This window comes from Bombus bifarius, unplaced genomic scaffold, assembly GCF_011952205.1.
Source record: "Bombus bifarius isolate JDL3187 unplaced genomic scaffold, Bbif_JDL3187 scf7180000008325, whole genome shotgun sequence".
Classification (NCBI taxonomy): domain Eukaryota; kingdom Metazoa; phylum Arthropoda; class Insecta; order Hymenoptera; family Apidae; genus Bombus; species Bombus bifarius.
This window is the reverse complement of record NW_022884593.1, coordinates 266,499-329,010: the sequence shown is the minus strand read 5'-3', so window position 1 is coordinate 329,010 and position 62,512 is coordinate 266,499. Positions and strand designations below refer to the sequence as shown.

Below are 62,512 nucleotides of genomic sequence, written 5' to 3'. Positions count from 1 at the left end.
TACGCTTGTGAAAAAATGAGAATACTCACGTCACTGTTCTGGTTGTTCTACAATACTAAGCTGGACCACGCGGCCATGTGTGGAAGTTGTTCTATCCTAGTATATATAAGAACCTATTTAGTTCTATCATAAACGAGCCATAATCGATATGGTGTCACGCTACAAAAGCCTATTTCATTGTACGGTTCTACTTTTCTATCTGAGATAGATAATAACAATAATTAAATATAGTTCCTTCTATAATATTTATTTATTTTATATATTATTATTAGTTTATCATATATTATATCTGCTTCCGAATATGCTTCAAATTGTACCGTGTTTGGTCTCATTTTATTTTATTTAGAAAAATATAACAAATATGTTAGTAAAAGTTTCATTCTATGGTTGATACTATGGTTGATCGTTCGGGATTGATTGGCGTTTACACGTGACATATTTTTATATAATATAATGTATATGAACAATATATATGTATTAAATGGTTTCTAAAGATATATTTCTTACTATTTACACTGTCCTTTTTAATTAAGATATAATATTATTGTTCTAAAATGATTAAAACGAATCAAATAATCAGCTTTTTTGCGAAAACTTACAAAACTTTTACTAACATGTTTCTTACACTTTTGTAAGTAAAATAACACCAAATACGATATAAAGTGTATTATAACTAGTTCATAATCTTATATTATTTAAACAATGAAAATATATATATAATATAATGAAGAAAGTGTTATCAAATGATGGCGTTATAATCAACAAATTCTATTAGTTGCTGCTTTTCAAAAATTCGAAATAATATAACATTTTGAATTTTATATTATTATTGAAAAATGTTAAGCTTCACATTGTTATGTAATAGAAAATAAGTTACGGGAAATTATTTCTTAAATATGAAATTTATAAATAAAGTATGGTATAATCGCTAAATACATATAGCATTTGATATATCATTATTCATTTGAAATATTCGCCTACTACTTACAACATAAATGTCAATAAGTATATATAGATATATTAAATGTTTTTGTCGAATTATTGACATTTTTACCTATTTTCTTCTTCACCGTATTATTAAGGTATTACCTTTATATTGATTTAAAATGTAATGTGATTGATAAAATTTTATATTTGTTTCTATGACTCGAAAAATCTTGACAATTCCATGAGAATGATGTCTGGATTTCCGTTTTCTGATAGTTGCCCGCTGAAGTATACATATACACGTGAGTAGCGGTAACACTCATTGGAGTGATGATCCTTGGATATGATCATTGGATAATCTAGTACATTTTTCTTTTAATAAGGTAGGTTATGAATTCGAAATTAACTTTATATTTATAAATGTATATGATTATAATATTTAAAGAAACACACTTTATTTAAAAAACGATGTTAATTATGATCCATATATATTTCGCAATAATATAAGTGTTACGTCCTGTGAACCAAACGTATGTTTTAATCCATCCTTCGACAGCTGTTTTTTTAACATATTTACTCGCACCCGCAATAATCTCAAAGAACCAAACAGAGCAGATCTCTAATTTTATAGGATATTGTATATGCTAACTTTGACTTCAGCACTTGGCCGCATGGTGCAGCACTAGTTCGGGAACAATCAGGTCTATTAGTGTGAGCATTCTCATTTCCTCTCTGACAGCAGTTCCGCCAGTATGATCGATAACCGCGCTTTCTTCAATCTTCATAAATGACATTATATGATTATCATGATTATTATTACTTATTACATAATATAATAGGATTGTATTGTTATTTTACGTATCCATAGATATAACACAAGCTTAAAAATAAAAATAACATTAAATCTGTAAGTTACAATTTATTAAATATGATATACATTTACGTATATTACTTACTATAAACATTTTGACACATTTTCCTTCACAATTTCCCCTAAGTTATAATTAAATTATTGCAATGTATGGTGGCCATAATATTATTTCATAAATACACATATTTACACGTGACCACTACTATTGCTGGGACAAAGATGTGGTTTTTACACCAATAATAAAGTAATGAGATTGTTATTTTATTTAATGGTGAAATTAATCGTCAGTCTTTTACTTTATATTCAATGAAAAACCACATATATAGTACATTAGGAAAAATATGATCTAATGGTATAATGTCACCTTGATTCCGCAAATATTGTTGTCCTAACAATGTTTTTACATAAAAGAAATACAATGTGACTTTGAAAAATTCGAATCTATCAAAAATTGATGGTTTACAAATGCGTAAAGTAACACAATTCTATATTGTACTATACACAAATGTACAGAATATTCTTGGTCACCTTCCTGAACATAACAATGTTTCTTTGCACCTGTTGAAACTACCCCATTGAACTTCTCAGTGGCTAGATTTACTACAACAACATAGTTGTTGGATTTTCCATGAAGTTCTTAAAAGCTGTTAACCACTGTGCGCCTACTGCACCGTCTACGGTACGGTGATCACAACTGGCAGTGACAGACATAAATTGGGTGGTTGTAAATCTAAAAAAAATAAGTCACTAAAGAATAAAATGTAAAATATTATGTAAAAAAAGAGCTGGAGAAAAACACTTACCCTTTTTCATTTTTGGCGGGTATTAACCTGGTTTCAGTTGTGCCTACAGCTAAAATGATTGACTGAGGAGGGTTTATGATGGCAGAAAAATTTTTAATACCAAACATTCCTAAATTTGACAAAGTGATAGTTCCTCCTTGGAACTCTTGCGGCTGCAATTTTCCTTCTCTCGCTTTTGTAGCTAATTCTTTTACATCCTTACTAATCTGAACTATACCCTTTGTGTCTGCACCAAAAACTATTGGTGTAATTAGGCCACTTTCTGTACTGACTGCTACATTTACGTCAACATTATTGTATCTAATAAAAAAAAAAAAAAAAAAAGGGGGAAAGAAAGAGGAAATTTAATCCATATGATTATAATTCCTGCTACTAATAGCAATTATTTATTACAACATATTACTTACTGTCTAATAACTTCTCCCAACCATGCACTATTACCTTCAGGTACTTTTTTACAAGCCATAGCCATTCCCTTGATAATAATATCATTTACACTAAGCTTTATTTTTTCTTTTTCTAACATCTTGTTAAATTGTTCTCGCATTTCGAGTGCGGCGTCCATTTTTACATCTATTGATAAATAATAATGTGGAATTGTTTGTTTGCTTTCCAGTAAACGCTTTGCAATTATTGCGCGGATACTGGATACTGGAACATCCATCCCTTCTGTTGTAGCTGTTGTTGTTGCTACTGTAGGATGAGCAGCCATAGCTGGTGCACCTACTAAATCTTTGGATGTTATGGATCCATATAGTCCTGAACCTCTTAAACCCTTTAAGAAAGTAATAGAATTATTTAAAATTTTTTAATTTTATATGACCTAAAATTTACCTCCAAAGCAAGGCCTTTTTCAGCTGCAAGTCTTTTAGCCAATGGGCTAATATATATTCTCTCTCCTGATGCAGTAGGCAGTGGTTTTGGGGCGGAAGGTGCTGCAGGTGCTGGTGGCGTTACAGGGGATGGTGGGGGAGTAGATGGTGGAGAAGTAGATGGCGTAGGAACACTTGATGTAAGGGTAGCTGATGCAGTAGTTGCTGGAGTATCGTCTTTAAAATCTTTGAAGGCAGCTACAGAACTTTCATCAGGGACAATTATACAAACTAATTTGCCTATAGCGACATTTTTTGTTCCCGCAGCTACTATAATTTTTGCCAGATAGCCTTCTTCTGGTGTTTCAAAACCCATCGTAGCTTTATCAGTTTCAATTTCAGCAAGTAGATCACCTTCATTCAACTTGTCACCTAAAATGATGATACAACACCAACAATTGTTAATGAGTTTATTATACACATGAATTATTTACATTACCTTCCTTTTTGTGCCAATTGACAATTGTGCCTGTTTCCATAGTAGGTGATAACGCAGGAAGCTGCACTTTGACATGATCTGGATAATCTGCATAATACCTTAACTGTTGTTTCCACGGAGTTACCGTAAAACGTAAGGTGTTATGAATTTGAATCCTAAGTATCAAATAAAAATGAATAAATTATTCTAAAAGAATGTGTAAAATTTTCCTTGAAATGTAAAAATACAAATCTATGCTATTAAGTATCCTGAATGAATAAGAGACTAATGCAAATCAAATATAATAAAATTGTCCTAAAATAGAGAAAAGCAAAAGAGGATTATGAAATCATTTGCATTTATGGCTTTGATTATCCTCATCAATAACAGGTGGAAATAATGCCATACTTGAAAACTTTTAAGTAGAATTGGAAGATAGAATGACTTTAAAATAACCTTAATCATAACCAATGAGGTAAATTTTAATCAGAGGACGACAAAACTTAGAACAATAAGTTAAGATGGTAATAACGGAAAATGAAATACCTTTGTACATATTTTCTGTGAAGACATCGTATGATCACAGATCTTACGGTATTCGTCCGCACAGAACTTCGTAGTATTGCGTTTGCCAATTCATTACGTAGGCCCGTTGTCGTTCGTATCATATCTCGGATGATTCGTGGATCTTTTACTACCGGTTTTAGTAGAAAGTGGCAAGAAATTCGACGTTACTGATCTCTTATTTGAACACTCGGACAATGAACGTGTTCCGAGCGTGTCAATGATGTAGGGGTTATCGTTAAGCACAACCAGAGACAGACGATGCAAATACCAAATTAGAGGTCGTTTGCAAGGTCACGTGGCTACAGATTTAAAGGTAGTTTTCACAAGCAGAAGATCATTTTTCGCAAATTATAGAATATGGAAAAAAAGTAAGAATAAAATAAGACGCAAGACATACCGTTTCCTTGTTGGAAACAAAATGAAAATTTATGTCAAGGTTTTCTGGCTTATAACCAACCGTGTTATTAACAAAATAGGACGGGTGTTCTGATTCGTTAACTAGTATAGTCTGATTTGTGTTTATTTCAGCGCTACGACATTGGTGGCGATTAGAAGAACTTGACGTTTTTGTACTTCTATTTTTCTTTCATACTTCTTTTCATTCATTTCAATTATAATAATAATTTGTGTAAAAAGAAAACGTACAAAGAATTGGAAATTAAACTGCAAAGAGATTGTTTTCTGAAATGAAGAGACGAGGTGTCAGCAAAATGGCGAAGATAAATGAATTTGATATCGTAGATCAAAATGCACAATCGAAAGTCGGAAAATTTACATTTTGGAATGGAGATGTTTACGACGGAGAATATAAAATAAATTATGATCGATTACTTTTGCTTAAGCAAGGTAACATTTTGTGAGATATTGCCCACTTTTGAAACTCTGTCAATTGAATTGCTTGTGTAGGAAGAGGCACATATACTACTGATAATTTTGATACCTATCACGGAGAATGGGACGATGATACGTTTTCTAATGCCGATATTCATATTAAGTAATAAAGTCTATTTCATGATCTATAATTAAATAAAATCACATACAATTTACTTAAGGTATAATAACGACGCTCAGTATCGAGGTAGAATAGATCCGAACGGAACGATGGTCGGTTTAGGAACATACATATTTCCCGATGGGTCCTCGATCGAAGCTATATGGCACAATAATATACCATCTACAAATATTATTTACAGAGAACCTCTTGGATTTGCGTGGATAGTCGAAGATATATCAGTAGATGTAAAAAGTATTTTTTTTAAATCAAACATATCTATAAATTGAAGACTATAGGCCGAAAACATGATAAGTGATTTAAAAATTAGTTTCATCAAAAATATCGATCGGCATAATATTAGATATATCTTTGATTGTTTAAAAAATTTCATAGATTTATCTACTTAGCTTTTACGAAGCTTATATTTTTGTGCCTAAAGACTTATTCCTTTCTTTTCTAACTACCTTACAATGATTTACCTGTAAGTATATGACGTCAAAAAATTGACAAAAATGCATTTTTCATCTTTTCCATGTAGCTGTCCGATTCTCTATCATAAAAGATTGAAAAAAATGTCGAATTCGAAAATTATTATAAAAGATTCGGATTTGGATTAAAAAATTTCATATGTTGCAGTCCATCACGTTTTCCGCCGGAAACCATTTCTGGAACGATATATTGTCTGATGATAGTACCATGTGTTCTTCCAAATCTTTCGATCAAAGTGAATTGAATTAACCTGCTTAATCGAAGAAATTTGATTTCTCAGTTCTCTTTGTACATCGAAGGAACTGAGTATCGGCTTATAGGCGATTTAAACAGAGGATTTTGGTTTAAACTAAACACAGTTTTCTGTTGCTCCTTCATAAACTTTTCATACTCCCTCCTGTCTTTCATGGATGCCCAACACCTGTGCACCCGATGTATAATCAATATTTGTTTCTAATAAATTGTAATTCAATTAATCTTGGTTGAATATGGTTCTTACTTCCAAATTAGTAGAGAAGCGAGTCCGAGGCATACTGTTCCGATGATGATTACAGATGGGATGACTGCTCCGTGTACCAGAGTGTGACATTGCTAAATGTATCGATGTAGATTTAGAAAAATAGGTATAACAATAATGAGTAACGTGGGTTTTATGCATTTATGGGGAATTTGAAAGTGCAAAACTACACGGAATACACATAATATGCAGAAATATTGGATCACCCCATAAGTAATGCGGTATGATCACAGGTTTATAAAATTTGAATAGAAAACTTAATTGAACAGGATAAAGAATTATACAATATACGGGAAAATTCAACACTTATTAAATGCTAACAGGTCACTTTTTATTTTCATCTAGTATAAAAGAATCCACGACTGTTTTACTTATGGGATGACTTAACATATGTATACGTGCAAAATATCCTAAATATAATACTCTCTATATTTAATAGGTAAAACGATTTCATACTTAAAATAATTATGTTCACAAAAATATAAATTTGCAAAGAGTACCCGCAGTAATATTTACGAATATGGATATATACCTTGTTACCAATTTTTAAGGTGACAACATTATTTTTCTGAAATTCGTATACATAATGAATGAAACAGGTCGTTCTCTCCATTACTGTTTTCACGAAACAGTGGTGTCCGTTTCCTAAAATAAATATTATGTTGGCTCGTTGACGTCATCATATTATTTACTTACGCTCTTTCAATTTACCTATGTCAACGGATTCCACTCTTTCAATGTTGTAAGTGATAATATTCGTTTGACAAAATTCGTTTGCCTTTTTCGGATCCTCGACAGTGGCGTTAACGCAACGATCATAAAGAACGCACAGGCCACTGCCACCAGTGCTTATCGTTGATTCGCAATAAGTACCTCGATAATAGAAGCCGTCTGCTGCGGTAACGTTGCATCTGAACAACATTCGACATGTTTACAAAGAATGCAATAATTTAATACGAATTTGTAATATTGCAACGGAACAAGATCTTTTCGCAAATAAAAAATACGAACCGACATTCTCCACAGTCGCAGTATCCGTGACCAGCGCAAATTTCTTGACTTCCTGGTGCGATACAGAGTTCATTGGTTGATGGACACTGACAAGCGTTCCCTTCCCATCCTTCTATACATTGGCAAACACCACAATTGCAAGTACCCTTATTCGAGCATTCAATTCCATCCATCTATAAAAAGAAGATTAATTCCATCTTTAATCCTTTCAATGAAACGACAGGATTAGTTTTGGCCAAACAGAGTATGTTAGATATGATGTTAGATCTATCCCTGTAAGTGCATTTGACGATCAATTGGAAATAGTATATCTGTTAAACAGTATTTTGCAAAAGTATATAAAGAATAGTTCTCTTTAAATTTCATTAAATATATAATATAGAAAATACGATATAATAATAGAATAAATCGTCTGTTGAAAGTGCTACAAATTTTCCGAACAAACTGTATAATTCGAGTATAGTATAATATGTAAATAATATGTAATATGTAAGTAATCCAGAATCACCTTGTCACACGCAGAGCATTCACAAAATTCTCCTTTGTATCCATCATCGCAGAAACACTTTCCGCAAACACAGTCACCTCTCTCGGAACAAATTTTCGTTGAGTTGTCTCGGATACACTGCTGTACGTTATTTGACAGTGAACTTTCATCACAATCACATGTTTCACCTGCGAGTTTTATCAGTATTAAACAATTCCATTGCGAAGGAGAAATCAAAGCTTCTTACCGGACCAACCAGAGTCGCATTTGCATAAACCGCATTCATACGTTCCGTGCTGACAATAAGAACTTTCGGTATCTTTGCAATTACAACCACACAGAAGCTCAACATCGATTATTATATTTGACAGTTGAGAAGCCAGTTCATCCTCGATCACAACCCTTTGTCTCTGACAAAAATATAAAGTTATGTTCTCATATAAACCGTTATGTTCTCATTATGCCGTGGGACTGAATTCGCGAAGTAAATAAAGTCAAGGATGCGTGTCTGTGTCTCAAAATAAGAATATGGTTGAAAAATCAAAAATAAAAAAATTGCACTGAAAGCTTCATTTTCAATCCATAAACAACATGCGTATAGATGATGTAAGTTTTATACGAGTTAATATTTATAGTTTACACGTACCCATAGGTCTTTATCCCTTGGACATTCTTTGTAAGACAGTACAACCTTGAAATCGTACATCTGTCCCTCCTTTATGTCATCGCATTCCAAAGTGTTCCACTCCGAAACGTTTCCCTCGCCGCAGTTGGAAAAATACTCCATTATCAGCGGACTCGAAGAATTGTCGCGTAAGATCAATTTCGAGGTAATCCGATGATAAGCATTCTCAATGATATCCAGAATGTTCGAGCTGTCGCTGGTCAAAGTCGCGACCGTTGCTTTTTCTCTCAGCAACTTGACGATCTCTTCGTATTCATTACGACGCTCTTCCGTCACGGCGAATATTACATTGATCTTATATTCCTGCAATAGTCTTGACAATTCTGCCAGCGAGGAATAGTCGAATTGTGCGGCTAGAGAGTATTGTCCACGTTCGTCAAGATGACATTTGAAGTCCTGGCGCTTTACAGCACCACCTAACTGATTACGATACGAAGATACCCGTATGAGATATCTTAAAATTTCGATAATAACATAGAAGAGGGATAATAACATCACCGATCTCATTAACTCTGATATGCATATGTTATCATAGTGAAATTACTTAGAATATTGACCTTAACGATACTTGGTTAATCACGAATTGATTTTATACGTATCGAGGTGAATCAAGACAGTGAGACGTGCTCTTTTCTATGTATGTAACTACTGAAATCTCGGTTTATTAAATGATAACTTTTTCTTACCTTTCCATCGCCAGCGGTATGTAAGTGTCCATCGGTGGCCACTAAAATAATTTTTCGTGCCTGACGTGCCCAATTAATTTCATTGGTACAAACTATCGCCTGCACGAGTCCATCCAACGCTCCTTCCAAGTTGTCAACATTTCCAGTAACCTGGCTATTATTTACCTGAAATTCAATCCATTTAATCCGTTCTGACTTTAACTTTCTTTCAGATAATCTCGTACTTCTGTAATGAATCGCTGAATGTCACCAGTTAACTTTAGGTGATGCCAATAAGAATAAATAGGAGAGCATTCAGTGTGCTCGCTCTTGCAAGGATTCTCCTCATGCCCTGGGAAGATATATGGCATCACAGGTTTGTCAGCGTAGCTACCGAAGCCTAGACGAAAGTTATTGGTGATGCTGCCAAACGTTTGACTCATATTCCATCCTAATCTGATCAAAGTTTCCTTGTCGTCCCTCATCGACCATGTTAAGTCCATTAGATAATACAAGTCTAGTGGATAATTTCTGAATCATTTTAAATCGTTAGATTTAATGAATTTTTCATTGATACATTATCAACACCTATCAACATCTTCGTAACAAAAATAATTTTATACTGAGTAAATTGAAGTTACGTTTTGCAAGTTCAGGCTTGTTCACCTTGTTCGTGTTATTTCGGAAATGGGTTATCTGTTAAACGAACGTACTTGGCCAGCCGATAACGAATGGGAATTGTTATCTCGGAATGAGGTGGAATCATCACTTTTATTCGTTGCGGCCGCAATTGTATCGGTATTCGTTCCGGTTCCATATCCTGAAAATTCGAATCCTTGATAAACTTTATCGTCCCTGGAGAACTCGTACGAATTTCCTGTGGTAGGCAACCGAATTGTTTCAATTTTTCCGGTGAGTTGCATCGCGGCCTTCCAATTGTTGAATTCGAATAAGACTGAAAGTATATGTAAAAAAGAGAGAGAGAGAGAATTTAAAGCGTACAACTGAAATTTCGTGTCTGAATGAAATAACTTCACTGATCCAATCGAAGAAGTATCTTGGGACATTTACCGAATCACTACACCAAGCACAAGAAGGGCCGGCTTGCAGGCAATTTTCACAAGTCTTCGCTGAAATGCACAATCTTAAAATTTTTCCTTCTAGAGTATTACATTCCCTCCATACGCAGCACAAGAAAATTACGAACAACAACTTGCAGATTCTCATCTTTATGACCGACGACAGAATACGAAATTGAAGTTAACATCTAGCAAAAATTCACGGTCTTTATCTGCGTCTTTCTGCGAAGAAATTGTCGGTTCATATTCACTAGAATATACTTCTATCTCTTTCGTTATTTTCGCGATGATGGAAGCGATATGTTGGAGGTAACTCACGTAATCGGCACAACTAGAGTCTCGATGTAACTTATTTGCACTGTGATAACAAAATACGGCGTCAGCGAACAGAAGAAAGAAGGCGGAATTACGTCGATCAGATAGCGTTTCGTAGTAATAGTAGCTTCATTTTATCTTGCAGATAAATCTGTGCCGATTTTTCGCGATCAACGACGGGTACCGTAAGATCAACCAATATTGATTTATTGATCCCGTGGTTTTTCCTTTTGATGTAATTTATTATAGCACTCGTAATGAACTACTGCCGAAGGATGAATATCTTTGTGACGCAAACATGTATGACTGGATGTAGGATAAGGTTGACATCGAGAGTGTTACTATTTCGCTGTAGACACATACAGCTCTAGTTGTAAGCTAACGTAATCTAGTGTGTCATTACATGTGTTTGATAGACGATATCGATGCTCCTATTTGCAAGCTGCACCCAACGATTAGGAGAAAATATTTGACAAAATTGAGTAGCTGCAATCCATTTTGTTCAATGACCTACTAATGTAGGAATTATAATTAATTCCTAAAGAATAGCTAAACTTGTTCCTCGTTTCATCCGAAAAGAAAGCCGTTCATTCCGCAGCGAATCGAAATTCCGCCACAAGCAGCTTATATAACGTCTACGTTATTTTTTTTATTTTAATTTATTCGCATTCATTGGTTATTTTTTCAAGGTGTCGAAATCACTGTAAAAGAAGCAAGAAGAAGTTTCGATGTCGACATCAATTTTAAATGAATTTACTTCTGTTTCACTGTTTGTACGCGTTTACTATTCGTAGCAAATAGTACGTGGAAACTGTGTATGGAAAAATTAGTATATCTGAATTATGATACGATAAGCGTGCTGCTGCGGGTATATTATTATCCTTAGAACCGAGGTCAGAGGAAGAATTGTGAATAATTTATTAATAATAATGAAATAAATAAAATAATGAAAATTTATTTATCATTGTATTTTTCTTCATCAATATTACGTCGATCAGATAGCGTTTCGTAGTAATAATAGGGCATAAACATAAAACGTGTAATTATTCTGTATCTTTAGAAAATATTTCCAGGTATTGAGATAAATATATCGAGTACAAAAATGTGTGTCGTGTAAGTTGCACGATTGCAATGCGATGTTGCTGCAATGACACGGTTACTGAAAGCAATAAAAAACCACCATCATGTATACCGTTCCACTCATGAAACCATTGCGTTATCAATTATTGATATTGATAATAATAAATTGGTTTTCCAAATGGTACATTTGACTTTTTTCAATTCATTATAACTTTTGTCAAGAACTGAATTCTAAGAGTAATATCCAGCAGTGAATTGTATGTTTGCGAAGGTCGTGAAACTTTAGTGAAAGTCGGTCATTTTGCATTTTATATTCTTTCATGCCTCTTTGCATCTATTTGGGTACAAGGATTTTTGAGTAATTGGGTTGCTAAATTAAAAACGAACGAATTATCCAATTTGTAGAATTGTTTAAACATTTGATATTCATAAATAACGCTGAAGAGTGGAAAATGTGATTTTATTATAATGTTCGTTTATAAAACAATCATTTGTATATCAGGGCGGACATATGGCACTCTGTTTTTAAAACGATAGCGTTCATACGATACATTAGTTGCGTTGGTTCGATAAGTTTTATCTCGAAAATCGGTAGTTTAAATAGGCCAATGCGTAAGTACAATTGATACAATTTTTCCAACTTTATTTTTTCTATTTGTCATCTGTAAACTGTTTCGTAATAACAGTGGACAGATTTATTACACGCGATTGATAAATATACTTGTTTGTTCTTTTAGCCGAATTATCAATAAAAAATCTCAGGCTATTACAAATGTTCATTATACCGTACAAAGTAAATTATAAAAATTATACCTGTGTCGTATCTATCAATTTTTCTTATCTAACATTTATTAGCATTAAAATTGTAAACTTGTAATATTAGATTTATAACCTTATTATCGTACTATGAAATTTTATTATTGTACGAAACACTAAAGCGATCCTTAACAACATATATATATATATATAAATATAAATATATATATATATATATATATATATGTATGTATGTATGTATGTATATATATGAAACTCTGTTGATATTGTGCAGTATTTTCCGAAAAACACAATACACTTACAATTATAAATAGAGAAATTCATGAAAGTCTCGGTGTATCTCTTAAAAATCTTCACTTCAATTCACTTCGTTATTCTACAAGACTTGAAGCCGTGTCTTTGGGAAATGGTAATTCTACAACTTTCTCGTTTCGCGAAACTTATTTTAATTTTGCGAAAGAACGACTCGCCTTGGAAACAAGCTATTTTGATTGTACATTAAAACTTGTACAAAATGGGTTTTTCACCGTTGCAATAACATGGTTATTATCTTATATTTATTACAAATGTTCCATGACTTCCACATACGCGTCATTTGTTCTTTCGATATGAAACTTTTTCAGATGATCAAATAATTATGGTTTCCTTTCGGAACTGGAAATACGTCTGGTCAATTGTTGATGAATAACTGTGGTGTCCGGATCTTTGGGCAACATAGTAGGAATAATTTCTTCTTCTTTCTTGGCAGGAGGAGATGATGAGTCTGATGGGTGAATCTTATTTAAAAGTAAACCTCGTACCAGCATGCCCGCACATTCCCACGGAAATGCCCTAAAAATCGCAATATAAATTAGTCTATTAGACGAAAAGTCTATTAGACGTCAAAGTGACGAAAAAGATATTTTTACTTTTTTTATTTTCTTATTTTTTATCATTTATCTTTTTCTCTTAGCTTTCTCTCATGAAACTTTTTAGCTTCATATTTCTATTGAATTATTTACCATTTCAGAATGAGCAAAATGCAAAGATAACCAGGTACTATAGCAACTTTTTCGTTGCATCGTATAGCGGAGATGATTCGATCCGCCACGTCGTTCGGAGTGAGCCTCGGCAAATATCTAAAAAATGCGGGGACAGATATACGAAATTAAATGTTTTACTAGTACATTTTTATTTATGTATGTGGATACAGGAAAAAAAGATTATACCTTGTTGAAACGTTATCAAACATGCCGGTGCTTCGAATGAAAAATGGGCATACCACTGTGCTATTAATGTTATATCCTTCAGCCTATAAACAAAGAAAGAAAATAATGGCATATTTGTTAAAATTAATTGAAAGAAAGCAATGCCATTGATGTAAAAAAGGTAATAAACTTACAACTAGCTCCATATGAAGAGCTTCGTCGAATCCAATCGCCGCGAATTTTGAGGTGCAATAACTCACCAAATGTGACACTCCTATATGTCCAGCCATACTTGCAATGCTCACAATATGACCTCTGTTATCTTCTATCATCGAAGGCAAGAACGCCTTTGTTGTCTTGAGAAAGAGAAGAAAAAAATTATTATCATCTCTAATTGCCTTAAATTTATATCTATGCATTCATATGTCTGTTAATATTAAATTGATTTATTACGAAACATTAAAATATCCTAACGCTAAATTGTACGATTGTCTCATTATCTTTAACAGTATGGGTCCCTCTATTTTCTTAGAAGAATAAAAAAGTTTATCTCAATGATAATAAAGTATACGAGTGCCAAATATATTCAGTTACATTTACAGAAACATGCAATGTTTGCTTGTAATTTTACATGCTGCTGACACAAGCAAATATAATTGTAAGACAAACTGTAATTTGTAAATACACTCTGACTACTTTACAGAATGAGCAAAGAGATAGAGAATCCAGCTAATCGAATTGCGAACGTTGGGAGCGGCAGCTTGGAGAACAATAATTGACGGTACTTCTCGGGGATATGGCCGTGACATCGGATATAACAAGAGACTCATTGGCTTGTGCTCTTTACAATGCTGTTAACCTACTTCCTTAGTCGTTAATCTATTTTTCTTCCGTTGTTCTTCCTCTGTTCATCACTTTCGAAAGTAGAACGGTCGGCGCGTAATCCGCGCATAACAAAATTGGGGTATCGAGGCAAGGTTCTTGAGAATCACGTATACGCGGAGTTTATATGTAATTCCTCGTGTCTTATAGAAGGAAGCATTTCGTTATGCCAATGAATCGACGAAATTGTGAAATGTGTGGTAATTCGAAGCGCAAGTACGCGTCGAAATTTTGCAGTCGAGGCTGAAGATGTGATTACATCCGAGGTTTGAAGAAAAGGACTTCGAGATGTCTCGAACAACGCGGTTGACAAACCTTGTCCCTCTGTTATCCTTTCTTTTTTGTCTTATTATTATCAAGCGAACATCAAGATGGATATCCCCATTGGAACGAGCTGATGACGAAACGCGGCTCATAAAATCGGTATTCTTCGACCGGCCGCGCTATAATTTTCTCCGTGCTCCGAATCGGCTAGCTCTTCTATCGGCCGAACGTTCGTGTAAGTCGATGATGTCTCGACATGGATGGTGTCCCCCTGAACTTTCACTCTGTACCTTGTTACGTCGGCCAATCTCCGGTGATTCGCGAAATCACCGATATTTATTTTGCTGGAAAGAAAGAGCTATTCTTAAGACAGTCTATGACGGACAATGTCGTCATAACTTTGTCGAAGAAAATGTTTAGGATTCGAAGACATCATCTTCGACGATTATGGTCGAATAGTCGAATGGAACAAGAATGTGATAAACATAATTGCTTTTTCGACAGTGTGCTCGAGAATTACGTCAATGGGAGTTCGCATTGGAGAACTCGATGCTGTCTACGCATTTGGCAAGCATACTCCTCGTGTGTCGCAACTCTGAGACACGAGTATACTGGAACTGCACGGCCGACTGGCTGCATCTATCCGACCGGTTTTCTCACCTGACCCACGGCAATACTTCTAAACGGAGGGAATATCGGGCCTAGGAATGCCTCTCACTCGGGCTTTACGCTGCGAAAGGGAGAATTGTCTTTGAGTTTAAACCGATGGATCTGTTACGAAATCCGATCATACAAAAGCCACATACGAGAAGAGTGAGAAAATTTTGTGAAGTGCCACGTTCGTTTTCAGAGTCGGATCTTCCATAGAAATTAATACAACACGTGCATAGCCTATCAATAAATTAAAAATACCGGTTCCACGTGTATTGCTTTAATTGCTTGGTTAATCATAAATTCGTAGGATAAGCTTCTGCACAGATGAAAACCTCATTATAATTTCGTAATTTCCAACGCTTCTGTTTTATCGCGTGATAAATTACGAGAGGAGAATTGAAATCGAAGATAATAAAGTTAAGATGAAAACATACCCAAAAGTGACTCATTACGTTAACTTCCATTGTTCGAATAATAAGGTTGTCCGGCGTGTCCAAAAGTCTATAGCCATTTCCTATACCTGCATTGTTTATCAGAATGGTTACCTGTAAGGTTTACATATGTAATCAATTGTCATAATTCGATTATGGTTACGAAACAGGTTATGAAACCGAGTGATTTATGTCATAAAAATATCGCGAAAACGCAGTAATAGCAATTTCGGAATACTTTATTTCCTTTAAATAAAAATTATACAGTACAATAACCATCGCATATTAATGTTCTGGTTAAGAGGTTTTTAAAGATTTTCCAAAGTCTTGGAACGTGTTTTCAAATTGAATGACATTGCGTTAACGATCTTCAATTATTGCATCGATTAAGCAATTCTCACCTTTCCAACTTCTTTCTTGACTTGCTCTGCTTTCTTGTAAATATCCTCCCGATCGCATAGGTCGCAAACATAACCATAACAGATACCACCTGCGGATTTCACCAGTTTGACAGTCTCCTCGATACCTGAAAATACGAAAGGAATCCCGTTAATAAATTAAATGGACGACAGTAAACTTTCCATAAGGGCTGTGTTCTCAAAATCAGAAATTCAATGTTACTGATTAAGATGAAAATTGTATCAAAGAATCGTTAGAACTAGACTACAGATCTTTATGTATCTATGGGAAATTTGAAGATGATTATATGAAATAACAATAGTACAGTGGAACCTCGATTAGAATATAAGAAAATAGTTAGACAGAGTTGTTCTTTGCAAGGAGGGTCAGAAAACAAGAAGAGAAACTGAAAGAAATTGTTACATTTTTACTCGAAACTTTACATTCTCGTTTCATATTAATATTCATGAAATAGTTCAAACTAAATAATTATTTCTCATTTCTTCATTAATACAAAATTATTCGATTATCGAAAAATTCGAACAGCATTATGGTCAGTTCGAATAATAATTATGGCTCTACTGCACTTTTCAACGTTGTTTATATTAGAATATTTTCAGTAAGACTTTTTACATATTGTCCTGTGTAGTATGGTTCAACTTAAACAATGATAAAATGCGATAAAAGATATAATGTCATCTTAGTAAACAAGCGCTTACATAACTGTACACAAACTACCTGATGCGATTTACAATATCACAACATATTTTGAATGCTCCAATCTTGATGTATAAAAAGTTTTCAGAAAGCTTATAAAGTTCGACTATTTCTCTATCTCCATAACAAGTCATCAGAGCAGACGAGTAAGGTCAACATACACAAGGATACGCTTATCAAGCAGCAGTCCCTCGATTACTGTTTCTTTTCACTTGTTTCATAATATGGTATTTCATGCAAATGAAATCACTTACTACATTCTTTATCCTGGCAAAGCTTACGAAGATTCAGAAGATTTGTAATTGCCGCTATCGCGCGCTGAAATATTCGCTAACAGCGAGAAACTAGGAAATACTAGGTCGCCCGGCAGAACACCTGTTGTCATTGGTTAATATCGTGTCTGGGTCTTTCTAGATCCTTTCCAGATTTCAAGATTTAGATAATTCAACTTTATTAATAACTTGTTCGTGATATATGCCACGGTGTAAATTCACAAAATGTAAGTTTAAATAAACTGTGGTGTAAATAATGTCATTAACAGTTAACATTACGAAACTAAAGAGAAAATTCATCTACGCTATCGATCATAAATACTGGGATATCTACTCTGGAAGACTAACCTTTTACATTGTTTAATATCTTACATTTTAAACTGCATATTCGAGTTTATTCCAGAATGGCACTTTTCCATTATGCTTCTCCAGGAAAATATATAACGAATTATTTATGATAAACGTTTCAATATTTCATGAAAGGTAATAACACAATTTATTATTTAGACTAACGTAGCGAGTGAATTAGACTTGGACCACTACAATTTTCAACCAAACGATTAAATAATTAGGAAATAAATGCATTTAGAAACATTCCATTTATGATAAACATCAGCAGATAGCCTAATACTTAGCGTTGACAGTGTAATTTAACTTTCTTTTATTTCTCAATAAGTTTAAAAAATCTGGACATAGCAGTGGATTGTTTGCCTAATCGAAAGAGCAGCTTTTCGCGGGTAGAAAGTCGAAACGCGTGGAGAGGCAGTTGTTTCGCTTCTTGACTAAGTGGTACGCGTGCTCACGTAGAATATGAAAGATAATTGCAACACAAGGAATATCCTGTTTCTAGTTTATATTACATCCCATACGATTGTTCCGTTTTCTCGGCAAAGTCTACCGAATCAAAAATCCGATCGGTTCCCTAGTTATTCGCGGATAGAGATTGAAATCACGTTCGATTGAGCCACGCTCAATGTGATTACAAAACCGCGGCGGTGTCTATTGGAGAAAAGTGGGCACCGATGTAGAAATCATGAGCGGGTGAACGAATCCAAAGGAACAGCCAAGAGAACCTGTACGGGAGAATACCGTAGTGGTAGCATAAAATTTCATATTTTTTCAACAATCAACCAGTTCGCCCAGGCCTTAAGTGTCGCGTTATATTGCTCTTTCTTGTTTCCTTGCGATCTGTTTGATCAACAACTTCAAAGTACAATTCATGATTTCTCATTTTTCGACGTTTATCTTCGCGTTTAAAAGACTGCGCATGTAATGACTGCGGATGCCATTCATTGCAAATGATACTTCGGAAGTATCTACTTAAAAATATTATATTTTTAGATATCGATAAAGCTGAATCGAATCAAATGATAAATATAATCAAAAATATTTGTAAACGAATGCAGTGTTCCAACATCCAAACAAGTAGGACAATTTCTAATTAGTCATACTCAGAGTATGCAAATACGTTATTACAAGTTTCTTCTTTTCATCAAAAGATAATTTGTTGCCGCAATTTCTTCCATAACTCTGAGGTGGTATTACCAGGTACGTGCGTAAAAATCAATACTAGTTTTATGTTAAAAGCAAATAACATTTAGTCACTAATAAAACTTACTTTAAAATGCAAATAACGCCACAGTTAGAGTTACTTCTACGACTACGACTAACTATGCTACAATAGTCACGATTACTTGCACGCGCATCGCCAAATCGTCGTGCATGTAGATCTCACGACGCTCAATGCTTCACTTTTCTTGTACCCTGATCTGAGCGTGTATTTATGGCGTGGGCAGAGGTACGCCTGGCTTTCTTGCCTTTAGACGCGGTGACATCACCTTTTTACCCGAACGTGCAGAGATCGCGCATGTAATTCTTCACGTGTAGATTGTACTTGACCGCTTGACCGCTTGACCGATCTGCGTGTTTAGTCTGCGCGTACAAAAAAATTCATTTGAGTTGCTGATGGAGCAACCCCATCCAATGTATTGCATGAAAACCATGTAGTGTTGTTGGGATAAGTAACATGTTATACTGTATGATGTATTATATATTATAAGATGTATGGTAAATATTATATAATAACATGATTATTTTCCAAGTTATTCCATTTATTTATAATGCAATTTTCAAATAGAATCGAAGCAAGATTTCTCTATCGTAATTTTTATTAAATAATTCAATCGTTTGTTAATCTGTAAGTCATGTAAAAGACACTACAACCGAACTTATTTATTTCAGGTATAGTTTACCTCAGGTATTAGCTGAAGTATTCGTCACCTAGGTTTTAAGAAAAGAAGGCGAAGACACGGAGGATTATGATTCACATTGGTTCACTCAAGATCTATGAAATTTTATGGAGACAGTGAACGATGAAAATCAGCCGAAGATACGTCACATCATTGATTCGAGATCATTAACACGGCCGAATTTCAAAAGGTTGTTCCGTATTCTGTAGTCATCGTCAGAATATAATAATGTTAAGTATGATTATTGCACAAGAGAATTTTCGTTCTGTCATTTTGTATTGAATTGCTTGTATTAATTTTTAAAATCGGATGTTTAGATTTGTTATTTATCGAGATTTATATACGATATTCTTCGGATTATCCATTTATTTATAAGTTCTCATATTATGAAAATTTTTCCCTAATTTTTATATATTTTCCATTTGTAAGCTAATCCTTCTAAGATCGAATACTTGTAGTTTGTGAGTATAATTATTTTTTGATTAATTACCAATAATAGAAATACATGTCTGATGTTTACCTAAAGAAACAATAAAACACTAAAATGTGAGCCCAGTTTTACCGGAAATAAATATGTTAAATTAAAAATTATAAAGAATTATCACGCGCATATACGAATGGAAACAAGAAATTTTGTGCTATTACTTATAATTTTCATTCAATTCAACTTAACATGGCACAATTAACAAGTAATTATTAATTATAATAATAAAGGATAATTAAGAAGAATAATTGAGGCTGGGAACTAAAAACCTAATAATATAATAAGTGTCGTGATAATTCACGTGCATAAGTATTGTTTATTTTAACGCTTATCGTGTAAATAATTGTTATACATTGTCGATTAATAGTTGCTTATACCGGAAGCAAGAAAAATAGGTAATAGCGCTGTATATAGATTTTATAAGGCCAACACGATCATGAATTTAATTTCTGCAACTTTGAAATGTAGAATTTAATTTGGATGGCTTCGTGGAAAATAGAAAGTGTTTCACATCGAGAGCTCTGGAACGTATCTTATCATAATTGTAATCTCGTTTTAAACGAGATAGGAACTCGTAACTCGGATGACTCAATCCTTTTCAGTTCCCAAACTTCACATAAGTAAGTAAATCATTACATAAGCAAAAAAATGTTCTGTATTCTGAATGTTTCTAATCATGATTCCACAAATAATGTAACGAGGGTAACATCTGATTGGCGAATGTATACCAAGGTTATCTAATATACACTATATATTTTGCCCTTAATTATTGTAATTTAGATTTCACACCACAATGATTATTCTCTCAGGTTGTCCAGTTTCTTTTCCAAGTTAGGACTTATTCACAGTATCCATCGTTACAGCCAAACTTTTTAAACTTTTAACTATTTTAAGAACGAACAGATAAAAAAATTAAAAAAGAACAAAGAAATAAAAAGCATGGAGCTAATAGTAAAAAGACATAAAGTAAAAATGCAAGAGTAAGAAGGGAGTCGTGTCTATTGTGTAAAAATTCAACAATGAATAAATCATAATCATCATAATCGGAAAGACAAATGGGAAGGACAAAACCGATAGTTCTCCACGATTTTTATATTCCAACCGGGATGAAAGCAAGGACGTAACGTGACGTTTGGAAATTAAGCACCGTGTGTTCGGTTCGATTGATTCGCGTTAGAAGTCCAGGCACGCTTCGAACGACCTTGAAATTTAGATGATCATCAAGAGACGAGCGTGGTTCGTGTAATGCGCGACTATAATTATCTCGTCGACATCAAGAAGGTGGCCTTCGTATTCTAGTCAAGGCCTAAACACTTGGTGGATAGTTCGTTCGTGGATCGAACACTTTCGATTTCGATGACCCGAAACGACCACGTTTCGTTTAATTGTCATGAAAGATATATAGGTAGACACGAATATATAGATCTCTTGAAACCTTTTCGTCTATTGTTTCAAATCCGTTAAGAAATTTATGAAAAATAAGATAATAGAAAAAGTGCTTGATGAAAATTCTTGAAAAACATCGTTTTATACGAGAATAACTATACAAAACAAATGTTTGCTTCTTTCAGGCGAGGATGATTGGTGCCCTTTAGGATTATTGCATTTATGAATTTTAAAGATGCGATAAGATCGTAATTCATTGACAAATTTCAAATGCAACATACAAAAAAGCGAGACGAATCGTATATAATATCGTATTAAAGGTTATTGATGGTTGAGAATTAGATTATGAATATACGACTGCCTACGACCCTCGAAGAATATATTATCAAGAATCTACGTTATGTTAAGATTGCATAATAGACGTTGTTAAGGAAGCAGTTATGTCACGTTAAGTTAGTCTCATGCTTGCCGGTGATAGCTCGTTGAAATCTGTGTCTTAAACGGATTGGTGTAGTTAGATAGTTTTCTGTTTTATGTCACTGTCTATTTCTAGCATCGCTACGCGATCTGTCTCATCGCCAGGTATTTGTTTGAGAATTTATTTTTCCAATTTGAAATTCCAGTAATAATCCCTGTCCCCGCTGAAACTGTTCTTAATTAATTCAACCTTAAAATTCGATAGTCACAAAAACAGCTTAATTCTCTAATCAAATTTATTAATTTCGAAACGGGTACTTACCAGCCTTATTAACGTCCCAGATGACAACGATGGCGCCCAGATTAGCTAGCCTGAGAGTGACAAGCCTTCCCAAGACGCCACCACCCCCAGTCACCAAAGCAATCTCTCCAGCTATACTCTTCATCTTATACTTCTCCGGGATAAATAATCTGATGGTATTCTTGATGATGAATCCTACCGTGAGGATCAGGAAACCGATCACGTTTGCGACGTCGGCGAGAAGAGACATGATCGACACCTTTTTTTTTTTGGCCAAATGTTTCAACTGTTTGGACTTGCTTCAACGTTTTATATACACGCAACTCTTCTATGATTCGAAGACGTCGAACGATCAGGATGTCATAGCTTGTCGCAGTTCGAAGAATGTATTAATTGCCAGCAGAAAAACCGTTGCTGGAACTACGACTAAAAACTGGATAATGCCGGAGTAAACACCGTATCTAATGCTCTGGATTTGTCTGGAAAACATAATTATTACCACTATGAAATAACAAATTAAGGACTTAAGGTTGGTCGTACGAGCGAGATCAATAATATATAACGATATATTATATTTATCGAATATTGTATTTTTTTCTGTCATTATGCGATTCGTTATATTTGATGATTACCGAACATATAAAAAGGATTTTAAACGAACAAATAGTTAATAACGTAATACGAATATTCCGATGAATGTACACAATTTCGTGTTCTAATCGATCGAGGAATGAAAAATAAATGTAAAGAAATGATATTTGCAAGTTCATCGACCAGCTCCGTTAGCTACTCTAGTGGTATAGAAACTAGTTTACGCTTTCTCCAAAATTTCGTATCACTTTCTTTTTATTCTCTTAGGAAATAGGACGTCCGAAGACGAGAATAATAGCGCAAAGATTTGGGACGTTACCTGAACTTTGTTCTTTTTAACGAAATTAATACTTCGTTTCCTTGAACGTTTCAGAACAGAATATTTCCGTTCGCTTTCCTATTACGCTATACAACTTCTACCAACGCAATTCACGATTTTTCCGGTAGTTGATGTTACGACGAACCACGAATATCCAGCATCGATTCACTTTCTAATGAGACGCGAAATTCACTTTCGATTTTCAGCCATGTATTCCACTCACGGAAAGCTCGTAATTTTTCGGTTACTTTCAGCTACAAAACCATCACGAATAAAATGATTTTTTTGTGTGTACGAAATGAAACGGATGAAAACGAAGATTAAACGTTATAACTGTTACCCGAATTCGTTTCGTGGTATAGTATCTATGTACTTGTTCGAATCGATGAAAGAGAAAGAACATAACACGTATTACGTATAAACATTACAAGCATAAATCTTAAAAATCAGGAAACAGAACAAAAAGTACTTTTTAACTTGTCGAAAATAAATCTTAAATTTTTCGCGCGTAATATTAATTATGTAATACGTTATTATTTTCTCGCTATTACTCGATACATATATCACTTGATATTATTCGACATTCTTGCACGTTATTTATGACAATATTTTACGTCTACAAAATTAAACGACCATGTTCTAATTTATACAAAATTAAATGGTAATGTTCTAACTAATATAAAAAGCTACATTGATGATTTAAACCATCAGCGAATTTCTGTGTCACGTTTCGTGTGTCAGAACACAGCATCAACGAGGTACAACGAAACCATAATAATAATCGTGCACACGAAGCTTTTTATGTCGATCTAATTTCCTTCAATTATTCGATCTAGTTTACAACTGAATGATACTTCGATAGTTACATCGGGCATTCTCGATCATCGTTTTTTGAAAAATTTAATAAATTAAAAGCGAATTTCGAGCTACATCAAAAATACACAAATGGTGTTTATTATCAGATATCGCGGGAAGAAAAGAGACGAAGAAGACAAAATAACAACGACACTGACACTTTTCGAAGGATCTAGCGAAACTCGATTCGAGAAATCGGAGGGCTACTTTCAAAACTGTCCGCTTGCGAGAAGCTATCGAGTATCGTTAATACATGAATTCAATTTGCGGTCGTTGTAAGCTGTAAGTCTTCCTTATCGTTACGCCTCGATATTTATAGAGTTCTTATACCAAGAAATTCCTCGTGACTTGTGATATATCTTAACGAATAAATGAAGATAAAAATGAAAAGAGATATTCCTCGATTCAGACGATTCCTCTTGTAAAATTTATAAAATATACACGATCGATTAACAATGTGTAGATTAGATAAAAAGGATCTTACTATCGGAACGTGGATCTCTTCTGGCGTTGCGGAGCCATTCGCGTTCGCAAACGAAAACAGGCGAAACACGGGTGAAACGAGGAGGGAACGTGCCAGTAAGGTACGAAAGTACGTACCTATGCGAAAGTCGCCCACTGAACGAGAGATACTCGTCTCACCGGCACTACGGTCGTCGGTCTACTGAATAAAACGGTGGCTTCGGTACGCCTTTACCCCCTCGACGATCTCCAGCAGCAGACTGCGAGCATCAGCCGAGATACATAAGTAACAAGCATTAATATAAGCGTGGTAATTGCACGTGCATCAATCAATTATCTTTTGTGTGTTATCTTTCTTTCCTTTGGGCGTTTAGATCGGTTGTCGTTGATCTAGAACGGATTTTTTAACACAATGAATATTTCTTAATAGAATGACGATATATTATAAGTATAATTATAAATTATTATTTATTTATACAATAATTGGTATAGTGACCATTTTGTTACGTAGACCGTATGGTGAATCCCAAATAAATAGAAAAAAAGATATACATAGGTTTAAGGTAGACTTTTGCAAAATATTTCAATGTAAAATTTACTACTGTACTTTGTAAATTCATTGGTAAATAAAGTGCACAGATGTAAGAAGCAATGATTTTACTTGTTACTCCGGTTTCTCCTTCGTTCCTTCGTCACGAAAACCCGTTATCCTCATCCAAATCGCTTCCTTTACCTTCCAAGATTCCCAAAAAGAAACTCGATTCATTTCATTATAGTACAAGTAACTTCCAAGTTTTGTCAAAGAAATATTTCATGACAACTTCTTTTGCTTTTTGTCGCGTAAAATATTATGTAATCGTATCATGCATAGCTGACATCTGAAGAAATTCAAACCCTTAATCTCTGCAGATTCTCACATGGATCCGTTATAACGTAATCATTGATAGCTTCGTGACATCGTTCGGTTTCATCATGGCTCGTTGTTCGCGCAATTTACCAACTGATACACCGATACAACGGTACCTCGATACAAAACGTTCGTTGATCCACCGGCGCATTTCCTTCGGTTAAGGCGTCGCGTCGCAGTAACGAGACTTGACCGAAGGAGAGAGCAGCCTCTTGAAGGAAATAAGGCGATGAACAAATGAATTTTTGTGTACGAATATTCTCTATGCCTAGCTATATGTTGCTATATATCAGCTTTCATTGTCGTTGTACACACGATGGATACTAAGAGATACCAGTTTATCATGCCAAGGTGATCCAGTTGATATTCGAGAAGTAAAAATAATGTTCAGGTAGCAGATGTTTTATCTGAGAAGGAAGACCAATATTGATTGCGCGAGTAAAAATGATGGGAACTCTAGGCCCAGAAATTATATCTGATTATTACAATTATAGCTGACTATTATTTGGAACGTTAGAACAGAAATACTATTGCTATGGAAATTCGAATCGAACAATGTTTACTCTGTTCTCCTTGATATCGATAGCGTGGCTAAGTCTGAAACAGAATTTTGATTTATCTGCGTCAAGAGATATCGTTTCGTATAAACACAACATTGATAATATCCATATATGAATGTTTCATTTTAAAAAGAAAAATTACTAATCGTAGCGAAGAAATAAGATTATTTTTAATTTTACCCTTTTCCTTACGATGAGTACATATATGTTTGAAAATTTCTAATAAACTAAAAGGCTGCCTAATTATTTTGTAAATTTACGATGAAATGGAAAGTTACATTCCACCGTATAACCATTGAACTTGAAATACAAGATATCTTTCTCTTGGCGATTTAGCAAAACTACAGGTTGTTTCACGAAGCTCGAGAAGAGCGGCAGGTGAAAGTGACCGATTCCGAATAATTCGGAAGTTCTTGTCAAAACATTTCGCATTAAATCAATAATTGATTGTTAACGATGTTGATCGCTCGAAAAATTTTTGTGACGTTAAAGTGTGGGGAAGGGAAGAAGTAAAAGATCATTAGCACCGAGTTTTCGTAATGATCTTTCCAAGAAAACCGCCCCCTCTTAACAAATCCCGTGACGTTAATAATAATTATTATATTACTCATATTTTTATTATCTTATTTTGAGCACGTTTTAGTAATCTAAAAATAAACCAATTAACTTTTTGGCATTTATCTTCTTAGTTCAGATACATTCCACCTTAACTCCTTGAAATACCATTTTTGATGATATGAAGTAATTACAATATCACAATTCGATTAAAAAAAATTTTTTTTTTTAACTTTAAGATTTCTTTAAGAAAAGAAATGATTATTTGTAGAAAACAAAGATAGTAAAATACTCACCATTTTTATTTTGTAATTTGGAACAAATAGACAGCTAAAGTATGTTTTAGGAGTGAGCGAAACCGTTAACATTCGAGATACATATTTGAGTAGAAAGGATCTTGATAATCGTTGTCCAAGTTGTCGTTTGCTTCTCTAGATAATTACTAAATAGGCAAATATGAAAACGTACAGATGTTAGGACTTTGGAACCACTTTTTGACTCTGTATGCTTTTATATATATTTCACTGTATATGCATTCTATTGTATGAATAATTTAAATGATTTATAATCTAAATACACTAATTTTGTAGATTGTGAATTTTCATCTTTAATTTAAAAATTAAAATGAGTGTACCGTCAATTTTGAAAAATCGATTAGAAATTTAGCAATTTGCATATGTATATACACATGTAAGTACATATTTTGTACAGAGGGTTATCAAGTCTTTGAGTTTGCGTCGCGTCGGTAGATACATTTGAGATAGAGATACTCGCCCATAGATGGTGTTTCTGTATCGGAAACTTGGTAGGTTTAATTTGTAATGAAGTTTAATTTCGTAAAACAATTATAAATTACCAAATATTTTTCGAAAAGAAAACAATAAAAAAAAAAAAACAAAAAAATATTATCTTTTTTCAGAATACATAGGTATTACAGGCTACATTTCGTACTATGAAGTACGCTTTGTAGGATTACTTTTATGAGGCATATTCGTGTTTTCATCGCACGTGCGCCAATCCTTGAGCGCCATAAGCGATAAAAGAAAATTTAGTATGTCCTGTCTGCTCCAAAGGAAACAATAAAAGTGTACAATAGCTCGTAGTGTTGTTTACCTTTCATTTATTCATTAATTCATGTACGACTCATTACGAGGATCAACAGGTTGCATGGGTAATGAAGTGGCAGCGCTGATCTGGCATTGTTCCACACTTGTTTCTCTGCAACATGTGATTTATCCCTTGCTATGATCGAAACTGACGAAGGTTTTTTGACGAAAGTATTTTTTCAAAGAGCAAAATTTTAATAATCAAGCGATATGATAATATGAGATACGCGATTTGCATCGAAAATGATAGTTTTAGAGTATCTTGTATCCTGAAACAGTAGGAGTCAAAAGTGTAAAAAATGTAAATTACGGAATTTTTCCTCCTTCGTGTTCTATAAGCACGGATCGTTAATAACGTTTCCATTTCTCTACTTTTTTCGTCTTTTGTAGAAAGAAGTACTACTGACCTAGATCTGGAGTGACGTCCTTTCACCCGGCATTCGATAAGTTTTGCTATCTTCCTACGCTTATGCTACGAAACTCATTCGTGTGAACTGGATTCTCTCTGTAATTCGAATTACAATCACGCGTGTAAGTACATGTACGCGAATTATCTTCAAGTACAGACGAACGTACATTTTCCAGTGTGCGTACATACGTGTATGGTCGAAAAACGAAATAAATCGTTTCGATTGTGTAAGCTGGAGTATTATAATGCTCCATCTACATTTCATGCACGTAATTCGAAGATTCACTTGAATCTCGTAACTTTCTACCCGAAGAAGAATAACACAGTCTGATGGATTGCAAATCAATGATCTCCGGTAATTTCCCGTAATACATGTATTGTCCTCTTGCAACTTTGATGGTAGCAAAGGAGGGAAGAATTCGGAATACTGAAATTAAAAATATAGCAAGTAATTATTTCTATAGAGACAGGTGGGACAACACTGCCTTCCTTAATTAAAATGTCTTATCTGGTATTTTTTCAGATTTCAACATATGTACATTGAAATATTTCAAGTTCCACGTGTATTTTATCTTTTAAGTAAAATTATATATTACACAGGCTGTCATAAAATAATAATTAAATATTTTAAATTCAATGAAGAAAAATCAAAAGATGTTACAAAGAAAATGATAAAATTTAAATTTCCTTTAGGTGTGGTAAATAGGACATTTCAACTAAAGAGGGCAAAATATTAACGAAGACCATTGCAAAATAAACGATAATAATATCGATGTTAAGAAATAAAGAAAAAGATATTAATTAGGATAACTACTTTCTTTAACTATTCTCTTTGAATCTAAATATTTTTTCAACGAATTAAAAATTTATATTAAGGAATTAAGCATTGCAATTGAATTGAATGTGAAGGTATGCAAGAGTAACAACAAATCCCTTGGTTCATCATTTTCCTAAATGGAGATTACAATTTTTGCAATTTTCTTTCTATACCCTTCATGCTCTATATATGTACATACACATATAGCCAATGCAGTCAACCGCGTGCTAACGCGGTATAAAATGATAGGATAGATAAAAAGACAGGAAGAGAGAGGAACTTTCACCATAAAACCCAGCGCAGGCTTTTTCTACGGTATTAGGGATCTATAGCATATTCATCTCGTGAGATACTATACTATAGTAAATCCAGTAGTGTATAGGAAGTGGGTTCTTTTGGCGCTACTTCAGCTTCAATCTCATCATTTCCTTCGTTATTATCTGATTCTTCACTGTCTGAATTTATCTTTTGGACTACATATTTTCACAACAAATCGTATGTATTTATATTTAATAAAGCCCACGTATATTGGTATTATATATGGTATATATATTATACGGTATATGAAAAAACACATCAACAGAGAAATCTAAAAAATATTTCTTTACAAAACTGTGAATCAGTAGTCAAATCAGTGATTTAAATGCAATGGTACGATACGAGGACGGGGACTGTGTAGGTGGGGAATAAAGAAACACTCTTACAATACCTTCCAAGAGGGTTTCTGACTACGTGACTGAGCACAGTTTAAAGTCACGCAAAGCATCGCGGGTCTTGCAATTTAGTCAGTGAACACCAGTCGATCAATTGACACAGAGGTGGATAGATAAAGTAAAATATAATTTTTCGAATCCACGTATCTTTGCACCGTTTCTCGCATCTAAGAAAGGCAACAATCTCAGAAAGTGTGTTCAAAAGGTAAAGAGATAGTAACCGTTTCAAAAGTCCGTTTCGCGCGTTACTTTAAATTAAACGATTCGTCCGTAACATAGTGGAAAAGTGGAAAGTCATTTTTTATTGAAGATAAAATGGACTAAAATAAATATAAATAAATTTTATACTAAAATAGATAAAAAGGATAATTGCTTCCGTGATAAAATGGCGATCAAAAGTGTTGGGAAAGGAGAGTGTAAAATCAAACTTAACAAACGTAACAATTATTAAAAAAACAACGTACTTACGTAGTAGTTTATAATCTATAAGTGATATTTTTCATTTTATCATATAAAATTAAATTAACTGATTCTCTTAAAGTTTGAATCAAAATCCTAAAAGCCCAAAGTTGCGTGTTTCTTTTCTCAATGTTTCCTAATATGTATACGTATATTTCTTACACTTAAGTTTCCATATTCGTCAAAGTTAGCTTTTGCCCAGTTAGTCAACCGTAGATTTGATCAAATAGTAACGGTTTCAACGCCGCCACACGAAATAAACCTTTTTTTAAATCAACGATAACAGAGAATCGAAGCTTTGCTACCTTTTATTCGTACAAAATCGTCCAAACATGCAAACAAAATTTTTCAATTGTAACATAACATCAATTTTATAAATTAAAATTGATATAAAAGAAAGAAGAGAAAAAGAACCGGAAATGCGGGAAGCCGATCGTTTGATGCACTTTTTATATTCACGACTCAGGCAAAATGATTCCTCTCTGCGAATAATCAATCCGATAAATATTCAACCAGAAGTGTCCGACGATCATAGAATAAATTGTATAAATGATACATCCTTGCTTGGTCCCCGTTAAGGAAGCGTTTGCTCGCGCGGTTGGTGCATTGACCGGAGTTAACAACACCAGTAACCGCAAATCGGCTTGCTTCCACTACTCGCGTAGGAATACCGTAATGCGCATTTCTATCCATTATTGAATCTTATTAAACCAGCAATTTCTACTTCTCATAGAAGCGGAGAATAAGCAAAAGAATCGGTCCTTTATTGAGCGTCCAACGGTGGTTAAAAAGCGAACACGCAATACTTTGGAAAAAGGTGAATCATGGATGCAATAAGACTTGAATACGTAGCGTGAACTGCAATTAATGTTGAAAGAGCTATTTAGATCCGGGGAATGAAGAAACATTGCATACTTTATGTCGTAATTATTTGGTGAATGTCCAGTTTGGGTAATGTAATTACTTTCTAAAGCATTCCGGATTATATGTATGGAAAAACAGATTCTTCAATAATTTTGATTTGTTTCTTATAATGGATTTAGTCCCACTCTATTTTTTTTTTTCTTTTCTTTTTAGACAATTTCAGTCCAATCGTATTTTTTTTTTTTTTTTTGTATCGTTAACAGGTGAAGAATTTGCAATAATAAGGAAGCAGCCGTGATATTCAATATTATTTATTGGAAGCGAAAGAAAGATAGTATAGGTTTCATATTCAAAAATGCAAAAGTTTGTTACTACGAATATTAATTGACTATCAATTTATAGCACGTTTAAAAAATAACTTGATTCTGACTGATTTTGAGTTGACTTCTATTGGTTCAGCCAAATTATCGAAAAATGCAACTACCTGCATATTGCCACAACCTCTTCGAATTTTTCGTTTCAATCTTTCCTTTAAAGCATTGAACATCTTTTTGTTTGTTAAAACAAAAGCATTAAAATTTGAAGACTAAAGGATTAAATTAGCAATATCTCTTGTGGTTCAAGAATATAAATGCAGCTACCGGAATGGACCATCGTAATATACGACCTTCTACTTTTTACGGGGATGGCGATTATTTACATAAGCGAAGCTATTATTTTGACGTTTATTCCGCGACGTTATCGCGTGAAGTCTGTGAAAGGTGAGATCGCCCTAATAACGGGAGGTGCGGGAGGAATTGGACGATTGATTGCAATTAAACTGGCAAATCTTGGAACACACGTTGTTATCTGGGATATTAATAAAACTGGTAAGTCGTAATATTCTTTAATATTAAAAAAGAGAAAAATATTAATTATTTATGTCTTCATGAACGTTCAGGACTTAAGGATACAGTCCAAGAGATTAGACGCAGTGGAGGAAAATGTTGGGGTTACTATTGCGACATCACCAGTAGGGAAGAAGTTTACAGAATGGCAAAGATAGTGCAGATCGAAGTTGGCTCGGTAAGTAAAATTGCTAAATAAATAATAAATAATAAACAATAAATTATAATTTATCTATCATGATTTGATATTTAGGTAACATTATTAATAAATAATGCAGGTTACGTATATGGAAAAACGCTTTGGGAATTACCAGATGACGAGATTATACGTACTTACAAAGTGAACATTCTATCCCACTATTGGGTAAGTTAAAATGAACGATGCTAAATTAAAAATGAATAAAGCCAATTCAAACAATATTTACATTCAACAGATTACCAAAGCATTCATGAGGGATATGATGAAAAATAATCACGGTCATATTGTAACTGTAGCAAGCGTGGCAGGACTTCTAGGGACCTATAATTGTACTGATTATTCGGCGACTAAATTTGCGGCTATCGGTTACCATGAGAGTCTCTTCACTGAACTGAAAGTAAGAAGACTTGTCTTATAATTATCCTTTGTTAGTCTCTTTTATACATAAGTATTTTGCAATGTTCCTAGGCTCACGAGTACGACGGAATTCACACCACTTTAGTTTGCCCCTATTTTATAAATACGGGTATGTTTCACGGGGTAAAGCCAAGGTATGCAATAGGCTCCATAAAACCGTAACTTTTATGATTTAATAAATCTATAATAAATTTATAATTTATAGACTGATGCCAATGTTAGAACCTGAGTATGTTGCGCAAGAAGTTGTATCTGGAATATTATTAAATCAAGTAATCATTGTATTACCTGGATCAGTTAGATACCTCCTGCCACTGAAATGGTAAATCGTTCGAATTTTCTCTATACCTAACTAAACTTGTATAAAAAATTGATTATAATATTATTTCTTTAAAAGCTTATTGCCAGCAAAATTATGCTGGGCATTAATGTATCATATCATACAAGGACCACAGTCTATGATGATGTTCAAAGGAAGGGGGGAAATACAAGCATTGAAGAATAACAATAACGTTGCGATAATGCTCAAAGAAACTGTACATTAATATATAGAAATTCAACCGTATTTGTGTTAAGTAGAGATTAGCATGACATGAATTTCATTCATTAATACCAAGTCTGAATATTTATTTGTAAATTATTTTCGGTGACTTTCTTTAATTTTTAAATGTCACGTATATTTGTAATATAATGTAAAACAAGTTCACAATAAATCGTAAAAATAATGTAACCCCTGACCAAGTTCCCATATAGATATACCTGTACCCAACTCTGCTGCAAGATCCAGTCGATGTAAAATAGAATATAATGTGGGATAAAAGATAATTCCACTGCCCCCTGATGACCTGAAATACATCCCTAAATTTTATCTTATACCGAATCAGTTTCACCTAAACTATAAATTCTCTTATGATCCTATATCTTACTTTGATTCAAAAAAGTGTTCTTTGCTGTTATCGTCCCATTGAATTTTCCCCTTAAAGGATTCGAGAATTTTCAGGTAATCTGAACCCAGGATGGCTCCCCCACCTTCAGGTGTGTAATTGTATCCATATAGATTAAGACCTAACAATATTTGAGCCCTTTTAGGGCCCATCTCAGGTACTAATAATTCTACACATTCCCTCGCCCAATCAAGTGGGCTATTAGGACCAGGTCGTTGAATACTTGAATAGTCATAAGTCATTAAAGAGAATGCTTTTAAATATGGCGATAATTGATCAAATTGATCTTTGTTAAATAATTGCACATTTGGGCTGAAAAATTGAACAATAAATAACATATACAGTGTCGTGATATTCTTTTTTATAATGTCTTGTGGCTTTTGAACTTAAATATTCTATAATCTGCTTATAATAAGCGTAATATAACAGGAGTTACCCTCTTGAAGGTGGCACTGCTAAAATTGTATCCAAATTATTGTTCTTCAATTGATGAGCAATAAACTGGATCAATGCTACAACAATCTGTGTATCTACACCTGTTAATACGAACTGGTTCCATATCTCCAATACGTACCCGTCAAAGTGGAAATTCTGAGACATTGTACCATAACTGTTACACGTTACCGATAACATTTAATGTAACATATATGTTTTTATGGGTACCTTCGCTGTATCCACAAGTGCTGAAATTAGTGTAGTTTGTTTATGCGTATCACTATATAATCCAACAATATCACTGACTGACCAATGTTCAAACAATACTCTTGGTAAAACTATAAAATATAATTATGAATTTACATATGTATGTTTATTTAAAAGAAACGTGGATTATATATTATATTGGAAAGTTGGCATACTTTTTACATGATGATTTTCATTATTTGTTGCTTTCATCTCCTTCAGCCATTTCTTCTGAACATCATGGGTTGATAATTTATATGTCGATGCGTTGCCTTCTGGAAATGCCAACCATACTGGCGATACCATTGTAAATTTTCCATGAAATATTTTGGAAACCTCAATTCCATTATTATTCCACTAAGGAAAACACATATATAAGGAAAACACATATTTTCATCGATACACTTATTTTATGTATTGTCAAAATCTATTATTAAAATTTACATATAAAGTATATTATATCTGTACCACAAAAATTAACAAACTTACCGGTGTAATATATCCTAAAACTTCTCCTGTGAATCGTCTACGAGTTGTATTAGAAAAATAAAATCCCGATTCTCGAATAATATCATGTGTCTTAGGGTTTTTTACCACTAAGACTCGGCTAAATACATCTTGTCCCACGGGACCTTTCTGTACAATGCCAATATGTATAAAATTAGACCACAAATACACAGTCCGTAAAATTCTTATAATATTTTTTTCTCTACCTTAATTTCAATTTTTCCTTTACTTTTCTTGTTATTTCTATCTTTGGGTGGTGACAACGTACAATTTGATAATTCAATAAATAACAATACGCTAATTATTAATGTAAAAACATTCATAATAATTATATTTTAGCATGAACTTATTGAGAACATAAATTATTTCTACTTAGAATACGTGAATGATACGTAGAACATCATTTAAATTATTTTGCTCATACTGACATCCGTGGAGAAATGAGAGTGCTCACGCATATTGTTCTAGTTGTTCTACGGTACATGTGCTGCACCACGCAGCCAAGTGTTGAAGTTGTTCGATGCTAGCATCAGAGAGCATTGTTTTAATGTAAGCATGTAAACAAAAGGCAGTCGCTGGGTACTTTGAAAGCAAAGGTGTTGCTCGTAAGCAATCTATTTTAAGCATTTCTGTATTAAGTTTCCAATCTTAATATATATAAAATTTTAACTTAGATTAAGATTAGAAGAATTAATAAGTTTTACTTTTTAAAAAAAGTATGATGTATCAAAGTCGTGGATCGTAAATTAGCCAGGATGTCAAATCTTGTCTGTAAAATTAATTTACTTTTCTATTTTTATTATTTTTGTAAACAAACACACGTGCAAAGCAGATACACCATGTCACATTTTATTCGCAGTCTATCAACTGTTGAAATTATTATTAAAATGAAATTTAGGTTTCATTATAACAAAAACATTATTGCAAGGAAAGTAAATCTAATGTTAAACCTAAAAAGTTATATCGTGTATAGCCCTTTGACTACTATTGGCGCCTAAAGGCGCTTAAAAATATTGCTCTTATGGTACTGTAAGCACCTACAGGTGCTTAACCAAGATCGGTTTACTGACACGAAAGGCGCCTATAGGCGCTCGGGAAATTTTATCGATCATAATTCCGGCAGATCTTATTTCAATCAGACGTAATTAAATGTTAATTCAGCAATTACACATTCCGTTAGTAATATATTAACTGTGCATAATACATTTATCTTATAGAACTATGTAATTGCAAGAAACTCATATTTTAGTAAATTTCATTTATATTTAATAAAACAAATTTTACAAAAATACAACTCAGGTAGAACACATGAATGTACATCAGAAAGTAGAAGTACTGATAGTGAGCCTTTTCATTTGACACAAAGGCATTTTCATTTTTCGTTTCCATACTTAAAAAATGCAGCAATTCGGAAAAACACAAGGCGCAAATGTGTAGTGTGTAGAAAACATAATAGAAGAAGTGCGACACATTACAAATGCATGAAATATTATATAGCATTATATATTTACCCATGTTACGAATTGTGTCACACTTTACTGGATCATTAGATATATTGTTAAAAAAGTTTAATGTTAATGTTAAATTTGTAGTATATACACTAACAATTGAATTCAGAATACAAAGAAACAAATAATATTATTTTAATGTAGTGAAATTCTGTGTTTTGATTACATGAACATACTTTCTCAGAAATGCACGCCTAACGAAAAGTTTTACCGTTCTCGGTGTCCGTCGTGCCTGATTTCCTACCCTATGGTACGGCTGGTGTGTCTCAAAGTCTGCCGCAGTCAAAGGGACAGAGAATATATTAAAATTACTGCGTCATTTCAGTGATTCATTATGTGTTGTGTGAAAGATTTTCTTCTCTTCTCTAAAAAAATGTGATAAAGAATTCCTCTTTTTGAGACAGCTAAGTTCAATTATCGCTGTTACCTATCTCGGATAGAAAAGCATGAACTTTTTCATAGAATGTAATTACAATGAATTCCTTACAATGCAATAGACTTGTGTAACGTGGAACTAAATAGGTTCTTGTATATGCTAAGGTGGAACTCATTCAGCGCTTGGTCGCTGAGGGCAGCACTAATCTGGTAACAATCGGAACCATAAGCGTGAGCACTCTCATTTCCTTTCTGCTGATATTGTTAATAGAATGATAGAATGATAGAATGCGCTACTGTGAATCTGCATGCACATAATCATGTGTATACATATGTACATATATGTTAGCTTGAGCAGGTTTGAATAAAATGATATTTTTGTTACTAGATTAATGCATAAAGATAAATACATATAATATAAAATTAATCAGTAGATACAGAATTATGTATTGATATAAAATTTGCATTAATCGGATTAAATCTTGTTTTTAATTGGATTAATTCATTTTATGTAAACTTTAATATATAGTTATTATTCTCGTTAGTTATTACAGCTATTTTTTTCGTTAAATAGGAATAGGTTTTAATCGGATGGTTATCCAATGTACAATAAGTAAACAAATATAGATGATTGGAAATTGCTGCTTTGATACATTTTTAAGCCTTTTTTTTACCACGTGACCACATGATATGTATTTTGATGTAATATGGCGCCTTTAATTGTCACAGTGTAATAAAATTTCTAAAAGGATGTAAAATTCTTTTAAATGTTAAACTTGAAACTTAACACAGAATGCCGGTTGATATAAATCGATTAACGGAAGGTTGGCTAGAATTGGAAAGTGACCCAGGTATAAAATAATAGCCTCAAGAGTATGTTATTTTAATAACTATTATCATTAAATTATCTGTATGCATTATTAAAATATAGTTTGTTTTGACATAATATACTATATATCTCACAATATAAATATAAAAATGGATGTACATTACATAAGAAAATGTTAGTTGAAACAATTTGGTTTTATTTTAATACATTTATATGCCGTCACTGTATCTATATTGTGTTTTAACTTTATTGTAGTCAATGGAAAAGCATTTCTGTTCTTCTACGACATTTAAGTTATAGTATATTTAAAAGATTTATATTGATACGTATTTTATATTATTAGGTTTATTTACATTGCTATTGGAGGATTTTGGAGTAAAAGGTGTACAAGTAGAAGAAATATATGATCTACAAAAATCGTTGGAAGGTCCAGTGTATGGTTTCATATTCCTATTTCGTTGGATAGAAGAAAGAAGGTCCAGACGTAAAGTTGTAGAACAAGATGAAAGTTTTGTGAAAGATGAAGAAATTGTTAACAATATATTTTTTGCACAACAGGTGCTATAATTTTTATACAAATACTTTATATGTAATACTACATATAGTATTTACATGCAAGAATCTGTTTTTGAGTAACCTATCGTTTTATAGGTTGTGCCCAACAGTTGTGCAACACATGCACTACTCTCTGTATTACTTAATTGTCCAAATATTCATTTGGGTACAACTTTATCCAGGTTGAAGATGCATACATCTGGTATGTGTCCAGAAAATAAAGGATGGGCAATTGGTAACACACCTGAATTGGCTTGCGCTCATAATTCTCATGCAATGCCACAAGCCAAAAGACGGCAAGATAAAAATACTGGAGTCTCAACTGGTAGGTTTACTGGAGAAGCTTTTCATTTTGTTAGTTATGTACCAATTAATGGTAGATTATTTGAGTTGGATGGTTTAAAACCATACCCTATGGATCACGGTCCATGGAAAGAACACGAAGAGTGGACTGAACAATTTAGAAGAGTAATTACCGATCGTTTGGGAATGGCAACAGGGGAACAATTGCAAGATATAAGATTTAACTTAATGGCTGTTGTTCCTGATAGAAGACTTGCTATTTCACATAAATTAACTATGTTGAAGACTAATAGACAGATAGTATTAGAGGCATTGCAACAACTTGTTAAACTAAGTCATCAAGATGGGACAGAGAAAAATTCGAATGATACCGAGAAATCGGATAAGTCATACGAGAAAAAGAACAAACCTGAAGAGGAAAATGGCTTGTCTAATAAATCAGAGATTGATGAAACTACATCAGCACCAGCTATTACAGTTGAAAGAAGTAGCGATTCTACTATAGATACCGAAGAACCAGCTTCAAGCATAACTTCCGGAAAGACTGAATCAAAGTAGGCAAAAACTAAACTAAATAACGTTCATATTTACGAAGTACTTTATTTTTCAAGCAAAGTTATAGTATAATATATACATAAACGTTTCAGTGGTATGGAGAAAGTAGTAATGTGTGCACTGGATTATGCTACGCCTCTCAGAATCCAAACTTCACCAGCACACAGCTCCTCCAGTACTGATACATCTTCTGAGATTGGATCCGCATTTAATTCTCCAACGCAAGGTAAGTAAAAAGATATTCCTATTTTATGTTGTCTTGCAGAGACTTTTTATTGTACAAACTTTCTTAGTTTGACAAAATATTAAGTCATTTGGACATGTCATTCTTATAGATTTGATTTGTGAATTATCTGAAGCAGAATAACAAATATAGTAATGCGAATCAGACGTGATATCTTTTGTTTTTCCATGTTCGGTACATATATTTTTATTTGGTACATTTATTTTAATTATATTATCTGTACTTCCAGTTGAATTTGTACTTCCCTTATTTTTATTTTCTATACATTTATTATAACTTTCTGTGTCACATGTTCTCGCATATGTATTAAATGCTGTGAACAAAGGACATGAATATTCTATTACAGAAGCCATTTCAGGTTCACATGTATAATACTTAGCGCAGTTGGTAATATTTGGCATTCGAATATTTTTTATACACGGAATAAACTGAACATATTGTTGATTCAATTGATAAGCCAATGATTTATATCTTTCAATAGTCAAGTATTGCTTGTTCCCCAATTTATCGGTAATTAGGATTATAGTGTTTTCATTCTTCACGTTATCAAATACCGACGAATATTTCGTATTTAATACTGTATCATCAACATTATTTTTTAAAGTTGTACTACTTTCAGTTGTGTTATGCAATTTCATACCAGTTATAATAGTATTTTGTAAATTATTGTTTTGTTGAATATAGTTTTGTACAAGATAATTGTTTAATGGTAGGTTTGTAACAAGTCTAGAAGGCGTAGATGATGATGATGTAGATGATGCTAAAAGTTCCAGTGGAATAGTAATTTTTTTGTAAAGTAACAGATGATGTATTAATTGATTCAACATTGAATAGTATTTCTTATCATCTTGTGTTTGTAAATGACCATTCTTCTCTTTATTATTAATTTCGGAAGCATTGTCCACGTTTGATTCGTGTTCCATTATTTCTGCAAATTCAATCAAAGGATATGGAGTCACCGTTTCTTGATCAGAATAATCAGGGATGCTATCAGTAGTATATGAGGAATCGATAAGTTCAGAAAGATTCCATGGAACTTCTGTTAATCCAACATAACTTGTTTCGTTTGGATCGATCAATTCAGGGATATCGTATCTGTTTGTTATAACAGACGATTCTGTCGATAATGTGTCGCATTCCCAAGAATCGCCAGGAAGAACACATATTCTTAAGTACGGCTGGAATATCTAACGATAGAAAAGTGTTACAAATTTCTGAAAATCGTAGGCACGTTCCTGTTAACTATATTGACGCAATGATCTTACCAAGCCCTCGGTACATTTACTGGGCACCCAAACGTAACCGCCACCAGGCAAATTTACGCAATTGTAAAATACGGTGCAACTAGTGGAATGTGGTTTCTTCGATTCTGGACATTTCGATGACTCGATCACGATTAGAATAGAATAGAAAATAAAAGCTACCAGTTTCATTTCGTTGTACTGTCGCGCGTGCTGTTGTATAGCAGACTAAAATTCTTTTAGTTCGGTAGGTGGTATTATTTGACTTTCGCACATTCCCCCGTATTTCGTCTCCTTTGACACCTTTGAGGTACCGTTATTCGACCTATCCTTTCTGAACGTTTTCGTACCGTTTATCGTTATACGATCGCAAGTAGGAAAAATGTTATAACAGCATTGCTTTCATGTAATAAGACTGAAACAGCTACCTCTTTGTGGTAAATAAATTAGTTTATTTATTATATATGAAGCTTTGATTTATAGCATGGGGATGGAATTCTGGCCAGAGCAGTCCAACATCGACGAAAGATTTCAAAAAGTTTGTTGTAATTAGAGTATCTGGGGATGAAAAGAATGAGGCAGGTTTAAGTACGTATATAGAGCCTATTGTTTCATTATGTCTTGTTAGTGTGGTGTCTTCTTATACTGTATGGTAACAATACATGAAATCTATATCCATAAGTAGGTCGTTCTCTTGGGAACATTAATATAAATGGAAAAAGATTAGTTTCCGACAGCGGGCACTTACATAAGAAGGTCTGCTTGTCGGGAGAAGTTAGAATACCTCATGCCAGAGTAAAGACTAGTAACGGAGACACGGTTACCGAAGAAAAGAAGGTTGAAAAAATCGATCCGAAATTATGTACGAAATACCCGGAGTTGTTTGAACCGCATACGTTCGCGCCCAAAGATCTTCTAGCATTATTGAAGAATTTAGAACACGAAATTAGTATTTGTGAGACTAGCTTGAAAGACGAAAACGATAAGAGGAACAAGTACAAGGTAAATACGCTTTAAAACGTCTATCTATGTTTTGCTTAAAATTTAAAACACGAGATAATATAAGAGTACTTTGTTCTTTGTTTTAGATTGACGATTGTCGTAGAACACATAACTACGACGAATTTATCTGTACCTTCCTTTCGATGCTTGCTCAACAAGGCAAATTAGCGGAATTGGTCCAACAACATTTGACTTTAAAGAAACACACTTCCGTATCAGTGAATAGGGTTCATAGGTAAGGAATTTTATTACGATTTCGATTTTACGCGACAGATTGTTTAATACAGGGATTATTTATAGATCTTCAAAGAAGACCGACACTCGTCCAAACTCATCACGTAGACGTCGAGGTAGAACAAAGTGTAAAAAACGAAAATAATCTTGGTAATTGAATCGAAATGGTAATAATGGAGCTGTTATCCCACCTATCGAATCGTCAATAAATTGTTGCAAGGACACAATTTCAAAACGACAACAAGCATGTAAAAAGATTATACTATTGTTGAAGAAAAATAGAGATTGTGTTTCACTCTTCGTAATACTTACGCAGCATCAAGAGCGCCGAACTATCAGTACTTCTTTTATTTTCTTACGCAGATATTCTTTAGACAATGGTAGATCGACAGCAGTGTTGATTATAATTCTACTTTTTCCATTTGGACTTCAATTTTTGTCACAATTGACAATTATACTTTAGAACTGTACAAATTAACTTTATGATATATTTTTTATATTTCTTTCATATTAATGCGCGGTTTCTACTGTCACACTATGTTTATAGATACTATGAACCTATTGCGTACTCTTTGCAGTGTGTATTAGTAATCTTTATCTCTGCATCTATTATGTTTCATAAGAAATATATGGTTTCTTAGATACGAACACTGTTCTTTATTTTGTGTCATGTATTATGTTTCTTTTAAATCGCTATTTTAATAAGAAGATTAGGGGCGATGACAAAGGAAGTCGTCACAAATATTGTCAAAAACATTGAAAATATTTATTTCGGTATTCATATACAAGTACACTACACGCTGTGGATATGTCACTTAGATCTAAATACTTATATCTCCGTACAGCCGGAGAAAGAAGGATCAAAATTCGACTTGGAATCATGTTTAATCGTAGACAACGGCCAACCGAGTCTCTAAGTCGCTTTACCATACTGTAAACTGCATAGGAACTGTATTCGAAACGTCCTCAAAGAAGCTATTTCAAGAGTGCAAATATATAAGGGGAGACACGATGGTTCAGAAATGTTGTGAGTTAGAAGTTCCTTCTCCGGCCGATGTTCGTTAACGCCTTCGATATTTGCGCCATAGTTTCATCGGCACGAGTAGCGTGCTTTTTGGCAAAAGAAGAAAAGAAAGAAAGAAAGGTGCAATTATGTACAAATATCGATTCATGGTCGCTGTGTTCGAAGGTAATGTTTTCTCGTGGGCAAGTAATCGTGAGATAAAAGATTATTTGGAATTTGTGAGTAAAAACTTTGCGACGATCACCACATGCGCACGGTTCGTGTGGCATTCTCTCTGTGACCACAAACGTGATCACGAATTAACACAATCGTTATTTACAAAGTACACGGATACCTGATTTTTTCCAAACACCGACTTCTTTCACTTTCTCTCTCTCTCTCTCTCTCTCTCTCTCTCTCACAATGAACGTGCTTTTAACCTCGAGCTGTTAGAAAATCTACAATTTTAATGTGGGCTGCGGGATAGAACATACAGCTTCGTTATTATAGGCACTCGTGGTATGTTACATTAAATCAACTGCGAAACGATGCACATCGTGTGCGACTATCGAGTCGTTGGGTCCGAGTGTTCTACATTTACCTCGATAACGAATTAAGAAAAAGGAGAAAAGAAGAGAAAGAAATTATATTTACATCGATACGTTATAAATGAGCACATTTTTCCGACAATTGATGAAAGAAATATTAAATCTTACACAACTCGTCTCACTACTCGACTCCCTTTTACTCTGAGCAAAACTGTGAAACGTTTGAGCGGCGGCAGCAAAAAGGAAAAACTAATTCATCGAGTATCGTTGTCGGCGATCGTTCGCAGAAAATTATCAACAATAATAATACAAACATGCCGTATAAAATATAGAAAATTCACGCGAGGAAGATAAAAAATACAAACGAAGTGAAAGGAGAGAAAGTAGGGTAAAGGGGGAGCATAGAAGCACGAGGAAGAATACAGATACGAGATCCTTCCGCGAATTACGCCGATTACGATTAATACAGTCTTGTGATGTGTCTTAGAAAACCTTAAGAAACACGCATATGCCGCAGACCTATAACACGTTCGATCTGCTCAGAGATGTGTTCAAATATGATCGAGCTATCGTAATTTTGAGCCTCCAGTCCGTGATCATTTCTCCGACATCATAAACGTCACAGAAAGTAGCGCGATCGCCGCAACCAAATAGTAAATAAGTAACACGCTGTATTGTTTATTCATCTCAAAACTTCGAAGCAATAATTTTTGTTTTCCATGACATAGACGAAACCATGTAAAAATAGTATTTTCGACAGAGAAACACCAGAAATTATGTATCGCGTTCTTCATTTAGATTCTTTATATTCTTAATGCTACATTTATCTTCCTCTGGTCGAAATACTAATTTTTCACGTGGCTCACGTGGCGTATAAGCAGACGATTCATGATAAATAAAGGTTCGTTTTTTCTAAAAATGTAGTAGCTTCAGATTAACGTTTCGTGGCTTATCATACTGACGTACAGCGGGAGGCGTCAACGAACGAGCGGATCGAACGATTCGAGAATAATCTTCCTCTCTTTGCCTTTAATAAATAGTAACGGAAACATCGGGACAACGAATCGGTAGCCATCGTTGAGTCACTCTATCGCTTTGAATTTCATCGTCGTTCGAATCGTAACGATGAATGACGCGTTCGATCGACGCTTCCGGCGTTCGCTAGAAATTTCGAAAAGAAAAGTTCCTCCGATTAGCGCGCGTTCTCTACAGCTTCCTCTTCTTTCCGGCGGACACGATTTCTTCGGTGCGGTAATAGATCAAATAAAGAATCGTGTTACGCTCTTTCTTTACGTGTAACACCGAAGCGTTGCGCGCGTACAGACACACACAGAGACCATTCGTCTTATACTCTCACGATATCGAAAAATACGTTAATTTGAAGAAAAAAAATATATGTATATATCATATGTATATGTATATATGTATATTCCTTGCATATGTGCACTATGTATACATTACGTAACACCTATAGGCTCGCTTAATACTTTGAATACCGCGTGATTCCCGGTACATGATAAATCCCGTGATCCATCGTTCCTTCGATTAGAGGAAAAAAGAGAAAAAAAAAAGAAAAAAAATGATAAGGAAAAAAAGACTCGTAAAACAACCAGTTGGCGTCTTGTTTTCTGCTCGACTTTCGCTTCTCGTGCAAATTGCTTTTAACGATTGCACGAAGCACCAGCGAATAGAAAACAAATCTGGAACGTACACACGCACTCCTGCTCGTTTATACGTACATATATACATATGTGGTCACGTTAATCGCTAATAACGAATGTATATTTATAAAGAAAAAGAAGAGGAAGAAGGAAGAAGAAGAAGAAGACAGGAGATGATTTTAGACAAGATGCAGAAAAAAGGAAAAAAAAAAGAACGTTGACGAGGTAACGCGATCGGTAAAAGGATGAAGGTTCTCTGCTATGTACTGGAAAAGCGATCGATGTTTTCGAGGCGCAATTGACTTGCACGGGATGGGAATTGGCGTTATTTGCGTATCGACTGGCAAGGTTGAATTTCAAGGAGAAGACATTAAGCAACGTGTTGGTGCGAGATTTGAACGAGGACGACAGAAGAATCGTCAGACAGAGACAAATAAACCTGGAATCGAAGCCACACGTTCGAACACCAATAAACACTTTGCTTTCCTCCTAGAAATTTGCCACGGATTCGGGCCAATGTTGCGCCACGCAAACATGGGTCGACGCGAACACGATGAACGGTTTTTGGGAAAGAGAAGAGATCGTGAATCGATAATACAAGGATGTTATTACTTTGCTCGATAACGATGCAGGGGAGTGGAGGCTTAAATCGTTAAGGATAACTGGCGGTAGTGAGATAGCCGGTTGCGCGACCAATTTATTAATCGGGAAATAAATTCGTAGTTTTCACGGAAAGAAATTCGATTCTCGTTAATCGGAAGATTTTCGAAGTCTGCTAATAATTTTACATTTTATCACGAGATACGTATATATATACTATATATATATATATATAACATACTAGGAATTTTTATTCAGCAAGGATAAATACAAACGAATCTGAAGGTCTTCGTATTAACGAGATCGTTTCTCTGCCGTCAAGTATATGATACGAATCGAATATCGAATATCCAAATTATTCGAATCGTTGCTCGAGTTTGGCGCACAGTAGCAAATAAAACGGTCGGCTCGATTAGCCGTTGCACTTTTCGAATCAGCAAATGAACTTGCTAATGACAACAATGATAATAATAATTAAACAAAAGTATTCTAAGAAAGTCTTACAGTATAAATTACTTATAGTCTAGGATGTCGCATCTTTCTTATCGTCTAACTCGTCGTTACGATACCGCGGGACATTGGATGGAGTCCCATTTTGGCAAACGGGGCAACTCGAAAGCAGAAAAGCGCACCCGACAGTTGATTCGACTGATCCTCGCATTCCGCCGACTAAAATCGAATAATTTTCGACTCCCGAATAAAACAGCTATACCGTCCTTTTTATACGCTTCGTCTAGTCGATCTGTAATCGTTATCTGATCGATGAAAAACGGCATGCGATTTGTTTCACGCGATATTGGTCGATACCGAAGTACACGCGAATGCAAAACCGGTAGTGGTTGTTCCAAGAATGTACACTTCTCTACATTCCTTACCAACCTTCTCTGTCGTTCTTTACTCGCTCTTCAATTTACGACGAAAGAACGAGATCAAGCGACGATCGTCTGATCGCTATTTCCTTCTACCAACTAACAACAATCGCTACACTCGTTGAAGCGTTCGTGCGCGTGTAACCAGCGATCGAAGAGTACTTTCTATTTCTTGTCTCCCCCGTTTTCGATGCGATATGAGGAATTGCCGTCGTGTTGATCACCGTCGCACTTAACCTGGTACAACTCGAGGAGCAACGCGTTGGACAGTTGGCTCGCTCGCTGCGAAAAAGCCACCAAGAGGATACGACGATCTCTTTCACGGCCCATTGACTGTGGCGTTTGCGGGTAACGCGTGTCCCGTGACCAGACTGCTCTCCGTCGGCTTGCCGATACGGAGTATCGACTGAAGGGAGGCAACTTCGGAGGCGAGACGGTCCAGCCTCGATTTCACTTCCCTCTCGCTCTCAGGAACGGTAGACACGCTGGGGCCGGTCCATTCGGCGCCCAAGGAAATGCCCGAGTCACGCTCGTCGCTGGAACCTTCGTTGTCCCATGGTGGTGACGCTCTGGGTCCCGGTTCTTGTTTGATACCCTGAAGCGCGAGTAACGCGCTGGCCGCGTCCTTGTCGCCGATACGCGACTTGTGCCTCAGCTTGTGAGGTAGACTGTTGTTAGCCGCTGGATTCTGCGAGCTGACCACCAATTGCGGACCTTCGTCTCCGCTGCCGGATGATAATTCAAACGGCGATTGAGCGCGACGACCACGAGATAGGTTTAGAGCGCTGGTCGTGTCGAGGTGCATCGCCGGATGAGGATAAGGATATTGAAAACTTTCCGTCTCAGGGTACGAGGTCGTTTCGGGAACGTACAGCTGCGCGGGTGACCTGGGCGATCGTGCACCGCTGACTGGTTGATGGATCACCGAAGTATGCACAGGACTTGGTGTTCTTGCGTAGAGGAGAGCCGCCGAGGCTGGCAGTTTCGCCCTTTTGACGATGGGCGGGTCAGCGGGTAGAGCCGCGAGCACGTGTTCCGTGCTTATCACAGACTCACCGCATATACCGAACTTATCCCTGATCGCCTCGAGTTGCGCCTTCAGGATGTGGTTTTCCTTGCTCAGCTCCATGACTCGTTGCTCGAGTACCATGTCGTTGAAACGCCTTTTCTCTCGGGACCGTTTGGCTGCCTCGTTGTTGCGTCTCCTGCGGTCCCAGTAGCTGTCGTCCTTCTTGTTGTCCGGAATGAACTCCCGTTGCTTGCGCTGGGAAAATAGCTCTTTTCTGATGTCGAAGTTCGGAGGGAAATTTTCTGGGTGTGTCACCTGTTGGGCGTCGTGGTGATGGTGCGGCGGCGGCTGCTGCTGCTGCGTCTGTTGCTGCTGCGGCTGATGATGGTGATGATGTTGCGGAGGTTGCTGCTGCGGCGGCGGTGGCTGGTGCTGCGGTTGATGCTGGTGTTGCTGTTGCTGTTGCAGAGTCAATGGAGCACCATGGTGTGCCGGATGCGTCAACGGAGGCAACGGTCCATGGGCATCGTGTCCACCATGAACACCGTGACCGGCGTGCGCCATTGTGTGGGTGGCCGGCATATTGCTGTTCAAACACGCGGTCTCACCATTGATAGGCGATCCACTCTGGCGGGCGACAATTTCTGCCACCATAATTTGTCTTCTTAGTACATCTGCGAAGGAAAAACAAGTTGCGAATTAGATAAGACAGGTCGGGATAGAGACGATGCGTTTGCAACAATATGAATACAGTTTGGCGTCGAACGCGTGCGAACTAATCCGGCAGAATTAATAAGATCGTATATTACGTCGGTGGTTAAAGTGTCAGATAGCAAGGAGAACGATTCCCGAGTCAACACACGGGACGAGTTTATTAACGGCGGTGATGTAGCGCTGCGTGCCAAACGATCGCGATGACGAAAAGCGCAGCTTAGTGACAAGGCAACCTAGTCACGTAAGATACAAATAGATCAGAATGCGAGTATATTTACATTTAACAATTGTTTGTTTGTCGTGATTCAGCGTTTCTCGTATTCGACGCTCGTCACTCGTAAATACTAGAAAAATAGTAAATACGTCGTAACAGTGTTATTGGAACGCGATGTTCGCCTCTTTCGGACCTTCCAGCAAGGTCCTTCCAGCTTTTTAGTGAAACGTTTATTAATCCAAAGTGACGCAAATCCGTGGTGTAGCGAACGCATTTGCGATCCTAGCCACGTACGAAATGTTGTAGTCCTTGTGCGGTACTGTCACGCAACAGTCGAGTGACGGACATTACGAAAGAAGGTCGCGCGATACGGAATCAGGAAGAAGAAAAACAATGTCGAGAGATTTCTACAGATAGCCGACCTCCTATGCCGTCACTTTTTGTCGTGATCGTTGATTACACACGGTGTTTCAGATTACGATCCATACCGATCGTACGCGGCCTGCCTTTCCGGATTCGAATCGCAGAGACTTCAATTCGATCGACCGCGATTCGCGATGTGACTCAATGTGATCATTCCTTTCCCGTGACATAGCGCGTAATAATTGTAACAGACTGCATGTTAGAATTGTAATCAAACTGCTGGTTAATTCGATGACGCACACTTATGAAAATCGATCGTCACATTTGAAACAACTGGAAACAGCGCTTCGATGATAATTGCAATTTCTTGGAACGATTGTTCATTCATCTAGCTAATTACCTGCATCACGCGCCTGGGGAACGAACGTAACTTATCCTTATTTAGTCTAATTAGTGTAGCGAACAATTTGAATAAAGCATAATTAACTCGAAACTTTACTGTAATACCGTACTGTTGACAAAGTTAACCTAATACAAAGCAAATGTGTTATACATATGTATACTGCAGCTCGTTACAGTATTTCTTATCTACGAAAGCAAATACTAGAGAAAAATTCCGGAGGTGAGAGAACGGTTGCCAAGTAGCATAGTCACGCGCCGTTAAGTGTACGTTTAAGGTGCCTACTCTGTATACATCAAGAAACCATTTGTATTCCGTGAGCGTGCATCGAAGATCATTGCCTTAACGCCGTGTTTGTACGGTGAGCGCGTTAAATCGTTTGTATAGCGATTCCCGATGCCAGCAGCGTGCAGCAGATACGCCGCTTATTTTGGGCCCTCGAGGACGATCGTTCTGTTGAGCAGGCGTGGGTGTGGCGACAGCAGATCATGCTCAACAACAGGGAGAGTATCTCCTCTCGTAAAGTTCCGTGACCGTTATACGAGAGAGTACGGAGCGGACAAAGGTGAAGAATTCCGAGAGATCGAGGGACGTGCACGTACTGCCAACAATACCGGTCCGGGCAACGCCGAGCACAAGTCGCAAAATAGCCTTGGGTAAGGTCGGGCTATTCCCCAAGGTCGAAGATGTCAACGAACCCGCCACCGTTGCCAGTCGACCAATAGAAATTTGTCGCCCCTTTTTCGAAATTAGTTTTCAACTATCAAAACGAAACGATCGCGTTTGTCGGTGCATAGTGATTCGATTTTAGTCAAACGATTTGTTATTTCGAGCACGTAATGTGGAATCGGTATTTGTATTTTCATTTTATTCATACATGTTATTTCTTATTTTAATGGCGCGCTTGAATTTTCTAGGCCCGAAAGAAATTCGAATGTAATTTATCTTTAATCATTTCTAAGATATGGTATGTAGGAAAATATTTGACGCGACGATACGCGAGTCCCCTTCGGTCGCACCATTGTCGCGACGAATGGCGAAGTTCGCGCAATGTTTACGATATTAGAACGCTCGAGATGTAACGATGACATACGCTTGAGCTTCGCCCCGGGCATGCGGCACAATTATGTAAGTGCTCGCGCGATCATTTCCGCAGATCGGTCATCATGTGCTCGAGTATTACGCCACCGATTCTCATAACGTGTTAATTGGACGCGATAAATGTCGGAAAATGATAACATTTGATTTAATAACTTGGTGTAATCTATCGGGAGGAAAATAAAACTGTCTTCCGCGATAATGCATGACCTACGAACAGCGATCGAGTCTATTCAATTATCGAACTTTTATAGCCACCTATTTATACAATGACCTACATACAACTCGGAGCAATTAAAAATAATTTGTTTTTGGGATGATCGAACGTTATTTTCGTGTTGTGTCTATCGTTGGAAAACGTGTGAGTATTAATTCGAGTGATAGTTATGTAAGGAAGCACGTGTGGCTGTGCGATACTTGCCACGTGCCATCGGCCGTTTACGGGTTGCATCGTGGAAATACTTATTTACCCAACCTTCGGTATTTATACTACGAAAACGATGTTTGGCTTTTACAACTACGTAAATAGGCGCTTGCGTGCTTTAGTTAAACGGAAATACGTCTCCTTCCTTGAACGATTATGTCTTACGAGAACACGCATCAATGTCATTCCATGAGAAAATAAGGTTACATTTTATTTCCCATACGAATTACGTTTTGAATATTTACATTCCAATATAAGTTTAAACATTTGTGTTTGGAATTAACGAATTAGTTTATTTCCAAAAGAAACAAACGACTTGAAATCTCCCGCTCAAAGCGTTCCATGTAACGCGCAGCTACGTCAGCGCACGTATCTTTCGATAATCGAAATTTCAAGATCGGGATACGCGGGCAAATTTCGATAATCGAAGACGCGTCATTTCTAACATTGAGCGTACCATAGCGACTTTCCGATAAAAAGATTCGAAGAAAGACATTCTGTACTCGAATAATTGTTCGAGACGTTTATATTTCGTGTACGGGAAACGCCTCGAGTGAAATTTAATTTATGGTGTGTGTGTTTATTGCGTGGAGAAGGAATAAACCAGCATGCACTTCCTCTGGCACTGTCTTCTGTCAAGCATGGCTATAAATAGGTAGGTATCATCGTGCTTTTTTTCAATTATTCACGTTTCCACCGTTTTTTAAGCTTTCTTACATCTTTCCATCCACCTATCAACTAGAAGAATTTCTTTCCTTTATACTTCACGTCTTAACACGTAATGCGATTATTAAAAGCGCCATAGCTCTCGCGAAACAATTTAAGAAAAACGGGAGATCTCTTTAGCCATTTTCTGAAAATGCTCATTGGTCGTTGTATCGGTTTATACATATTTATTCTCTCGCGTAATTAATCTTTTAAGGGGCTTTTATTAATACTCCGTATTGGTTTAACCCTAATGGGAAACAGAATACGCGTGTCGAGTAGATTAGGGTAACGAACTCGTGATGCAACGGGAGGAAGCGAGATGGCATGTTCGTGCGCTTAGAAAAGAGTAAGAGGAACCGAAACGGTGAGCTTGTGAATTAACTGTTGAAGCACGCGGCAGAGAGTTACGTAAGGGTCTCGTTGCATCGTGTACGCGTGCGTTTCCTCTATCCACGTGCTATACGCGCTTGTTAGAAGTGAATGTCAGCCGCTTATATCGTGGAAGCCCCTCACTATCCCGGTAAATATGTCAACGTATACGTGGATCTCTTCTAATCACGTACTTCTGGCCGAGAAACGTGCCTTCATGACCTCGCACAGACGCAATTTTACAATCTGCCATGCGTCCTTCCATCTATCGATTATGTATCTTCTGCCTTAAGTTACCTCCGTGCAGACTGCGTCACGGTTAGTTAGAGACTGCACCACTCGACGCTTCTGGGAAACAGACGACCAATATCGACGTTTCATCATGCAGGAAATTACAATTTTTGCGTTACCATCTGTGCACGATCTTTCATCGTTCCTCGCTAGAAGGCAGTGACAAGGATTTAAAAGGAAGACGCGTAGAGACCTCGATACGCTATAGCGGTCGCGTATAAGTCGGTCGTCTATGGTTCGCGCGTATCACGTTACATTTTCACATCGGCAACTTTGTAGTTCAACTTCGTTCCACTTAAACCTGCCGTTCTCAGAATTCTTATTTATGCCTATGTAATGATTTTCTTATTATTGTCGGAGTTCTTGTTACTGAATGCTCCTCCGCAGTATAATTCCCTGAATGTTAATATCTTCCAAAAACTCAATTTTCTCGTTAATTCATAACAGGATATACGTGCCGTGATATGATATTATTTCCCACTGTATTCAGATACTAATAATAAGTAGATATTACTCGTAGAAACAAGGAACAGGAAATGATCCCCGAAAAATTAGTAATCGTTTATTCGACCACAGATTAGATAATTAGACTTGAGTAGAGAATATGCATTCTTTTAGAAACCCTGACGATCGACTCGTAACATAGAATAGTATAGTTGCTAGAAAATGCTCCGTGCTATATACTCAAATCGATTATTTCTAATAAGAATATTCAACAGTACGATATTCTTATCAAGTTCGTCAGATCTGTCGCTTGATTTTCATTCACAATTAATGGAATCAATATACGAATATAACTATAAGTAAGGGGATTCAAAACGGCAGGGTATCTAGTTGGGTAAATGGGCATTTAATTTTCGTTGCAACGCCAAGAGGTGTATAACCGAGACACGAAGCCCGCTCGAAATTGAGCAATCACCTGGAATTTCACTCGCGAAGTTACGTATACGCGAGCTCGCGTGACTCACATCGTCGCAGCTAGTTCTATCGATTCGACGATTTTTGTTAGAATAGAAAACATCGCCCACATAAAATTTCTGTCGTGACGAAATGCACGTAGACGCGGTGCACGCCAACTTAAGTGTTCTTCCTACCGATATACGTACAATTTCCTGAAGCGATTACAAATAGCTTCCATCGAATCACCGAATTTTCCGTCTACGTAACACGAGTCCACGGAACGCGTTATTTCGGTGTTTCGAAACCGAGTTCACGTGCACTTCCGTCTCGTGTATCTTTTTAATTTCGCTCGATTCCGCCGCATGACCGACCCACTATGTTCTGTAACGAAAGTCTCACCATATAAGTCATTTACAGTCTCACCAAAGTGAAACACTGTAAATTGGTACTTAATTTTGATTCATTACAGGCGAGGAAAGAAATTTCTTCTCCGTTTGGATTAGCAGTAATCGACTATCTCTGCTTTGCCTCTGGATATATACATACTTCGAGGAACCGAATCACTCGGCTCGGATATACGACACGTTCTCGGTGAGTCATATTTAGCCATTACATGTTTCTTTATGTGTATATTAGCGTGCACTAACGGGAGCCCGAGGAGCTGGCGTACGCGTGACGTGACGCGGTCCTGTGTATGGAAATACAAGCGAACGCGCACGCACGTGCGCGCACATACCAGGAACGTAGCACAGAGGGACGAGGTTGTCGCCCCTTTCTCGTGAAACTGGAAAATTTATCGGGAGTAACGAACACGCGCGGCACGCTGCCCGCCCTAAAACTTTACGGCCCCTCGTAAACGCTGGCGAACGATTCGTTAGAGCTAGAGCTAGAGGATAATAGAGGGGGAGACTTGTGTTCCGAACGTGAAATTATTGAACGGCCGTAGAACCGCGATTGGGATAATTTTGCAACGTTAACGATCGCGGGAACACAATTTCCCTCGAAACGAACGATAAAAATGGGAAAAGTCGCGCGCAATACTGGGTGCACGGTAATTATAAACGCGAAAAGGCGAACGTAGCGAACCTCGTACATATTCGGTTGCGCAAACGTCTTATAACGCTATGGTCGTATCGATGGACGCTAGGATTGTGTGGGTAGCTTTCGTTCTATGTTCGGGGTCAATATTTCTCCATGGAGATAATAATAGCGAACCCTTGGCGCGCGTTACGCACACACGAAATAATTACGTAGTATTGGGCAAGCGTTGGAATTGATCCGACCGGCGTGAGTCGCGTTGAACGTTATTGCCCCTTCCCGCAGCCCACGTTTCCCAGTAATCACGTTTCCTCAGAACAGTAGTAACGTTTCCGTGACGCTCCAGAACGACAAAATTCTTCCGTTATAGACAATGCGGACGTGCCTTTCGCGTGTATCAAATGTCCCAATAAACTATCGTATACAGTACAGCCACGAACATGCGATACGACTCGAACTATCGTAACGAAAAAATTCTCGAGTCTATTCGAGCGACGCACAATCCAGGCGACGCAGCGCAACTAACGAACCACGCGACATAAGCGATGCACACGTGTTGCGCGTGTTGCGCGAGTCATGTTTCACCTTCTGCTTAATAGTATTGGTGAACACGCGTGAATCACTCGTGTGCTGCACAGCAAAAATTACACGCTGAATTCACGGCTCGATTCTTGAATTATGAATCGTAATTGGATCGATCTGCGTATGTCACGTGCATCGATCGACTCGTACCGGTCTGTTGCGCGATGCGACACTAGCTCAGTAACTAGTGACGCAATTTAAACGAACACACTACGTGGACAAGTATACATGTACGTACGGACAAACACTGATGCACGTACGATTCGTATACGCGCGTTTTTTTACGAGGAAATGTTACGAACGGGGGAAAGGGTTTCCGTTATGAATTCGATTTGATCTGAAAAGTAATTCGACTCGATGAAAAATTCATAAATATCGTACAACGCGCGCTGTTTGCCGCCACGCTATTAATAACTAGCAATGACTTGGTCAACCGGCCGCGGTTGCGATGAATGATCTTACGACGCAGTTGTATAATTTCCTGTTTATCTTTTTCTTGATTTGCGGATATTTTATTTTTGATCGATGAACATAAAATGGATATATAAGACAGCGCGTCGTGTTTTACCAGTCATTCAGGATTATCGAGTTCCACACTCGGTACTATTCGACCGCTGCGTTGATAACGCTATAAATAGAGAGGAATAGAGCGCGGTTGGGAAGATAATATCGTTAAGTGTTTTATCAATTAGTTGTTTGCATTCTTCTACGAGGAAAACACGAGAACGATCTTGTCCGGTACGTTCTCGTCGATTTCGGAACAAAATTCTTGTGGAATGGATACAGGCGACTTATGTGGCCTATACCTTCTGGTAACAACTGAGAAGCCGGTTACTCTGCAATCACGAGTATCTGACTAATTCTTCTGAAGCGGAGGAAAAATTATGCGTGCCGGAGACACGGGTTTCGCCGTCACGCGTATCCACACGTGTAGAATCGTCACAGTAGTTGCGCAATGGTCCGAAGCGGCGCACGTGGTCGTCGAACATCAGCTTCGTTTTCGAGCAAATATAAGCTGTCGATGGCTTGCTTCTTCGCATATGAGAAAATTCGATTCCACTCTTGTCGATGGAAATATTTCTGGCCATTCTTCCAGTTTCTCATTGTCTTCGCCGGATATACGTATTCATCGAGTTCGTTGCTTTTCTGGTTCGCTTCGTTGGTTGCGTAGCGCGGAAATCTTCTTCTCGTTGACAGAGGAAAACATAAGAGGAAGGAACTGATCCAATTTAATCTCGTTTTAATGGCGCTAGTACACTCGGTTTCGTTAATAATCTCGTATATACAGTCAAATTGTAAATTGCGAATGACGAGGGACGAATCCGTTGACCCGATGCCAACTAGCAATGCTATTTGTTTTTCTTCTGACACCAGCTTTTCAGGGAACGCGGCGTACGACTGCAATGAACGGATACGAACGATCGTCCTGGCTCTTCGTAGAAATTTATTCGTACGATATTTCACGAACGCATCGTACGGTGGATCTAACGCGAAAATATGATTCGGCATTGATCCGGCATCATTGATCGAGCCGATGATCGATAACGCAAAAGTTACGATTATACAATCGATCGCGCAAGGGAAACACGGCTATCGTTCGTCGAGGAACCTCGAGGCACGCATTGTTCCCGCGTGATCGCGTCCTTTTCTTCTGGTTGCTCCAAATCGTCTCGACTCGGCCACATGACGCACAGTTACGTAACGGCCAACCAAAGCACGTTGTTTTCCGTACCGCAGTGGCGATGCGCGTAATATACCGACTATAACACGCCCTCTTTGCTAACCATCCTTTTCACTTTTCTTCGTTCGTAAATTCTCTATCCGTTTGGATTTTCAAGTTCCCTCGGTAGCCCGCCACAACCTTGTTCCTCGCTCTTTTATCAGCATCTTAAGGACACGACCGTTATCTGTCCCATTACCCTGAAACTGGACACGCTGGTTATCAAATTCCTCGTGTTCAACGACGTGTCGACCGCCGCGTTTCTCGTATGTCGTTCCTTCCACCGCTCTTTTTACCGAGAGGAGTCTCTCTAACGTAATGATAACGTAATAGATATAGTCGATTTACTGTTGTAGACACGTTCCGTACCACGTACCACGTACCCACGGCATCGTTACGTAATATTTGAGCGTAGGTCTGTTTCAAATCCCTTCATTCAATCGGTCTCGCTTATCGACCAAGAATCTGCTGGAATAGATAACACCGGAAGTCTCCGGACGATCGTATAAAGGCGCTAGTAGAGCAACTAGAAGTTGCTCTCGGGATACTTATGTCATCGATTAGCATATGCTATACGGTTGTCGTTATTCGCTTGAAAACGATGGTCGAGCGATATCGTCGCAAGGTTGCAAGAAATTTCTTTTCGCGAGACATTTTTAGCGGTTAAAAAGGTCGTATAGGTCCGCGGTATTTAAATAAGAAACACAGAGGGGAACGACGATACGGAGGAGAAGAGCGAGCGTTCCAAAAATGCGGGGATAGAAACGCGCGCGGGCCTGAAATAGTTCTCGGAGTACGTCGAACTTTAAGTACAGTACATAAAGGCACGTGCACAATGCTAGCCACTCGATACGGCTCGGCTGTGCGTGTTACGATTGCGGTCAGCGCTCACGTAACAGCCGACCGTTGATACCGTTATCGGACCGACACAGGCATTTCGAACCGGTCTCCGATTTCGTTTCCCGCTTATTATGCAATTGGTCCGCGATAACGCGACCGCCAACTGAAAAACGAAAAAAGGCAACTCGCGACACGCGTTGGCACTCTTTTTCCCCTCTCCTTGCTCTTTCTTCTGTCTTTTGCTCCTTCGTGTTTTCATCATTGTTCACGCCCCGATACGTTACTCCGCGTATCCTGTTCGATTTTCGAGCACTTCGTTAGGTACAGTTAAACGAAACGGTTACACAAAACCGCGCGTCTCGCGCGTAACACATTTCGGGAAAAAATTGCAGATGCTACGTATGCGTAATCCTGTAATCTAAAGACGAATAGTAGGTTAGGAATACGCAACGTGATTTTACAGAAGTCTGAGAAATTATACGATAATTAGATAAACGAGCAACGAACTGAAAGTTAGCGCGCAGACGTTGATCGATTCGATAAGTCAACTCATTTATTTCTGAATAGAGTTTGCTTCGAATTTATTAAATAATCATGCAGCGGAAATCGGGCTTCCTTATTCGTGAAATTATATTCACTGGATGAAATCATCCAATTGTCCTATTATTTCCTAGACGTTCTATGTGTACAATCGATCTAACGCGTATTATTTCACTGTTGATTCAACTTTACTTTTGACGATACGCTTAATCTTCGGTCTCACTATTGCGGCTATTTTCGTCAGTGATAATTCCGTGGCCCTTTTCAAGCACGCACGACGATAATTTCCTTCGTTATCAGGACGCGTACAAACAATAGGGAAATCAGTGATGTCGATAAAAACAAGCGCGACGACAGAGAGACAAAGTACAAAGAGTAATCACGCCATGTCATTGTATCGTAATTATTTGGCTTATCTGAATTTTTGCACGTTCCACGTGAGCATCGTCGGTTGATCGCGTTTCTCGTCCGGCGACACGTGACCTGAGGTAACGTGTTGCCCGTCCGCGAATACGTTTTCCCTACCGAACGGCGCGTGCGGTTACGTAACGAACACGTGGAACGGATACCAATGACGAATAGACGACGTTCGTTAGTATACGTTGCGTGTACTAAGTTGCTTGGATCATCGACGATGTATTTTATGGATGCATCCCGATCAAACTGGACGGGAAAGCACGCGATAGGAGAGCGGCCGAGTGGGCGTTTCGACTGATAAACAATGCGAGACCGGCTTAAGAAATAACACGCGGTGTGTGATGCAACTGGCCGCGGTGCATAGTATAGAAATGCTCGCGCAATTCGCGCGCGCCGGTTCTAGCCTAGTGCGCGGCTTCTCTCTCTATCGTTGCTGTTCTCTCTACGGTTGTGCTCTCCCGCCACGTGACTCCTACACGTGCACGCCGTGTTATGCTAGACCATTCACCTTCGTTGCATAACAGAAACGCGAAAAGGTCATCGGGAACAACGGAGCCTGATATTTCCTAATATGATTGATAAATCGCGAGCTCGATCACGCCAATCGGTCAATTAGGCTCGATCACAAGCATCTCGACGATCTTGCTGTTCCTTTTTAGAAATCGGCGAACGCGTTCCCGACGATTCATAATTACGCGAAACGTATAGTATCTACGAACGTGATATAGCGAGGTCGTAGAATCAGTGGCCGAAGTAGGCAGCCTAAAAAAAGTATATAGCGAGTTGAAGATGTTCGGAAGATCGATTCTAAACATCGAAATAAAAACGAAAATTGATATGTAAAAACGTCCGTCGGCGCTTATTACTTTGAGTTGCAAGAAATTCAATTTTGCGTAACGATCGACGCCGGTCCTCGATGACTTAATTTACAACTTCTTTCTATTTCGCTCCCGTATTATAGATTTTACGAGCGAACCAAGGAAAACGTACAGAAACGAAATGATCATTATCTGCTCGTTTAATCCGATGTAACACTCAGAAACAGTTATCACAGTGCACGTTATGAAAATTTCTTTCGAACTCGATGTGATCGATGAACGTCCGATGACGCAATGCACGATCCGCAATATCCGAGCCGGCCGCTACTTAGCACACGCACGCACGAGCACAAGAGTACAGATGTAATATATCAAACTCTACACGTATCTACACCAAAGAAACCGTATCGAGAAGGAGATACATACATACTTCTTGACGATTCGTAGCCGGCTATGCATACTGTGGTACTGCGTCCGCGCACCTCTATGCACGCGAATATAATACCTCCGCGTCATGCATTTCCGTGAACGGTAGATACCGCTAATCCGGATTGATGTGACACCAAACAATCTAGATCGACCGTTTCAGATAACGAACCATACACAATGCGTATCCGCTAAGTCCCTGCTGACTGACTTTGTCGATATCATTCGATATTTCACCATTGCGATATGCTTTGGATATTTGATGCAGCACAAAGCACAACCTTGGACGACGAATCGCGAATCCACGTATACCTACGAATGATAATTAGCCCTGGATACCGCTCGATTGCGTCACCTTGCAACGTGATTCGCGATAAATGAATTCGAAGGATCGAAACAATAGCGGATAGATAAATTATTAATAAATAAGTTTGCCGATGATGATAGGATTATTTATAACGCAAGTGTGTGTAATAAGGTGTAACGTACACCTTCGAGTATTTTTAATTTCTAATGGATAATCGTGCAATCGATCGGTTGCACGAACAAAAGTTGCAGTTTAAACATATGTTCGCGCATTAGAAATCAAATATACGTTGTAATTTCTATTCTGGGATAATCTCTACTTATCAATACCTTCGCGATAACATTGACAATCTGCATTGTCGATATTCACCGATAACGGTGCAGCGTCAAATTTCCAATCCTTTTAGCTGTATGATCTACGGAATAACTTGGACGACCTTCAAACAGGAAAATTTCGACGATCGAACAGGACTTTCGTTGCTTTATTATCGCTAATCACTTTTAGTTGCCACTGCCATCCCTTGCCCGCGATGTTCGTGACCGTTTTTAAATTGCTCGCGTTTGACCAAGCAGAAATCAGCCAGCGTATCTTGGTATCTTGGTATACATACACGTGCGTGCCCTTCGCTTCAAGTCCACGAAGCTCGTTGCCTTGTTGCACATACGCTTTACGCTACGACGAGGTTGAGAGTTTTGCAAATTAGGCCGTGGCCCACTTCGCCTGCGATAGTGAGAAGGTGGCGGCGCGGCGGTAGTAGCGAGAGAAGAGTAGTGGGATCGATCGAGGATGGGGGGATATACAGAGCGCAAAACACGATCGAGAATGGGGGCTGGTTGAACAGTTCCCGTTTCGAACGAGGATCCTGATCGGTCGAATGCTCTCCGAAGCGACAACGACCCCTTTGGAAATCGCTAGAAATCTACAAAACTATTCCAACTTTGTTCGTTCCTTTCAACTTTCCCACATTTTCCTGAATTATTTCTCTTTTTTTAATCGGTTCGGCTAGTAGCAATATCCATTTTTTCAACTCCACGCTATAGAGTTAGAATATCTTCACGGCGAATACGTGCCGTCGAACATTCGTTTGGGAAACCAGCGACAATACCGTCCGGTTGTACGTTATATTCTCCGTGTTGAGGAGAGATAAGGATCAAAGTCCTCCTCGCTTCGTCACGAATGACGCAACGACCGCTGCCGCGTTGCTCACGCGTTGCACGAGACTTTCGTAAGCGCAGCCTTTCCTCGCTTCACTCGCCGCTCGTTGCCTCGTCCATCGAAACGTCCTAGTCCGTCACGATGCTCGATCGTAAAATAATTCCATGCTCCCTTGTCCTTCGTTTCAAAAGAACCGTGCAACGCTTTTCTTCTATTTTCTTATTCGCGTTGAATACAACGATCAATGTTCAAAGAGCGAGCTAATGATTCAGGCGTTGATAACGCGATAAGATACGCGAAGCTGATTGGAACGAAAACAATGAGTGCACGAGTTTATTGCGCCCGCGAATTGCAGTCAGACGTTGCGTCAACCGAATTACTTTTGAAGGTCAGAGTCTCCGAGCATTCAGGGTCGTTTGGCAAATATCACAGGCTCGGATCGATAATCGTGATTCTCGATCGATTCGACGAGCGAGTAGGTTTTGCCGCTTCCATCGATTCGAAAAACACCCGCCTGTCACGTACGCGTCGAAAGTTCACTTTCGATATAGCAGAAGTAACGAGGATTTATCATTGGTAATTATTCGCAGGGCAATTCTGTTTCTCGAAATTGGGAATCGGTTGTACTCGATCGAAGCACGTATTCGCGATAGTTATTTCCAACGGGTTTAGTACAAAGTCCTGGCGCGTGACAAGTTGCCAGCAGATAACGTTCTATTCTACAAATTATTACAAGGCCGCCTCGAGCGTAATCATAAGTATTCGTTTCCGTTTCGGGAAAAACAACGGATTCGTGATGTCGATTTGATCTGATCGCACCTGTGTTCTTTGAAAGTGTCGTTGTCGAACGAAACGGGGATAAGAACGCGCGATCGGACAGGAAAAATCGGTGTAAAGTTTGTAACATATGTCGTTTGGAGTACTCACCAATTTTGAAAGATTCTGACGAGCACGATCGAACGACAGTACAGCGATCCACTTTGCCTCCTCTAGATCGATGAAAACAGACGGTGCGCTGCACTCGTCGATTGATAAACGGTCGAACGTGTAAAGTTTATCCGCGAAACACCGAGATAGTCACTGGCTGAGCGTAAAGTATCCCGTTCGTCGAACCAACGTAACGAGAATCACCGTCATAATAACGTCTGCTATCGCGGCTTGCGATCGAACCGTTTTCCCTCTTCCACGGGTAAATCCAAGCGAATCCCTCGAGAGTGGACGGTAATCGTGTCGTATATTTATATCACACAAAACGGAGATGCAGAGTACTAAAAAATACGGAGAGAACCAAAATGTGTTCGTAGCGTGTCTACGATGTGGCAAAATCCAGTATATCGTTTAATTTCCTTCTCTTTCGCCGATGGAAAGGAGAAACAAAGGCACACGTCGAGAAACTAACGAGAGCACTGATCGTGTTTTCGCGTGAAAGCGTGAATGTACGTAGATCTCGGACAAAGAACGCGAAACCAATGGACCGATCTTGCTTAGCGGTGAACACGATGAACTTGAACTGTTGGCGAGCAGGTGACAAGGAGCTACGTGTTAGTGTCAGCCCCTTGCTAATCGTCCAATTACTTGAGACGAGATAGCACAATACGTCTTGCGCGCAGAAACACACGTCCGATCGCTACGGTGTCGGCCTGCAAACTGACTACACGCTGCGTGAGACTCGCGACTCGCGACTGCCGTCTTGGCCCCAATGTCGTCTGGCTTCGAGTTTGATGCGAGAAGGCTGACGCGGTCACGTGTGTCGGTGTGTACGTGATCGTGTCTACCGGCGTTGCTCTTCGACCGTGGTAGTGACGAGGTTTTTGGTGGGGAGGAGCACAGGTCCACCCGCCGGGGGAAGTTTATGCCTGGTTTATGCTCGGTTTATGTGCACTCCCCACTACCGGCCGGTCCGCACACAGTGCCAGGCGGCTCTGCGTCAGAGTGCCGCGACCATTCCCCTCCACGCCGTGTCGTGCTCACCCCCACTCGCTGCGCTGGTAGGTGCACCGCGTCAGATCTTTTGGCCGCGTCGGCACCGAGACCACGCAGCGTTTGCCGTACGACGTACGCGCGATTAGATTGCGTCGCGCGGCGACACTGAACGCTTCGCGAGCGATGCTCCATTCTGAACGTCGTAATACGTCTTCACTTCTTTCGATTCTCTTTTTACTTGCCAATTACTTCTTACGAAATATTTGAAAGTTCAGAG

General features: G+C 37.3%; 9 protein-coding genes and 1 long non-coding RNA gene across 21 annotated transcripts; 3 read left to right on the top strand and 7 right to left on the bottom strand.

Annotated features, from left to right (window-relative positions):
- Positions 1–1,826: 1,826 nt before the first annotated feature.
- Positions 1,827–4,870, bottom strand: LOC117212584 (dihydrolipoyllysine-residue acetyltransferase component of pyruvate dehydrogenase complex, mitochondrial). Of its 2 annotated transcripts, XM_033457496.1 has the most exons (7): positions 4,856–4,870; positions 4,438–4,757; positions 3,913–4,067; positions 3,436–3,845; positions 3,009–3,376; positions 2,602–2,901; positions 1,827–2,528 (listed from the first exon to the last, which is right to left on the bottom strand). In XM_033457496.1, exons 2-7 carry the CDS (start codon positions 4,557–4,559, stop codon positions 2,399–2,401), a joined length of 1,485 nt encoding a protein of 494 aa, XP_033313387.1. In that variant the 5' UTR covers positions 4,560–4,757; positions 4,856–4,870; the 3' UTR covers positions 1,827–2,398. The 2 variants fall into 2 exon arrangements, with proteins under 2 accessions (XP_033313387.1, XP_033313386.1); XM_033457495.1 differs by having other exon boundaries at positions 4,438–4,866.
- An 83-nt stretch (positions 4,871–4,953) lies between these two features.
- On the top strand, positions 4,954–6,197 carry LOC117212585 (phosphatidylinositol 4-phosphate 5-kinase 2-like). 2 transcript variants are annotated; one of them, XM_033457497.1, is made up of 4 exons: positions 4,954–5,304; positions 5,365–5,452; positions 5,511–5,697; positions 6,089–6,197. In XM_033457497.1, the coding sequence occupies exons 1-4, from the start codon at positions 5,145–5,147 to the stop codon at positions 6,188–6,190; spliced, it is 537 nt and encodes a 178-aa protein (XP_033313388.1). In that variant the 5' UTR covers positions 4,954–5,144; the 3' UTR covers positions 6,191–6,197. The 2 variants fall into 2 exon arrangements, 1 of the variants encoding a protein (XP_033313388.1); XR_004488487.1 differs by having other exon boundaries at positions 4,967–5,304; positions 5,365–5,933; positions 6,089–6,192.
- Positions 5,443–11,027, bottom strand: LOC117212583 (integrin beta-nu-like). Of its 4 annotated transcripts, none has more exons than XM_033457492.1 (13): positions 10,378–11,027; positions 10,020–10,261; positions 9,552–9,837; positions 9,328–9,492; positions 8,603–9,061; positions 8,204–8,366; positions 7,978–8,144; positions 7,470–7,642; positions 7,170–7,369; positions 6,991–7,103; positions 6,441–6,532; positions 6,192–6,362; positions 5,443–6,117 (listed from the first exon to the last, which is right to left on the bottom strand). In XM_033457492.1, the coding sequence occupies exons 1-12, from the start codon at positions 10,531–10,533 to the stop codon at positions 6,218–6,220; spliced, it is 2,361 nt and encodes a 786-aa protein (XP_033313383.1). In that variant the 5' UTR covers positions 10,534–11,027; the 3' UTR covers positions 5,443–6,117; positions 6,192–6,217. The 4 variants fall into 4 exon arrangements, with proteins under 4 accessions (XP_033313383.1, XP_033313382.1, XP_033313381.1 ...); XM_033457491.1 differs by having other exon boundaries at positions 6,196–6,362; XM_033457490.1 differs by having other exon boundaries at positions 5,443–6,362.
- Positions 11,028–12,986: 1,959 nt separating this feature from the next.
- On the bottom strand, positions 12,987–24,681 carry LOC117212590 (estradiol 17-beta-dehydrogenase 11-like). The gene is made up of 8 exons (XM_033457505.1): positions 24,566–24,681; positions 22,222–22,679; positions 16,377–16,501; positions 15,979–16,089; positions 13,939–14,100; positions 13,766–13,848; positions 13,559–13,675; positions 12,987–13,388 (listed from the first exon to the last, which is right to left on the bottom strand). The coding sequence occupies exons 2-8, from the start codon at positions 22,448–22,450 to the stop codon at positions 13,193–13,195; spliced, it is 1,023 nt and encodes a 340-aa protein (XP_033313396.1). The 5' UTR covers positions 22,451–22,679; positions 24,566–24,681; the 3' UTR covers positions 12,987–13,192.
- Positions 24,682–27,552: 2,871 nt separating this feature from the next.
- LOC117212606 lies at positions 27,553–28,054 on the bottom strand. Its single transcript, XR_004488497.1, has 2 exons — positions 27,963–28,054; positions 27,553–27,667 (listed from the first exon to the last, which is right to left on the bottom strand). It is a non-coding gene; the product is annotated as an uncharacterized LOC117212606 (long non-coding RNA).
- A 1,467-nt stretch (positions 28,055–29,521) lies between these two features.
- On the top strand, positions 29,522–32,952 carry LOC117212605 (estradiol 17-beta-dehydrogenase 11). 2 transcript variants are annotated; one of them, XM_033457533.1, is made up of 8 exons: positions 29,522–29,699; positions 31,442–31,686; positions 31,758–31,882; positions 31,958–32,068; positions 32,139–32,300; positions 32,372–32,454; positions 32,526–32,642; positions 32,718–32,952. In XM_033457533.1, the coding sequence occupies exons 2-8, from the start codon at positions 31,449–31,451 to the stop codon at positions 32,863–32,865; spliced, it is 984 nt and encodes a 327-aa protein (XP_033313424.1). In that variant the 5' UTR covers positions 29,522–29,699; positions 31,442–31,448; the 3' UTR covers positions 32,866–32,952. The 2 variants fall into 2 exon arrangements, with proteins under 2 accessions (XP_033313424.1, XP_033313425.1); XM_033457534.1 differs by lacking the exon at positions 29,522–29,699 and having other exon boundaries at positions 31,141–31,686.
- LOC117212604 (chitinase domain-containing protein 1) lies at positions 32,893–34,914 on the bottom strand. Of its 2 annotated transcripts, none has more exons than XM_033457531.1 (7): positions 34,659–34,914; positions 34,435–34,581; positions 34,122–34,302; positions 33,928–34,037; positions 33,701–33,855; positions 33,247–33,576; positions 32,893–33,177 (listed from the first exon to the last, which is right to left on the bottom strand). In XM_033457531.1, exons 1-7 carry the CDS (start codon positions 34,773–34,775, stop codon positions 33,024–33,026), a joined length of 1,194 nt encoding a protein of 397 aa, XP_033313422.1. In that variant the 5' UTR covers positions 34,776–34,914; the 3' UTR covers positions 32,893–33,023. The 2 variants fall into 2 exon arrangements, with proteins under 2 accessions (XP_033313422.1, XP_033313423.1); XM_033457532.1 differs by having other exon boundaries at positions 32,922–33,165; positions 34,659–34,912.
- Positions 34,915–36,911: 1,997 nt separating this feature from the next.
- Positions 36,912–42,442, top strand: LOC117212601 (ubiquitin carboxyl-terminal hydrolase calypso). Of its 2 annotated transcripts, none has more exons than XM_033457523.1 (8): positions 36,912–37,186; positions 37,508–37,722; positions 37,816–38,576; positions 38,670–38,803; positions 40,546–40,650; positions 40,745–41,064; positions 41,151–41,299; positions 41,365–42,442. In XM_033457523.1, the coding sequence occupies exons 1-8, from the start codon at positions 37,129–37,131 to the stop codon at positions 41,441–41,443; spliced, it is 1,821 nt and encodes a 606-aa protein (XP_033313414.1). In that variant the 5' UTR covers positions 36,912–37,128; the 3' UTR covers positions 41,444–42,442. The 2 variants fall into 2 exon arrangements, with proteins under 2 accessions (XP_033313414.1, XP_033313415.1); XM_033457524.1 differs by having other exon boundaries at positions 36,914–37,186; positions 40,748–41,064.
- Positions 38,803–40,401, bottom strand: LOC117212602. Its single transcript, XM_033457525.1, has 2 exons — positions 40,087–40,401; positions 38,803–40,008 (listed from the first exon to the last, which is right to left on the bottom strand). The coding sequence occupies exons 1-2, from the start codon at positions 40,252–40,254 to the stop codon at positions 38,827–38,829; spliced, it is 1,350 nt and encodes a 449-aa protein (XP_033313416.1). The 5' UTR covers positions 40,255–40,401; the 3' UTR covers positions 38,803–38,826.
- Positions 42,443–45,320: 2,878 nt separating the features above from the next.
- On the bottom strand, positions 45,321–62,039 carry LOC117212603 (velvet complex subunit B-like). Of its 4 annotated transcripts, XM_033457530.1 has the most exons (3): positions 61,240–62,039; positions 47,304–47,662; positions 45,321–47,243 (listed from the first exon to the last, which is right to left on the bottom strand). In XM_033457530.1, the coding sequence occupies exons 2-3, from the start codon at positions 47,640–47,642 to the stop codon at positions 46,299–46,301; spliced, it is 1,284 nt and encodes a 427-aa protein (XP_033313421.1). In that variant the 5' UTR covers positions 47,643–47,662; positions 61,240–62,039; the 3' UTR covers positions 45,321–46,298. The 4 variants fall into 4 exon arrangements, with proteins under 4 accessions (XP_033313421.1, XP_033313420.1, XP_033313419.1 ...); XM_033457529.1 differs by lacking the exon at positions 61,240–62,039 and adding an exon at positions 58,855–58,896 and having other exon boundaries at positions 45,321–47,662; XM_033457528.1 differs by lacking the exon at positions 61,240–62,039 and adding an exon at positions 58,851–58,874 and having other exon boundaries at positions 45,321–47,662.
- Positions 62,040–62,512: the final 473 nt, after the last annotated feature.

Excerpts from the sequence above, each read along its gene's own strand:
- LOC117212584 (XM_033457496.1), bottom strand. The coding sequence starts at position 4,559 with ATGATACGAACGACAACGGGCCTACGTAATGAATTGGCAAACGCAATA. Across the intron at positions 4,068-4,437 it reads CACAGAAAATATGTACAAAG|GATTCAAATTCATAACACCT; the intron begins GTATTTCATTTT and ends TTTGATACTTAG. Across the intron at positions 3,846-3,912 it reads CAATTGGCACAAAAAGGAAG|GTGACAAGTTGAATGAAGGT; the intron begins GTAATGTAAATA and ends TCATCATTTTAG.
- LOC117212585 (XM_033457497.1), top strand. The coding sequence starts at position 5,145 with ATGAAGAGACGAGGTGTCAGCAAAATGGCGAAGATAAATGAATTTGAT. Across the intron at positions 5,305-5,364 it reads ATTACTTTTGCTTAAGCAAG|GAAGAGGCACATATACTACT; the intron begins GTAACATTTTGT and ends TTGCTTGTGTAG. Across the intron at positions 5,698-6,088 it reads TCGAAGATATATCAGTAGAT|TCCATCACGTTTTCCGCCGG; the intron begins GTAAAAAGTATT and ends CATATGTTGCAG.
- LOC117212583 (XM_033457490.1), bottom strand. The coding sequence starts at position 10,533 with ATGAGAATCTGCAAGTTGTTGTTCGTAATTTTCTTGTGCTGCGTATGG. Across the intron at positions 9,493-9,551 it reads TTCAGCGATTCATTACAGAA|GTAAATAATAGCCAGGTTAC; the intron begins GTACGAGATTAT and ends ATTGAATTTCAG. Across the intron at positions 7,370-7,469 it reads TGCGACTGTGGAGAATGTCG|ATGCAACGTTACCGCAGCAG; the intron begins GTTCGTATTTTT and ends AATGTTGTTCAG.
- LOC117212590 (XM_033457505.1), bottom strand. The coding sequence starts at position 22,450 with ATGTCTCTTCTCGCCGACGTCGCAAACGTGATCGGTTTCCTGATCCTC. Across the intron at positions 16,090-16,376 it reads TCAAGAAAGAAGTTGGAAAG|GTAACCATTCTGATAAACAA; the intron begins GTGAGAATTGCT and ends TAAACCTTACAG. Across the intron at positions 14,101-15,978 it reads ACGTAATGAGTCACTTTTGG|ACAACAAAGGCGTTCTTGCC; the intron begins GTATGTTTTCAT and ends CTCTTTCTCAAG.
- LOC117212605 (XM_033457533.1), top strand. The coding sequence starts at position 31,449 with ATGCAGCTACCGGAATGGACCATCGTAATATACGACCTTCTACTTTTT. Across the intron at positions 32,301-32,371 it reads GTCTCTTCACTGAACTGAAA|GCTCACGAGTACGACGGAAT; the intron begins GTAAGAAGACTT and ends CAATGTTCCTAG. Across the intron at positions 32,455-32,525 it reads TTTCACGGGGTAAAGCCAAG|ACTGATGCCAATGTTAGAAC; the intron begins GTATGCAATAGG and ends TATAATTTATAG.
- LOC117212604 (XM_033457531.1), bottom strand. The coding sequence starts at position 34,775 with ATGAATGTTTTTACATTAATAATTAGCGTATTGTTATTTATTGAATTA. Across the intron at positions 34,582-34,658 it reads AAGGAAAAATTGAAATTAAG|AAAGGTCCCGTGGGACAAGA; the intron begins GTAGAGAAAAAA and ends GGCATTGTACAG. Across the intron at positions 33,577-33,700 it reads GCAGTGCCACCTTCAAGAGG|CCCAAATGTGCAATTATTTA; the intron begins GTAACTCCTGTT and ends TCAATTTTTCAG.
- LOC117212601 (XM_033457523.1), top strand. The coding sequence starts at position 37,129 with ATGCCGGTTGATATAAATCGATTAACGGAAGGTTGGCTAGAATTGGAA. Across the intron at positions 37,723-37,815 it reads ATATATTTTTTGCACAACAG|GTTGTGCCCAACAGTTGTGC; the intron begins GTGCTATAATTT and ends ATCGTTTTATAG. Across the intron at positions 40,651-40,744 it reads AAAGAATGAGGCAGGTTTAA|TAGGTCGTTCTCTTGGGAAC; the intron begins GTACGTATATAG and ends TATATCCATAAG.
- LOC117212602 (XM_033457525.1), bottom strand. The coding sequence starts at position 40,254 with ATGAAACTGGTAGCTTTTATTTTCTATTCTATTCTAATCGTGATCGAG. Across the intron at positions 40,009-40,086 it reads GTAAATGTACCGAGGGCTTG|ATATTCCAGCCGTACTTAAG; the intron begins GTAAGATCATTG and ends TTCTATCGTTAG.
- LOC117212603 (XM_033457527.1), bottom strand. The coding sequence starts at position 47,642 with ATGGTGGCAGAAATTGTCGCCCGCCAGAGTGGATCGCCTATCAATGGT.